At 39.2% G+C, this 72089-nt stretch overlaps 2 protein-coding genes across 2 annotated transcripts; both read left to right on the top strand.

The window, feature by feature from the left end:
* The first annotated feature begins 27479 nt into the window (after positions 1–27479).
* On the top strand, positions 27480–37802 carry LOC134623818 (adhesion G-protein coupled receptor G1-like). Its single transcript, XM_063468835.1, has 12 exons — positions 27480–27602; positions 27942–27996; positions 28803–28887; positions 29099–29227; positions 29821–29970; positions 30048–30102; positions 30182–30273; positions 30909–31027; positions 34433–34713; positions 36976–37069; positions 37171–37499; positions 37586–37802. The coding sequence occupies exons 1-12, from the start codon at positions 27545–27547 to the stop codon at positions 37708–37710; spliced, it is 1572 nt and encodes a 523-aa protein (XP_063324905.1). The 5' UTR covers positions 27480–27544; the 3' UTR covers positions 37711–37802.
* A 17637-nt stretch (positions 37803–55439) lies between these two features.
* On the top strand, positions 55440–69149 carry LOC134623808 (adhesion G-protein coupled receptor G1-like). The gene is made up of 12 exons (XM_063468828.1): positions 55440–55551; positions 55882–55942; positions 57880–57964; positions 58079–58207; positions 60114–60254; positions 60332–60386; positions 60466–60557; positions 61402–61520; positions 67695–67975; positions 68358–68451; positions 68547–68875; positions 68962–69149. Exons 1-12 carry the CDS (start codon positions 55494–55496, stop codon positions 69084–69086), a joined length of 1569 nt encoding a protein of 522 aa, XP_063324898.1. The 5' UTR covers positions 55440–55493; the 3' UTR covers positions 69087–69149.
* The last annotated feature ends 2940 nt before the right edge of the window (positions 69150–72089 follow it).

Raw genomic sequence — 72089 nt, 5'->3', positions numbered from 1 at the left:
ACAGAGTAGCGCGCACTGTAAATTGTGCCGAAAGCAAGTCTGGAAATACAATAAACCGGTGCATGCTCAATCTCTGACTGAAAGCGCTAATTCGTCATTCGGCTTTTGTCAGACTAAAGTAACTGTTTGAAAAGCTAAGCTTTACAACAAAGAGAGATTGAGAATTTCCTTTTAGTTCTCAGTTTATTTGATATTGACAAAAGTTAGTCAATTTTGTCTGTTCTTCTGTAAAACAAACTAAGATTTATTTTTAGAATTAATATTTTGTTTCTAAGTGGAATTGACAATTTAGTAGTCTGTTTTGTTTGTTCTATTTTGAAACTTAAACACTTTAGCGGCTGCCTTTTGTGTAGTTTGCAATATTTGCCTTTATTTATCTGAAACTGAAGTCTTATGTTCCTTAAGTACATCTACCCTGTTGAACTTATTATGGGAAATAAATATTTAAATCAAAACAAGCTGCTGATTATTTCACATTTTACTTGTGAGCAACGGCACATTTAAATCTTACAAATATAGTTATTTGGCTTATATCGTGATATATATCGTTATCGCCTGAAATGGAAAAATATGATATGAAAAAATCTTATATCGCCCAGCTCTATATTAACACAATATTTTTTGTGTCATAGGAAACCCAAGAGCCATCCTGCCAGTTTTTTGATTTCTCAGCAAACAGTAAGTAACCAAGCATCACAATTCAATAGTAATGTATAACACATTGTTTGTGTTTGTATTTCTGGATTGTGGTTTCACTCAGCACCAGGAATTTGAGGTGATGTCATTCAGCTATCACAGCAACTCATGCATAATGGACCTGTGTGTTTGACTTACCAGATTTCAGTAAGGATGGCTGCCTTACCCTGTGGACACGTGGTCAGGGTAATGTTACCTGTTCCTGTGACCACTTCACATACTTTGCTGTGCTCATGGTAGGATTTACCTGTTTCATTATAAAAAAGGGGCTTTACAACCATTTATCCATACTGCATCACTAACTGTAACAATGTGTATGTATTCTCCTCAGGTACATACTTCCATCTCACTTAAAGACCAGAAGATTTTATCATACATTACTACAACTGGCTGTAGTCTTTCACTTTGTGCCCTGGTCATTGCTGTGTTGCTCTTCATCACAAATAGGTATTATTCCCACCTTCATCATTCCCCCCTTTCACATCTTCAATATGTGAAATCAGTATCAGTATCTTTAGTTTCTGCTCCCTTTTCCTTTTGCCTTTTTGCTGTTTTTTTTTCTTTTCATTAATTTAAAAGGCAATGCAGTCATCCTCTCTTACATTCCTTCTCTTTTCTTTTTTTATTTTACTTCTCTCATCAAGTCATTCTTTATTCTTCCACTTAATTTCCCTACAAACATGATATGACCATTAATTTTACACAAAAGTTATCACTTACCACAGATACCTCCTCCCCTGTCTGACAGAAAACTCAGAGAAGATGTCTCTATGAAGGTCCACATCAACCTTGTAATTGCTCTGATTCTCCTCAATCTTCACTTCCTGCCCAGTCACATGGTGGCAGCAAAGTCCACCACATGGCTTTGTTTTTACATGGCTCTTGCCCTTCACTACTCCCTGCTGGCTGCTTTCAGCTGGATGGCCTTGGAGGGGTTCCACCTCTACCTTCTCTTTGTAAAAGTCTTCGACATCTATGTCAGCAGATACCTGCTCAAAGTCTGTGTGGTGGGATGGGGTGAGTGGAGCACTTCAAACAGGAAATTGTCTTCACCAGTCTGCAAACCTTTGTCTGACTGATCAGTTTGTATGTTTCAGGTGTTCCTGCAGTCATTGTGTCATTGGTGGTGATCATAGACTGTTACGCCCCAGTCTAGGGGTACCGGAACGCAACGTAAGATTTGACAAGATCGGCCCCGCCCTGGTCTCCAAAACCATACACAGAGGGAAAACCAAAATTTTAGTGAACAGTGGTTTATTGTCTAAACTGAAGCGTGACTCCGGGGTGAACAAAGGCCAAAATAACAAACAAAACCAGCTTAATCAGTCAAGGAGGTGCTACCTAAACCCTACGTGATGAAAAGAACAAACAAAAGACAAATGCTACGCCTAACTCCCTAACTGAATAAACAGGAGGAAACAATACAGAAAACAACAAGGCAGCTCACCCCTTCGGCTTCAGTGACTATTTACAAGGTGCTATTTACAAGAGAAGGCTGATTTACACACTATATACAAGCTCAATAGTTCACGAGAATCACAAATATCACAGAGTTTGGAGGCCAGGGTCAGGTCTGCTGCTGCTGTCAGTGGCTGCCCCGGGACAACTGCTGGTGATGAATTTTGAATGTGGCCACATGATCCGCGGACCAATCAGCAGCCGTCAGCTCATCCAATCAGGGCCTGGAAAGATTTAAAGACACAGACAACAAAACACAGCCACCAAAACAGAATATGGCCAGGGCCATAACACCCCCCTTCCCCTCTCCCCTATAGATGTTTGGCACTTAGGAGTTCAGAAAGCCGCGCGACAGAGCATTTGCAATTACATTTTCGGTTCCTTTTTTGTGATGGATCTCCAGATTAAAGTCCTGTACTAAGAGGGACCATCTCATGAGCCTCTGGTTAGAATTTTGCATCCTAGACAAAAACACGAGGGGGTTGTGATCGGTATAAACAACGACAGGTGATGAACTAGAGCCGACATAAACTTCGAAATGCTGTAGAGCAAGCAACAGAGAAAGAGTTTCTTTCTCGATAGTGCTGTATTTTTGTTGGTGAACGTTGAACTTCTTTGAAAAATAACCAATTGGGTGGTCGACACCCTGCTTGTCCTCCTGCAACAGCACCGCACCTGCACCGTTGGCGCTGGCATCCACCTCGAGTTTAAACGGATGTGTGAAAACAGGAGCGGCAAGTACTGGAGTGCTACAGAGGAGAGCTTTGGCAGACTCAAAAGCATTCTGGCATGTGGGTGACCATACGAATGGTTTTGACACACTTGTGAGACTGGTGAGAGGCGCAACTACATCTGCAAAATTCTTACAGAAGCCACGATAATAGCCGGCCATTCCAAGGAACCGACGAAGTTCACGTCTAGTGTGAGGCACAGGGAAATCTAGGATAGCCTGGATTTTGGCCAGAAGGGGGCGCACCTGTCCCTGACCCACCTGCTTCCCTAGATAAGTCACGGTGGCCTTACCAAAGTCACATTTGGCAAGATTTAGGGTAAGGGATGCCTCTTTTAATCTTTCAAAGATTTCAGTGAGTGTTCCAAGGTGTTCTGACCAAGTCTCTGAATAAGCTACAATGTCGTCTAAGTACACTTCACAGTTTTTTACACCACCTAAGACAATGTGCATAAGGCGTTGGAATGTGGCAGGGGCATTTCGAAGGCCAAAAGGCATGACGGTGTATTGGAGGAAGTGATCAGGAGTGACAAAAGCGGAGATTTCAGATGCACGTGGAGTGAGGGGAACTTGCCAATAACCCTTTAATAAATCTAGCTTGGTGACGAACTTTGCGGAGCCAACCCTATCAACACAATCTTCCATGCGGGGAAGAGGGTAGGAGTCGGGTTTGGTCACACTGTTCACTTTTCGAAAATCAGTACAAAAACGTGGCGTTTTGTCTTCCTTCGGCACAAGAAGGCATGGGGAACTCCAGGCACTCGAACTAGGGACAGCTAGACCATTTCCCAGCAAGTAGGAAACTTCCTGCTGAAGAAGTGCACGTTTGGTAGGGTTCACACGATAAGCGTGTTGTTTGATCGGAGGGTGGTCACCTACATCTATGTCATGTTCGAGGACAGTAGTGCAAGACGGAGTGTCAGCAAACAGAGAGGGGTAAGTATTGATCAGAGAACACACATCGTTCTGGGCAGCCTCGTCTAAATGTTTTAGGTGGGGTTTTAAATTATCCAATATTTCTGAGTTTCTGAGTCGGGAGCAACCCTCAGCACAAACGAAAACTAAGCCATCACTTTCTGGACTATACTGCGACGGGGATGCTGGCACAACTACTGGCACGGCAGATGGCGCAGCGGGGGATGAAGAGGAGTCCACACCTGCCTCACGAGCAAAATAAGGCTTCATCAGATTAATATGACACACGCGACGTTTTCTCCTACGGTCTGGGGTACCTAAAACATAATCTGTGTCACTCAGTTTCTCTTCAACAGTATAGGGCCCACAGAACTTCGCCTGGAGAGAGGATCCAGGAACGGGTAGGAGAGTCAACACTTGGTCACCCACCTCAAATTTTCTCTGCACAGACTTTTTATCAAATTTTCTTTTCATTTTTTCCTGAGACGCGGAAAGAGCCTCGCGTGCAATTTCGCATGCTTTTTGCAGACGCTCCCTAAAACCTCTTACGTAATCTAATACGCTCTGCTCGGAGACAGCTGTGTCGGACAAATATTTTTCTTTAAGCAGCCGCAAGGGACCACGCACTGTGTGTCCAAACACCAGCTCTGCGGGACTGAAACCCGTGGACTCCTGCACACTCTCTCTCACCGCTAGAAGGAGAAGTGGCAGACCCTCATCCCACTCTCTTCCTGACTCGAGGCAGAACTTCCTCATCATGGCTTTTAGAGTTTGGTGGAAACGCTCAAGCGCACCCTGTGATTCGGGGTGATACGCACTGGATTTTTGATGCTTGATGGACAGCGATTTTAATACCTGAGCGAAAATCTTGGACATGAAGTTAGACCCTTGGTCTGTTTGAACTGATTTTGGCAAACCGAAAGTAGAGAAAAAGTTCACTAATGCTCTGACGATGGCTTTGACTTTGATAGTGCGTAACGGAATAGCCTCGGGGAAGCGTGTGGCGGCGCACATCAAAGTCAAGATGTACTGATGTCCTGATTTTGTTTTTGGAAGCGGACCTACACAATCAATGATTATTTGCTCAAATGGTTCCCCTAAAGCCGGGATTGGATGCAATGGAGCGGGAGGAATAACTTGGTTGGGTTTTCCACTGACCTGGCAAACATGGCAGGAACGGCAATACTTAGTCACATCAGACTTCAAACCTGGCCAGAAAAAGTGATGCAGAATACGATGGTAAGTTTTCCTAATTCCTAAATGTCCAGAGAAACTGTCATGTGCGAGGCTGAGTACTTGGGGTCGGAATTTTTGTGGTACAACTACTTGTTGAAATACGTTCCAGCCTAGATCACTAGATGAGGGAGGATGCCATTTGCGCATTAACACGTCATTTTCAATGCGGTAGACACAGGGATTCTGATCACTGGAATTTGCGGCGAGTAAACATTTGGCCAAAGTCGGGTCATTCTGTTGCGCATGAATTAAATCTGTTTTGTTTACCTCAAAAGACAGGTCAGGTGTAGCAGGTAGCATTTTCTCAGACACACATTTTTCAGCTTTTTCCACAGGCAGTTCAGCTTTCTCAGGATCAGCTTCAGAACAAAGAAAAGAGTCAGACAAGTCAACATCACCGTATTTGCGCTTGTGGGCGCGCGTGACAACACAGGCAGGGAAAACAGAGGGCAGACTGTCAGCAGCAGGTTCAGAAACAAAGACAAAATCATCAACGGGGTTTTCAATTACTTCAGGGATTGGAAAAACTTTCCCGTTGGCTAGATCATTCCCCAGAATCATAGTAACCCCCTGCACGGGTAAGCGAGCGCGCACCCCAACTGTTACCGGGCCCGAAACGAGAGGTGACTGCAGGAAGACTCTGTGCAGCGGAGCTCGTAACACACTCATTTTCACTCCCCACACGAGAGCATCAGCACCACAAAACGAGTTACTTGAAAAAGGCAACGCGCTTTCCAGAATGAGAGACTGGGCAGCCCCAGTGTCGCGCAAAATTACAATTGGCACGCGATCCTCCTCTTTCCCAGTTAGTGAGGCGAACCCTTGTGAAATGAAAGGTCGGTAACTGCTGTCAAGACTGTCATTTCCTGGTTCATCACTGACAGGGTTAGGAGTAGAGACTGACCGAACGAAACCAACACTTTTTGGCTTTTTCCATGTGTGAGTTTGCTCTTTGCGACGAAGAGACGGACAATTGGCAATGAGATGGCCAGTATCATGGCAATAAAAGCATTCTCGGACAGTCAGGGGGACCTGATCAGGGCGCGTTTGACGCTTAGGAGAAACCCTCAAACTCCTCGCAGGTTTAAACAACGGAGCACATTCACGGCGCACAGCTGAAAACGTAGCGCGATGGGTTAACACAAACTCATCCGCGAGAACAGCAGCTTTAGACAACGAATCCACCTTTTGCTCATTGAGATACACAACAACATTCTCTGGAAGACACGTTTTGAATTCTTCCAGCAGGACCAATTCTCTTAGCTGAGCAAAGTCCTTCACTTTACTTGCAGCTAACCACTTATCAAACAAGAGAGTCTTCTCCCTGGCAAACTCTACATGTGTTTGGTTGGCAGATTTTTCACATGACCGAAACTTTTGGCGATACGCCTCAGGGACTAGCTCATAAGCCCTTAAAATAGTGGATTTCACAATTTCATAATCCAGACTGTCATCAATGGATAAGCTCGCACACACTTCCTGTGCTTTCCCCACCAGTTTACACTGCAGCAACAAACTCCACACATCCTTGGGCCATTTTAAAGTGGTTGCGATGCGTTCAAAGGCATTAAAGTAAGAGTCAACCTCACTTTCTCTAAAAGGTGGCACTAAAGCAATTTGTTTGCTTGCATTGAATTGGTCAGAGGAGAATGGATCAGAAGGCCTACTCACAATTTGGCTCACTGGGGTAGAGGTAACATTGCGTTGTCGGGAAGGATCCAGCTCCATCGCCCTTATGCGGAGATGCATAAGCTCAACTTCTTTGGCTTTAGCCTGAAGCTCCACCTCTTTCAGGCGAAGGGCAAGCCTAAGATCCTCCGTAACCAATCCTGGTGATTGTCCGGCTGGGCTAACGTTTGGGATCTGAATGGCAGCAGGAGCCTCCGCCCCTGGCGTCATCCGTCCACTGGCAGCATGTGGGATGGTTGCAGCAGCTTCTGCTCCCACATCCACCACCAGGCTTCCAGTTGCCTCAACCGGCCGAGGTTTTGACTTCGCAAATACCCCCTTGTCCACCAGCTGTGCTGTCAGACACTGCTTAATCTCAGCCTTTTTGGCATTTAAAGGCACACTAACATTAAACAAATTTGCCACCAACAACAAATCTGCCTTTGTGCATCGATCCAACTTATCTATGGTGGGTTGCAGTGCAAAATCATCCACGTCAAAAGTCATTGTGACTATACTACCCCCAACACTACAAGAAAATCGCCAACCAAAAACAGCAGACAACGCACAAAACACAAAGAGCAAAAAGAGCGGCAAAAGAAAAGAGCGGACGAGCCCCCACTTTATGTTACGCCCCAGTCTAGGGGTACCGGAACGCAACGTAAGATTTGACAAGATCGGCCCCGCCCTGGTCTCCAAAACCATACACAGAGGGAAAACCAAAATTTTAGTGAACAGTGGTTTATTGTCTAAACTGAAGCGTGACTCCGAGGTGAACAAAGGCCAAAATAACAAACAAAACCAGCTTAATCAGTCAAGGAGGTGCTACCTAAACCCTACGTGATGAAAAGAACAAACAAAAGACAAATGCTACGCCTAACTCCCTAACTGAATAAACAGGAGGAAACAATACAGAAAACAACAAGGCAGCTCACCCCTTCGGCTTCAGTGACTATTTACAAGGTGCTATTTACAAGAGAAGGCTGATTTACACACTATATACAAGCTCAATAGTTCACGAGAATCACAAATATCACAGAGTTTGGAGGCCAGGGTCAGGTCTGCTGCTGCTGTCAGTGGCTGCCCCGGGACAACTGCTGGTGATGAATTTTGAATGTGGCCACATGATCCGCGGACCAATCAGCTCATCCAATCAGGGCCTGGAAAGATTTAAAGACACAGACAACAAAACACAGCCACCAAAACAGAATATGGCCAGGGCCATAACATAGACAGAGAGTTTTATGGCTGCATCTCTAGCTCCCCTGAAACTGCAGTGTAAGAAACAAATTTGCATGCATGCAAAATCTAACCTTACTTCACATTTATTAGGTGATTTGCATGTGCATCAAGATTTCTATGTATTTGCATGTCAGGGAGGAAAATTTGTCTAATTTGTTTAAAATACACTGCATGTCCTCCATCTCTGTTACAGAATGCCTTTCTGGCTTTTTGGTGCGAAACATTAAATCATCATCTGTTTCTTTTCCCTTTAGATGCTTTATAACCAATCAAATGGTGAAAATGGTGACTACAGGGGGACTGTTCTCCTTTGTGTTTCTCTTTAACATGTTAATGTTTGCGGTAACAGTCAAACGTGTTTTCTGTGCTGGGCAAAGAAAAGAGGTAATTTTGTCAACAGGATCTTTAAATCACTTCATTTCTAAATCCTCCATGTCAGCCTGTCCCTTGAAAACCCCAGACCAGCTGGTCTTGCCAACATTATTCCTCATTTTTCAATTTAAAATTTCCATCTTCTTGTTAATGATATGGATGCTGTATGGTGAGTTGTCTAATCTATTTAGCGATCTATCCATCCATTTTCTTCCGCTTATCTGGGGCCAAGGCACAGGGACACCAGCCTAAGCAGAGAAGTCCAGACCTCCTGAGCTGCTTCCTCTAGCTTATCTGGGGGACGATCACGGCATTCCAAGACCAGCTGAGAGATATAATCTCCCCAGTGTGTTCTGGGTCTGCCCCGTGACCTCCTCCAGGTGGGACATGCCTGGAACACCCAGGAGGCATCTTGTCAGATTCCCCTATCACCTTAACTGGCTCCTTTCCATGTGGAGGAGTAGCAGCTTTACTCTGAGCCCCTTCCAAATGGCTAAGCTCCTCACCCTATGTCTAAGGGAGAGGCCAGCCACCCTTCAGAGAAAGCTCATTTCTGCCATTTGTATCTGTGATCTCTTTCAGTCACTACCCAGAGCTCATGGCCATAGGTGAGGGAAAGAATGTAGTTCGACCAGTAAACTGAGTGCTTTGCTTTTACGGTCAGCTCTCTTTTTACAACGACGGGCCGGTACAGCGTCCGCATCACTACTGCTGCAACACTAATCCATCTGTCGATCGTCCCACACTCCTCAATTGCAAACAAGAACTCGAAATATTTAAACTCCTTCACTTCGCTAATTAAATCATCTCTAACCCGGAGTGGGCACTCCAGGTTGAGGGCCATGGCCTCAGACTTGGAGTTACTGATTCTCATTCCTACTGCTTCACACTTGATTATGAACCACTCCAGTGCAAGCTAGAGGCCACCACCCGATAAAGCCAACAGAACCATATTATCTGCGAAAAGCAGAGATGAAATTCTGAGATCACCCATGTGAAAGCCTTCCACCACTTGGCTATGCCTGTCCATAGAAATTATGAACAGAATTGGTGCCAAAATGACAGCCCTGAGTCCAACACAGACCGGGAACAAGTCTGACCTATTCCTGCCAATGTGAACCAAGTTATTGCAATGGTTGTCTAATTTTAAATATTTTGAAGAAAGTTATTTAGTGGTAATATTTTAAAATATGTTTTTAAAACTTAAAACATTTCTATTAAAAACAGACTCTATAAATGAACAAGTGCATCTGGAGAACAAAATTTTAAGCAATTTTGAAAACATTTGTGGTCATCTGTTGTTTTTCTTAACCTGCTGTGCCATGTTTCATTCTGGTAAATCAGCTTAGGCAGATTAACCATACCAAAGTCATCAAAAGTATTTGTCGCCTGTTGGGAGTCGGCGCTCTGCTTGGACTTACCTGGGGCCTGGCTTTCTTCTCATTTGGACAGCTGACCACTCCTGGCCTCTACCTCTTCTGCATCCTGAACTCATTGCAAGGTCTGTACAGTCTGCTACTATGTGTGTTTCTGTCAAAGGGAATAATGAGGATTAACTTATCGATTGCCACCCAGTATCCAGTAAGGGTCCTGGCTAGACCACCCATTTTGAAAACCAAGCCCTGGAATGGCGCAGCCTGTCCGCAGCTCGAACACAAAACATTTAATTCTTTCCGTCTCACCACCATGGGAAGCAGAGCTTTTAGCTGCTGCGCTCCTAGACTGTGGGACTCTCTACCCCCAGATATAAGAAACATTGATTCTCTCCCCCAGTTTAAATCCCTACTAAAACCCATCTATTCAAATCTGCATACTCACTGTGAATCTATTGCTTATTTATTCTATCTTGTGCTTTTGTTTTTATTGTTCTTCATTTTGTCATTGTTCTATTATGTGTTCTATTCTATTGTAAAGTGTCCTTAGGTGTCTCGAAAGGCGCTTCCAAATAAAATGTATTATTATTATTATTATTATTATTATTATTATTATTATTATTATTATTATTATTGCATGTTGTTCTCTGTATGATTGTGTATGTGATGAATAAAGTTTGTTTGTTTGAAACTGAACAAAATTTTCCAACAATTTTCATAGACAATACATTCCTGTATGCAGCAGATTTTGACTTTTCGTGTGTATGAATGAACAGTAACCTAACACAGTTGAGTTATCAGTTTTATTTGAATTAATTGCACACTCCTCACACTTCCTGGACTCAGTCTGATCCTTTGCCTAACACACTCTTCTTTGTGCCACACAGGTTTCTTCATCTTCCTGTGGTTTGTGATGTCAGTGAGAAAGTCCCAAAACTCTGCTACACAGACGAGCAGTGAAACACGTAGTAAAAGCAACTAGATTAAACACAACTGGAAAAATACCAAGAGGTGTGCTGGTGAAATGTGCAACACAATGCTGAAATCTGACAGTAACGTTTATGTTTTACTTCTGGATTTTATATGCATGACAATTTACCATAACTGGCAGGAACTGATTCTAAATGATGAAAATAAATGTAATAGTATGAATATTTTGACAGTTCGGCTGCTTTATTTGAAACTTTCTTGTTTATATAAATCTTTGTGGTAAAGGGGTTATCATTCCAAAATACAGCTTAAATGGGATGACAACATCCTATTTAAACTTTTTTTCATTTCGGGAGAACTTTTGAGAGTAAAAGTTGCCATACTGAAGAGAATCTAGAGTGACTGGAAAAGAGAGAATAGACCAAATGTGATGTACCAGGTCCGACTGGATTGTCCAGAGGACTATAATTGATTATTGATACCTTTCCCTTGAAGTCACCTGTCCTCTTTTTTCGATTGCAGACAGAGCTGATCTTGCTTTTAAATGCAGTTCACCCTCCACTGGTTTAGTGCTTTGAGAAATTTTGATATAGTTATGTTGATTACACCATTGTGAATTTACACCATGTTTTATTATAATCCAGCTTTGAGATTATTAGAAATTTTGTTAGTTATTTTATGTTTTGTATATATGAACCATTTCTGTGCCAGTTTGTACATCTGAACATGCTCAATGCATTGCTAATTCATAAAAGCTACAGTGTCAGTATGAATAATAAAAAAATTAAAAGATTTTTTGCTTTGCTTGTTTGTCATATTTCATAATATTCCTATTAACAGACCTAGTTTAGAACAGACTGATGCCAGAGTCCAAACTCCACTGAAAATAGTTTTTAGAACTGCAGTCATTATATTGCCCTCATAAAGAACATTTGCCTAAAACAAATACCTCCCAAAGACCACACAGAAGCGCCTCTGAATTTTAAACAATAAACACGTAGTCACTCAGGCAGATTACTGGTGACTGTCTGGTCCATCGCGCTCCCTTCAGAGATGTTGACTGAATGTTAAGGTAAGTCTTTCTTTATTTTCTCATTATTTATTTCTTTGTGTGCTTTGTATCAAATACAAAAAAGACATACATTCAAAAGTGAATTTTAGCTAGAAAAAATGCTTAACATCTTTATTAGTTTTGTAATGTATTTCGGCAAACACTTGCTAACTACTAGTCAAGCATTACTAAATCTTGAAAGGCTGCAATGCAAACCAGGATTGGAGAAGACTGACCCTTGGACAGTAGCTAAAATGTTTCAAAAGCTGCAACTTTTACTATGAAGGCAAATGGTCCCAGTTTCTGGTTTGTGTTGCACTTTTCACAGCAACACTAAAGCTGGTCTTGAGGGAAATAAAATAGATCACTGACATTTGGCTACACCTGTATGACTGAGGCTTTAGCAATTATTTTCCCAGTGATTGGCATCAACCTTCAGAAATTACTTGCAAAGGGTCAGAAAATGCTCAAAATGGTCAATGGATACTTAAAATGAGAGAGAACTTGAGGGTAGGTAAACATTTGTATGATTTTTTTAAAGGACTTGACGACATTCAGGAAGTGTATTATTGTTATCAGTACATGCTTTCCAATATGAATATTTGAGCTTACTTCCTACTACCTTCCTCATATATGAATGTTTATTGACATGGATTTTAAATAAAGCTGAATGAAACTCTCTGAAACGTTGTTTTATATTTATTCCACACATTCACAGGATAAATAATGTTGACCTTACTTCTGTTGCTGCTGCTGCACGAATCACTGGCTGACCACGGTCAAGGTATGAATGTCTGTTTTGTTTGCACACTCATAGTAACTGATATTTATTTATTATTTATTCATGTATCTTTTTATTTATCTAACTTTTTTGTGCAATCTTCAAAGAATAACACAAATACAAATTGGATTTAAAGTTAAAATTCTGGTTCTCACCACCTATTTTTGTGGATTTTTGTATTTTTTACCTCATATTTATTTATTTCTTCCATTTTTCTGCCTTGTCATGTATAAGACCTCCAGTTTACATTAAGTCGTTATACCAAGATAAAGCTTCCTGATTTTATTTGCATATTTGTAACACGTGATTCAGAAACAGATTTATTATTCTATTATTTTAGAATCCTACAATATAAAGCACCTTGTGGCGACTGTTGCTGTGATGTGGTACTACTTCTCCCTATGTAAAACATTAAAGTTCCAGGAGATTTAGAGGGAGCAAGAACTGCAATCAAGTTCTATTTACAGTTTTTGCTATAACTTGCCTAGAAATTTGTTCTAACTGGCAACAGTTTTTTCACATCACTGTGGAGGAATTTTGACCCTTTTTCTTTGCAAAACTGTTGAGAGGAAAATGGAGCGGGAGATTGAGAGACAGATTGGGGCTGCAGCTGCAATGATGTGGATGCTCTATCAATCAGTTGTGGTAAAAGGAGAACTGAGCATAAAAGTGATGCTCTTATTTTACCAATCAATCTATATCCTTCCTCTCACATGTGGTCACATTAAGTGTGACCAGCCGCTCACCAACCGCTGTTGGCCTCACCAGTTGCTGTTGGCCTCACCAGCCGTTGTTTATCCGGGGCCTTGAAGTGGAGAGGGTGAGCAGCTTTAGGTACCTGGGCGTCTACATCTATGAGGACCTCACCTGGACACTGAAAACCACACAGCTGGTCAAGAAGACTCAGCAGCGGCTGTATTTCCTGAGGAGGCTGAGGAAATTTGGTATGTCAGCCAAGATCCTCAGCAGGTTCTACAGCTGCATCGTGGAGAGCACACTGACCAGCTGCATCACTGCATGGTACGGCAGCACTACTGCCATGGACTGCAAACGCCTGCAGAGAGTGATAACAACTCTCTGCAGAGCATCTACCATCGCAGAGTCCAGAGGAGAGCTGCCTCCATCCTCAAAGACCCCACACACCCCCAACACGGACTGTTCACACTTCTGCCCTCGGGATGGAGGTTCAGAAGTGTGAAATCCAAAACATCCATACTCAACAAGTCCTTCTTCCCCACTGCCATCAGACTCTTGAACAGCTGAACCATTTTTGAACAGTAATAATAACTTTTTGCACATCAGGCCATCCTGCATGTTAAGCCAGTATATTAAGCTATAATAGCTCTTTTGCACACATCTCTGTTTCACACGTTAATATTTTGTCTCCTTTTCTGTCTTCATTTATTTATTTGTACTATTTGTATTTTATCTGTTCTATTTCTATTGTCTATATTAACCGGCATCTGAGGGTGGACAGCAAAGAAAGAACTTCATTGCATAGAAAAATGCTTTTTTTTTCCTTTGGACACGTAACAATAAACACTTAACAATAGAACTGTAAAATCAGGGAGGGGGCATAAGCTTTTTCACAGCACTATATGTGTACTACTTGGTCTCTCTGGAATAGTTGCTCTCTCTGAAAGACTTAACCCTGACTGAATATCTGTAAGTTTATGTGAGTTATATATTTGTCTTATCTTCTGTGTCTGTGCCCAGTGTGCCTCACCATTTCTGACTACACCATTGAAATTAATGGAACTGATGCAAACATCATTGAACATCAAAATAAGATGGTGGGCTGTCAGATGGACTGGCAGGCTTTCTGCGTCTTTCTATGCACGTTTGGAGAAGAGGCATGGTTCAGTGGTACATCTGATTGCTTGGATGTTAAGATTGAAACAGCATTTGAAACTGAAATAACTTATCATCTGGAAGAATGTAAGTGTGCTGAAATCTAGTCTGATTAGGATAGAAATTGTTCTGCTGAATTGCTGATTCATAGCCATTCTCACTTGTCCTGTGTTTTTCTTAATCTCTTTCGTGTCTCTTTTCTAGATCACACTTGCTATCTGTACCCATGCCTGAATAGTTCCATCTTGCGACTGATTGATTCACTGGATTATAAACAGAAAAACTTGATAACACTCTTCAACATAAGAAACTCGTGTTTGGACCTCTTCAATAATATTCAAAAACTCAAGTGGACCTTTATAAAGTAAGTAGGAGTCCTGCAGCAGGCACTCCTGAATATGCTGCCGAGTAGGCACATGTATTTGTCATTTTTTTCCTTTGTTGTATTTTTTCCCTTTAGTACTGTTAATCTTTAGTCCTGTGACCAAAATGGCTCACAGGATGGTTGATCCATCAATTTGGGCCAGACCGAGATGTCTTAATGACAATCGGGTCACCTTGGCACAGATTTTCGTGCCTTCCTGCAGTTTTTTGTCTTGATGTCACACAAGCATTTGTGGTTGCCAAATGCTAGTTCATTTAATGCAAATGTATGAATCTGATTGCAGAAGATTCTTTCATTTGCTTCCATGTGAATTTTATTTCTGCAGTGAAGAAAGAAAGGCCATCCATACCCTCATAAATAACACCCGGACTGAGGTTGCATTGTCCAGTACCTACAACCAGCAGTACTTGTCTCTGAATGTGATCAACATCAGCAAGGCCTCAGTGAATTCCACAGTGGCGATAGAAGCTCCCCAGGTACACAAGCCAGATGTTGACGAAAAACATAAGAGAATAATGTGGACTCAGATAGCATGACAGTGGTTGTTTGAAAGTATTGTCTTCTATCTGGTTACTAATACTGTATGCTTGATTAAAACTACCCTTAAAATTGTTCTGCAGAAGGATATAAATTGACTTTTTTTCCCATCCACTGTTAGCTGCACCCTCAGAACCATTCATTCATCCCTAAGATTTGGCTGCCTGTCGATGCTCTAAAGACCATCCCAGAGGAGAAGAGGATTATTGGTTTGGTCAGCTTCATGTATCACGGCCATTTCCAAGTATATCCTATATCTTTTATACTATTTCAGTATGTTTTGATGAACTTTTTTATATTCTCAGTCATGAGCATTATCCCCATTTAAAACAAATTATGTACATAAAACATTTGTATTAATACCATATAATAATGGTATTTATTTCCTCTCTTACTGTACATTCCTTTGTTAGTTTGATCAGGAAAAGATTTTATCAGTGGTTCTCAGGATAGAGATGCTGGGGGAAGAGCACCTCAGAAATCTGACTTCTCCAATCAAGATGACTTTTAGAGTTAAAACAGATAAAGGTCAACTGGATGTAAGTCTGTTTGTACGGAAATGTTTATTCTTTTAGTTATTGTCAATTTGTAATCGGATTATGGTTCCATGGTGTAATGGTTTACATATTTGTCCAACATGTCAAAAGTCCCTTTGATGCTGTGGCAGTAAAGGCATCTAGCATAACAGTCTGTCAGATCAAACATGCAGTTCCATCGGCTGCAGTCACTCCTTGTGATTAGGGGAGCAGCTGAGATCACTATGTCTGGTAATCTTGGTGTCTGTTGCCTAATCATACACTGAACCACTAAATTGTGCAACACTAAATGTTCTGGTTCATAAAAAGGGGAAAAAAAGATGTGACTTGATTTCATTATCATAAGTTTTATAGAACTTTTCTTTTACTAGTTTTATTCTGTTTGAGAAGCCTATTTGACTTTGCATTATTAACATTTTTCTAATTTTACAGAATGAATCACAGTTAGTCTGTCACTATTTTGATGAATTTGATGAAAATGGTAAGTATATATCAGTTTTATTGGTTACTTCCAGATGAATACCAAAGTAATGAGATTGAACACATTAATATTTTTTTACCTAATTATTTGTTAACTGACAATTTGGGGAATCTTTAACTATTGGCTTTATTTATTTACGCCATATTGACTTTATAAACATGGTGTTTTAAAACTCCTGTAGTTTGGTGTAAGTAAATGGATCTTTGTATGTGAATTAGGACACGCAGTGTAATAGACGCAGCGCAACATTGCTGCAGAGACAAGCATAACTGTATTTTGATGCAGTCGTTGTAACCTCAAATCTAATCTTTTGCTGAGAGCTTCCTGTTTTATTTCTTTATTTCTGCATGTTCTTACTGGGTAGGGTTTCTATTCGGTACTCTAGCCTCTTTGTACAGTCATTTCTACTACAAACACACCATTCTGCCCTACTTCATAGATTGAAACTCGCCCAAAATGCCGCGGCTCGCCTTTTAACTGGTACTGGTAGGCTTGAGTCTATCACCCCAATTCTCTCTGGCTTCCACTGGCTTCCAATTAAATACCGCATTGATTTCAAAATCCTACTGCTCACCTATAAAACTAAATATAAAATAATATCGCACCTAGCTACCTTATTGATCTCCTCATCATGTATATTCCAAGTAGAACACTGAGATCATCTGACCAATTTCTCTTGGTGCAACCTAGGTCACAGCTGAAAACCAGAGGTGACCGTGCCTTCGCTTCAGTCGCACCTAACCTCTGGAACAACCTCCCTCATGCTATTCGCTCGTCTGGCTCGAGCCAGACCTTCAAGTCACGATTGAAAACCCACCTTTTTAGTTTAGCCTTCCCGGCTTCGTGGAGCATGCCTTTTAAGTGTACTTTCTTGCCCTCCCCTTTTCCTCTTTTGATTGTATTGTTTTATCGATTTTATCTTTAAGTTTTACTTGCTTATCTGCGTACTTGTATGCTTGGTTAATCAAAGCCTCCCACCTGCTAGCTTATCTGCTTTTGTATTTTGCTACTGTTTTATTGGACTTTGTGAAGCACTTTGGTGTACCTCTGGTTTTAAATGTACTATACAAATAAAGTCGTATTGTATTGTATTTCGTCTCTAGATGTGGATGTGTGGATGAAACTGTTCATGTACAAAGAACAAAGTTTTACTTTCAGGCTCACCCTGGAAAACTGATGGATGTGAGACTCAAAGCTTCAACCAATCAGATGAACAGAACATTACGTGCTATTGTAACCATACAACACCGTTTGCTGTTCTTCTGGTAAGTTGTTCCTGATTAACTTCTTTTTTTTAGCAGCTTTCAGTTTTAAGATATAAGAAAATAAATCTAATTATAGTGATCTAAATGATCTTTATTCAATATGGGTGTACTAAAATTCCCCATTTCTTAATTTTCTCACTAGTTTTTAGATATTGGTAAAAGTAAATATGTAAACTACAGACAATCTTCATCACTTTTGCAGATAAGAGGTCAAATTGCAGCAGTCCACTGGAAAATATTGTCATACATCAGTTACATAGGCTGCGGTCTGTCAGCTTTCTTTACTGCTTTGTCTCTTTTGATGTATGCTTTCAGTCGGTATGTATCATAAAATTAGCGTGCATAATAATGTACTTGTCTGTGGACTTCACATATCTCATTGTTTTTTTTTTATTCGTCTCCTCCTCAGTAACCACAAACTGGACTACTCCCTATCTATTCACGTATCCCTGAGCGGGGCCTTGTTTCTGCTCAATTCATCCTTCCTGCTGACTGAGTGGGGAGCTACACTGGACCTAGAGGGTGTGTGTGTGTTTGTTGCAGCATTCATGCATTACTCCTTGCTCTGCAGTTTCACCTGGATGGCCATAGAGGGACTTCACCTCTATCTACTGCTGATCAAGGTGTTTAACACCTACTACAAACACTACCTACTGAAACTTTCACTTGCGGGTTGGGGTGAGTATTGCAAAATTATCGACGGTATTTACTACATGACAAAAGAGGAAAGGGTTTATGAGGAAACTTGTACTGAACCAGAGGTCACGTAGACAATAGCTGCAATCACTATTGAATGTGAAAGTATGGATAGCCACTAGGGCTGGGTGATATATCAAGTTTTTAAATATATCGATATATTTTTATATGAGATATGAGATGTGACAATATTGTTTATATCGATATAGTCTGTTATGTTATAATTATACTTGTGGAGCCGCAAGTTTACCTCTCTTTCTTTTTGCCTACGCTACGTTACTCTGACTCGCCTCTCTGCTTCACTAAATTCACTAGCTGGGCCCACGTCCTCATATTAGGTTTGACAACGTATTAGTAGGTAAAAGTGAATGCTCTGACATGAATTGAGCTGCGGTTTGGGGAAGGCCTCGAAGGGGACTGGCGATGGCTCCCAGGCCTGACCGATCCCCATGCACTAAATAGAAATGAGGAAGTTAAAGAACTGAGAACAAGGAGGGAGATAGGGTGGGGCACGTAAACAAGGATGAACAGCTTGCAGAACTGGAGGAACCTATATAAATGACAACCATAAGGAGCTTGTTTGGAGGCGTGGTCCTGCTCCTGAAATTCTGATACATAATCTCCAACACAACATCCCCTCCTCCATCGCTTCATCTGCAGGCAACAACAAGATGGGCATGGCAGCTATTAAAGAGGAGAAAGTAGAGAGTAAAAAGAAAACATTTGGAGATTACTATTTTAGTGCTGTCAGCGTTAATTTCGTTAAAATGACGTTAACGCCATAACTGCATTAACGCGGCAAATCTTTACGAGCATTAACGAGCTAACCGAGCTAACCGCGCTAACGTATTGACACCGTGTAGCTCCACGCACTGGGCAATCCGCGGTAACTCGTTGACGGAGATTTGCCACATTAATGCAGTTATGGCGTTAACGTCACTTTAACAATATTAACGCTGACAGCACTAATTATTATTACTATTAATTCGTGTCAGATGAGCAGCAGAATAATGTATTCTGCAGAGAGTGTCGGGAAAGCGTCCCGACAAGGGCTGGGTATCATTACTGATTTCTAGAATCGATTCAATTACGATTCACAAGGTCCCGAATCGATTCCATCCATGATTCGATTCTATCCGAATCGGGGAAATTTTGCCTCTGACAGTCGGAAATATTATAATTCTGATCATGTATCAGTACATTTCCATATTTTTATATCTATAAAAAGAAAGCTGACACTTGCGAGACTTTATCAAGGGTGTAAGCATCACAGTAGATGACTTTGTGTCAAAGTAACTGAGGATAAAACACAGAAAAACATGAAGGCGATTTTCCTGGCCTGGGATTTTATAGCAGATGAACTTAAAAAATATTCTGTAGATCAAAAACGAAAGAAAACCATTAATCAACATCTGAACATTACCTGATGTTGCTGAAGTGAAGCAGAGCAAAGTTACAGAGGTTTTATTAGAGACACAGCTAAGCGTTTTGCAATTTTGCTTAATTTTTAAAGGTTTAAATTTGTTCAGTAGTCTATTCCACAGGAGAAATGAGGCTTTCTTTTCGGAAGTAAGTAAAAGGAAAAAAATGAACAGCGGCCGACAGCGCTGTAAACAGCAGTAGACTTGTGCGTAATAAGCAAGCAAATAATGCAGAAAACAGAGATTTTTAGACGGGAAACTATTCCTGAGAGAGACAGAGCTCTGCAGGAAGTGTGATTTTATCATGGTGGAAAGTCAGAGGGAATTCACGACGATGTTTATGTGAAGCGAAATGTGAAGCGATCTTCTTTTGCTGCTAATTCAGTCAATGTTGTTTGGAGAGAGATAAAATCTGCAGCATCAGAATCGAGCGCAAAAAGGACGTAAACACAAAGCTTTCGGCTTTCAGCCCTGACGGCGTGTCCGTGCCTGTGCTGTCGGGTGAGAAAGGCGACATCTTACTGATTCTGATCAGTCAGTGGGTCCGCGTTTTGTGTTTACATCTTTGCGCAGAATCCCTGTACCTGCTGTCGTTTACTGTTTTAGCTGTTTGGTGGTTGTTGAAATTTTTTGAGGCTTAACCTGAGATTCTGGCGTTTCGGGCAAAATAAGTGTATATTTAAAATTCGATTCAGGATTTTAATGAATCGATATCACGTTATCCAAGCTAGAATCGATTTTAATCAATAAATCGATAATCAAAACCCACCCCTAGTCCCAACTAAAGCCTGGAGGACTAATAGTATTTTCACCATTTACAACAGCGCCATAAAGTGCAAAATGAAGACTGTGTGAAACTGCGTGCTGTAGACCGCAAAGTCTCCCAGCCTCTTGCCCCGAAACAAACCACTTTACCAAACTCGTATACCGTATTTTTCGGACTATAAGCTTACACTAAAATCCTTTCATTTTCTCAAAAATCGACAGTGTGCCTTATTTATGAATTCTGGTTGTGCTTACTGACTGCAAACCGATATTATGTGGTACACAGCGCTCAGAAATCTGTCAAAAAATGTTTTAGTACGACTTTGTTAAGCTACATAGCTGCACCACTTGCTGGAATTGTTGGAGCATTATGGCTACCGTAGTCAGGAGCCTCGCAGAGTGATACGCACTGTGCTTCAACGTAATATTGCTGTATTGTGTGTGTATAAGGACCACAAATGGCACCTGTTAAGAGACACTGTTATGAAGCGGATTTCAAACTCAAGGCTGTCAGTCACGCAGTAGAACTTGGGAACAGAGCAGCTGCGACATCTGTCTCTTTGTTATTATGCTCAGCGTCTTTCAGTTTACATTTTGACTGCACAATTGTGAGCTTTTTGTTATGCACAAAACCAACATAGTTTAATTTTATTTAAGGAGCATTGTTATTTAGTAAATGCTGACAATTTATTTTTGAGTAATTTGTTCATGTACATCTACGTTGTATTTTGATAAAAGTGCCTGTGTGAGATCTGGGACACAGCTTTGACTAAGAACTTTTTTTGTTCTTACTTCATGGCTTTAAAAAGAATATCGAGATATATATCGTATATCGTCATCCAGCTAATGCTGGGCATAAACTGGGCGATTTTTGGCTCATTTTGAGCCGATTTTTCAGTCGTGCGACCATTTTGGTGATCTGCCCGAGTTTCGCCTTCATCATGTGTCGTGCATCGTGTAGTATACGTGGGGTAACGAGAAACGATTAACACCTCACGACCAGCTCCCGATCATCAATCGCTTGGTCGTAAGAAAATCAAACCTGTTTGAAATCCTGTCGGCCGTCGTGAGGGTGTCACCGCAGCCTCTCACACTGCGCACACGCAAAAACAGAAGTGAAAGAGAAAAGACGGGGCAGCACGGCAGTGCAGCGTGTGACACAAGCAATGGAGGCACAATTTGTAGAACTTTGACAAGCTCATCTGAGCCTTGTCATGTGGCCTCACAAAATTATCACGACTACAACAACCGTGAAAATAGTTGGATCTACATTGCTGCTCAATCACAGCTGCCTGATCAATGTTTTTCATTAGCAATTTAGCAAAGTTGATGGTGGTGGTGTGCGTGTCTGTGTGAGTGAAAGACAGAGAGGGAGAGCGAGCGACAGATTTTCTGTTATAACCTTCATGTTATGGACGCACAGTGTGAGCACTCAGGTCGCATCACAGCATCGGGCCGTTTAGTGTGAGAACCTGCATCGTGACCTACGAACGTTTAACCCCTGCGAGTCAATTGTGCAGTTTGAGCAGAAGCTGAATAACGCGACTGAAAAAATCGCACAGTGTATGCCCAGCTTAAAGAATATCAAGATATGAATTTTGGGCCATATCGCCCAGCCCTAGTAGCCACCCCTTTTGAGATTTCTTTCTACATTCACTGTATGATTAATGAACACTGTTAAAATTGAACAACATCTCTTAGAAATATGTCTGACTTCTTCAGACTCACTTGACTGCCAGTTTTCCCTAAACTTATGAATGAAGTCTTTCATATGCTGGGTGCCTCTTGGATAGTAAATAAGTTGGTGTTAAACTGTGTCTGTGTCTTATTGTGTGATTCTTAGGTATTCCTAGTGTAATTGTGGCAGTCTCTGTAGGAGTGATGGATTGCAAACAGTTTTATGGAGTTAAACAGATGACCATGGCTGACACCAACCAAACTAGTTCAATGTAAGTAAACCAGCTGCTTTTGGCAAGACTATAAACTAGCACTATATGCTTTTAGCAATAGGAATCCAAAACCATGACTGGGTTTGCATGGGCAACCTGTCCGCTACACAGTGACACGTGTCACAGGCCATGTCCACATGAATACGTTTTTATTTGAAAACGTTTCGGCCTTCCATCCACACTGAGACGGCGTTTTTCAGCCAAGGAAAACGGAGCGTTTTGAAAACACTCTCCAAAGCAGATACATTTGAAAATGCAGTTTTCGCGTCGCAGTGTAGACAGCGAACCCAGAGCCTTTTCGAAAACAATGACACATTTTAGTCATGTGATGCAGTCATGTGACCGATTAAACTAAGATAGCAGAGGGCATTAGACAGCAGTTGTTTTGTTTGCTCTCAATTTTGACAGCCCTATTAAAGATTACTATCAGTTTGTACATGCTCCAGATAGCTTTTCTTCAAATTATTTAATTCTCACTCGCTTTTGCAACTTTGTACTTTTATGTTACTCGCACCAACAACTCCACCTCATTGTTAGTCCATTTAAAAAACTCTGTACTTTTCCTCAATATTTTGCTGTGACGTTTTAAAGAGCCATAAAGTAAATAAACGGCAGACAGAAATGAGGCAGGTCAAATTGTCTTGCGTTTCATGCAAGCGCAGGACTGGAACGTAACACATTTTCGGCCGTTTCAATGTGGACGAACAACTCTGTGAAAATGACTGAAAGCGATAGTGTGGATGCGGGGCGTTTACAGACGTATACCCCGTTTTCACATTTATCCAGGCTAGTGTAGACGTAGCCACAGTGAGAATTTTCATGCCACACAGACATATTTAAAAATCTGCTGAACATTATGTAGTTTGTAATCAGGATAGCAAATAAATTAAATAAATCTCAAATGCACTGGAAAAAATGTTCTTTACAGGATGTTCCTGGCTATTAAAGTAAGATCTGTCTTACAAAGAAGTGCGTACTGTTGAAACCATAAAGTACCAACAACCAAGTTTCATATCATTATGAAATTATACTGTTTCTGTTCTTTGTATGCTGGACTGTAGGCAGACTATGCAGCCACAGATTTTGAAACTGTACTTTGACAGCTCTGCCTGTTTTACAGCTGCTGGATCACTGACGACACCTTCTTCTACTCCTTGAACCTGGTATATTTCATCCTTGTTTTTATCTTTAACGCTGGCATTCTCATGGCAGTGGCTTCCAGCATATGTAAGATGAAACAAGTGTTACAGACTACCTTAAAGACAGGAGCCACAGCTAAGGGGAAATTGTGGGGAGACCGAGAGAGGCTTAACGCATCCTGTAAGAGTGGCCTAACATTGTTTGGTCTTACCTGCCTGATGGGTACCACCTGGGGCCTGGCCTTCCTGGGTTCTGGATATATCAACTACCCCATTCTCTACCTTTTCTGTATCCTCAACTCCACACAAGGTCAGTTTAGTGGTTTGTGTTTGTGTGCAAGTGATTTGAGCATTTTGTGTCTGATTTGTTCATTTGTTTTTCTTGTTTTCTTGATAAGGTTTCTTTATCTTCCTGTGGATTTGTCTGTCAGCAAAGAAGCAGAGAAAGAGGGCTTTGGAGGACCGAACATCTTCAGCTCCTGTGAGAACTACAGAAATCAAATCTGATTAGAGTTCCTCTCTACCATTTCTGCTCTACATGTAATCTCCTGTTATGTTAGATTTAAAAACACACTGAAACTTTAAATACTATCGCTTTATAGTATGTCTGTGTTGTCTATATGATTTAATAATATTTTTTTCTGTTTATATTCTGTTTATTTATTTATTCTGTTTGGTCAATCATATATATTTCACCTCTGTAATATTCTTGATATGCATAATTGAGTGATTTGTATATATTAGAGCTATTTCTTAATTTAAAAAAAAAAAAAAAACTCTAACATATTGTATTTTACTTTAGTCTGCTACTGTTAGTGTCTTGGAGCAACTATAAGCCACATAATTTTTTAATAATTTCTGATGTATGTATAAAGTATTCTGATGTATGCTTCTGAATAAAGTTGTGCATGATATATACTAGACTGGTGAAGTGTTATTAAGTTATTAATATTAATAATATTAAGTTTCTATGGACCTGAACACATGAATAACTTTGACCTTTTCAGAGTTTCTCACACGACACACTGAAGAATTAGACCATTTCTTCAGATTTTAATATGCTAGTGAAAAATATCTCTGCATCCATCCAAGTTAATGTTAGGTTAACTGTGCTTTCATTTCAGCACATGCACCAATCGCCCAGTGACCTTTGGACAACCCCCTGTCAAACAGATAACAATTCTTTATAAGACCGATTTATGATATAGTGATAAGTCATCAGTGTGATAAGTCGGTCTGACTGATTTATTCAGAATTCATTCAGCTGTATAATACCATGTGTATGATAAACAATTTACTGAACTGTGGGTTTTGCAAAGCTGAGCTAGTGAACTAATATTAATATTAATATAGATCTGGAATAAAGAGTATAATAGATCCATTGCAATGAACTCATTATGCAGATTTAACTTTCCTTCCTTTCCTGGTGTGTTCCTAAAAGACTACATTTTTATTATTACAGCATTTAATGCACCATTTATTCCAGACTTGAAATAAAGGGTGCAACAGTGATCTGTTTTCAGTTTTACATTTTTCAGAGAGATCAACTTTCTTAACTTCTACATGTTTAAATCCTCAGTTATTTTCTCAACCTCAGGTTTTTGGGGGGTTTTTTTTAAATATCTTTTCGCTGGGTTGTAAGAGTTCTCTTAGGTTTGGCCTAAGGGGCCAAACGTAAGAGATGGGAATTCGGGAGTAAGTACTCATAATTCCCATGGGCATAAATGCAACAATAACATAAGGTATTCACAGTTAAACTCATGTGATCTAAATATAATCTAAATGTAATGTGCATTTTAATACGTCACAAAGGTAAATGTAGTTAATTAGAGCAACACAACTGTTATATGAATCATAAAATATGATTCCCTCGTATGTAACTTCGAATGTTCTAGAGATCCGTGAAGGTAGCATATTAGTTTTGAGCGGTGTGTGTGGAGATTGAGAAGGAGAGAACGGGGCGGAGAGACACACGAGTGTTAGTTCAACACGTGCGAGATACTTGGCTTTGTTTACTATGGTCGACTCTAATAAGAGTGTGTGACCAGACGTTAACACTGTGAGGTGAGGTCAACTGCAACTGCTAAGATTAAAGGTTAGTCGCGACAACTCGTCTGATCAACGGAGGCTGCTGTTATGGACCATCGGAGAGCTGTAAAGTGACTTGCTGACGCGCTGTAGCAGAGACAGCGCGGTGTCCTCAGGAGGAGCCGAGAACTGGATTCAGTGTGGGACTGGTGAGCAGCCACCGACAGAGCCACTGAACTATAAGTCGAACTTTTGTGTGTTTATCTACCAAAAACTGATTTCCAGTGTTTCCATTTTTATGTGCAGTGTCTTATATGTACTTATACTGGTCAAGGGACTTTAGCGAACAGGATTTACAAAGGGGTCATGCATACAATTAAAAAATTAACAGTTATGGCTTCATATCTTTATGACTGTATTAACCAGTCCAGTCCTTTTTGGCCACTTAAAATATCTTTATAGAACTCTTGCTATATTTGTTGCAATTTCTGTTGTCCTCTTCGCCAGATTACTCTTAAAAAGACATTTTTTAATGTCAATGAGACTTTTTAACTGGATAGTAAAGGATATATAAAAGTCACTTTGCCAAAAACTGATTGTGGCTTCTATCTTGTGATAGGAATGTTGTGGCTCAAGATGACTTGATATCATTCATGAGGAATATATTTGACACGTTTCACATAGTATAGACCAACAAGTTTTTTTTATAGCAGTGTAAATTCGGGCAGTCGCTTCTTGGCAAATACCGGAAATCAGTTTTTGACAGGCAATCACATTTTGGCACAACACCACCAAGAGTTGATAACCCGATTTTAATCAAATTGTATTATTTAATTTAAAAAGTATATTTCATTTGCTGAAGTAACTGTGATATCATTTGAATTTATAAAAATGTGTGTTTTTGTACATTTTTATCCTGCACCCAAGTACCGTAAATGTTCTGTTCTTGTGCTTAAGTTGTCTAGGGTCAATTCTTTCATTAGTGTTTAAGTGTAACCTGCAGGCAAGGGGTTTACGGTTAGTTTCCCTCATTCCTGTCCATACCAAAACCACTGTGGAATCTGTTCTAATAACGAAATAAACTGATGTAAGAGAGTTTAGACTCAGTGGTGGAGTGCTACACTTTTCATGACATCTGTTGAAGTTCTTAGACCTGATATATAGTTTTGAATAATTTGTGCATGTCTTCATGAAGGTGTCTGACACATCTTCTTGTGGATCTGGTTACCCACTAGCAGAGGAAGCACAGAAAACTTTCCTTGCCATTACTTAAAATGATAAACCTGTAATACCACAAGTCCATCACACCAAACCTCATTAGATCTAAGGTAAGCTTAAAAAAAACCCACTACTAACAGAATTTTTGGAATAATACATTAACTATTCTGATTAGAAATGAAATAGACTATGTAAAGAGAAACAGGTCAGGAAGAATAGAAAAATACTGCAGTCCAATTACCTTCAAAGACTTTATTTTCAAAGATTTGCATTTTATTTTACTATGTGTGCTGCAACCTGTAGAACTGGTGTGGCGCAAGTTCCTGTTTTACTTCCTCAGCAAGCTGTAAGTATCAGCGCTTCTTGACCACGGTCACTTGACCTTTTGTTTTCTTCTGCATATACCGGAAAACTGTATGATATAGATATGTCCTCCTCTAGATGTCATCTAATGTCAGCCATTCAGTTACAGCACACAATTTGTATCTGTTTCTATTTTATCACTTTTAAAAATACATAAAATATTAGAACTGTCTTCACGGACAGACTCTTAAATGGCTCTACTGTTTTTCTACACAGTTAATATTTCTGTTAAAATTTAGAGCAAGAGCTTAAAAGTACTTGATCATTGTGATAGCACTGAAAGAAACTGCCTGATGTGAGTCATTTCCTCTTCTGAGCTGTGAACCATAGGTCTGTTAAAATGTGATATATGTAGATGTGAAACTCCCATTTGATCTCATTCAGCAAACAAAACCAGACAGAAAAATACCCTGTGGACCTCTTACAGCAAATCTATGTCTGTTGATGAGTGAGACGCAATGTGGATTACACTTTTTATCACAACAACCCTCTGTTTGTCTATGTCCCGAGCTGGTGGTGAGTAAACCTACCATGTTATTGCTCTTATGTTGAAAGGAGTATACTTGTGAAGTGAATAGCACACTAAATATCTCAAAGTCATGAATCCTTGAAAAAGTAAAATTACCCCAGCTTCTTTGTTACCAATAGCTAGTAAGGACTCTAAGTCAACTAGTTTCACAAAACTACCTGCAATTTTATCAAGTGCTGATCAAATACTTGTAAAAGAACATTTTGTCTCTCATGTGTCTCTGGAGTTAGATGCCACTTAGACGTTTAATCAGCTTCCAGTCTTGTTTAAATGTATTCATTATGCTAATTTTGGTCTTTCCTTTTCTGTGTGTTTTACTTTGACAGACTTTTGTGAAAATGTTCTTAAAGAATGCCGAGACAGTGACCCGTCATGGATAGGGTAATGCAGCTTCTACTTTGCATGTCGCATTCCTGTTTGTGAAAAATTATATAATTGTCCTACATGAATGAATAAATACTGTCAGTACTTGTTAATTGTTTTCAACAGTGGCTGCTTTTCCGTGGTTTTACATGGCTTCATCATCAAATAAGAATCATTAGAGTATTAATATACAGCCTCTAACATATACCCATTGTAACAAATACTGCTGTTTCAAACAACAACACAGTGTAACACTTTGGAGTAACCATAATTTTGTATTATTGTTTAAGTGTATTGTGTATGTTGGCGTTTGTTAAACTTGTTACATACTTGATTCATCTAGAAACATTATTTACTGTACTTTTGATATTTCTTTCTTATTTTTCTTTTTTTTGATTTTGTTAGCTGCTTGGATAGATTTAGGCAGCTAAAAGTATTCAGTAAGGTTTAGTAAAAAATTATGGACTGGAATTGACAAAGTTGTAGAATGTGATACTATGATAATATGGACGGTATTTTTAATTATTGTCAGAGATTTTCACAGCTCAGTGTTATTTTGTGCAAATTGAAAAGCACTGAAGGATGCTTAAATCAAATACAACAGAATCTATTTCTGTTCATCTCAAATTCTTGCAGTTTCATTTTTTCTCATTTAAATGTACAAATGAACAAATTAAGTAATCAAATCACACATAAATGCCCACTATGAAATAATTCATTTGTCTTTCTTCTGATCTCTTTGCATTAGTTTGTCATTTTCATCCTCAGTTATATCCCTGTTTGCATGTTTATATATCTGAACTGTATTAAATATCTGTTGGTAGTTGTTATGAGGATCGAATTATGACCTGCATAACAGGCCGCTCCATGACAGGCATCAAACAACTCAAAGTAGACTCGCGTCAAGAGGTGAGGTCATTTGGGGCAAAAGTGCTTATTAAAAGTGAAAAAAGTACATTTTTATGTTTCTGTATTTATGTGTTTTCTCTATTTTTTTCTGTACAACCAATTGATTGTTTTATATTGCTTTTTAGAAGTAATAAATGTTTTTGTATTAATGAATTCTAATAACCAACTGCAACACATTATTTAAAGTTATGTTTTTGTGTATGCTTTTTAGGTTGATGTGAGTCCTACATTTGAACATAGAGTTCACATCCCATCATCAGCTCTCCAGAGAAGCAGAGGAAATGTGCCTGAGATGGAGGTCCTGGTGGTGGCCTCTGTAATTAACAGCAGTTATTTTAAGGTTGGTAACGCTAAAGGCAACAGAAAAAAAAACTTAAATATTTCCACGAGCAGAGTCTCTTCACAATCAGCTGTTGCTTATTATGAAAAATGATTAAAAGTTGCTCCTTTAATAAAGAGTTGTTTTCACTAAGGGCCACAATGTTTGCTTTAATTTAGTCTAAAATGTTTGTCTTATATTTGTCTTATATTACAAATTCCTCAACCAGTCTACAAACAAGTTTATTAGACTTTAAAATGTTTATTTCAGAAATGTAATGCATTCTGACTACAGTTCTATAAAAAGGCTACCGTACAGCCAACTCACAACAACAATCTTTGGCTATCTATATTACAATTTGTTTAATGGTCTGAAACATGTAAGTGCGAGAAATATAAAAGAAATCTTCAAAATGCAAATACTTTGTTCATAACACTGCGCTTGTGGCTGTACAAACTTTAGCTACAACTAGCCAACATTTAAAAAAATAACTTGAAATTTAACTACAAGTCCTCTGCCAGGATTAAAGGCTAGATTAGTTTTTGAGATTTGAGATACATTTTTTCATATTAATCCCACCCTAACAGAACTGTTATGTGCCGTCCTTCTTTCAGCTGAGTCCTCCCCAAAGAAGTAGGATACCACAAATTCACCGCAGAAATGGCAAAGTATTTAGGGACTCAGTCGTATGTGTGCGGGCAGGAAACGGTGCAGTCGAGAATCTCTCACAACCCATCAAGTTAACCTTCAAACACAACAAAGAGGTAAAAAGACAAAATTGTTGGATGAACATCTGAAATAGAAAATGTAACAACCTGTTTACCGTCCATTTTGATTCCAGGTTGAAAGTGGAACATGTGTATTTTGGGAGGAAACATCAGCAAAGGATGGAACAGGTACTATTGGAGATGTCAACCTTCAGTATTTTTGTTTCTAAATAAAATGACTCAGTTACTCAGAATGTTTTCTTTATAGGTTACTGGAGCAATGAAGGCTGTGACACAAATTACACGGCACATGAATTTATTTGCAGCTGCAACCATCTGAGCTTCTTTGCTGTGCTTATGGTGAGCTGAAAATCTCTTCCTACATATGATAAAAGCCTTTGGCAAACACCATGTTTATCTAATTAATATTAATTAGACAAACATGTTGATAAACAATTTAAATTGAGAGGCTGTCTCAAATTTATACTGTTTGAATAGCCATGTATTTTGTTGGAGTCTTTCCAAATAACCAGAGCTAAAATGTCAGCAATACACTCAAAGATGATAATTATGATATTTAAATTATAATTATAATTTCACTGTACACATACTTTCGTTGTGCATGTACAATAACAATAAAGGGCTATTCTATTCTATAAGCAAACTAGTGTATTACACATAGACTGTATAAAAGATAGAGGGAGCCACCATCAAGTCACAATTTAAGGCTATGGGTCAGCACACCTGTCACTCTAATTTTAAGCTTTGCCAGCACATGGATCACTTATAAAATAATTAACTCATCATATAGTTGTGATGAAGGGTGAACCAACCGATACATTCCCAACCATGTATTGCACCAAAATGTAAACATCTTGCCATCTTAACATGGAAATTTTGGGATTGATCAATTAACAAATTTTGGTCTACCACTAAAACAAATTTCTTATGTAAAATACATTTCAAAACAACAACTTCATCTTTTTATGTTGCAGAATCCAGGAATATCGGTGACAAAAGCTAATGCTGACAAGCTAAACTATATCACTTACATTGGATCAGGATTCTCTGCCCCCTTCGCACTGATCAGTTTGTTCATCTATATTTATATACAGTGAGTAGATGTCATATTATTCCCATTTAAAACTTTATAGTTTTCAGTTCCCAATTGTGATCAAATGAGAAATTGGAGAAAATATACACTTTGCGAGTGACTGTATAAACGCTTTTAAGTTCGTTAGTGACAGCAGCTCAGTGATAAGGTCTCTGACCACGACACCCACACTCAAACATAAGCAGATGAAAATAAGAGATGAAAAAATAAGAACAAACCGATACTCTTAAGAATTTTGCATCTCAAACGATGAAGGAATTAAGGAAGTACCAGGTTGTTTCCAACTGCTTCTTAAACAAAGTATGCACAATTTGGACTTCTATACCTGGTTTATGCTCATACTAGCTTTTGGCTTCCAGCTGTCTTCCCCTAAATCAGTGATTAGTGACCCACTCTTAGTCACATTAAGTTTAAGGAACTCGTCATTCCAAACATTTAACAAAAGCAGGCAAAGCATCAGCCAGACCTGACTGTGAGGTCTGAAGAGGAGGCAGCAGTGCAGTGTTATCAGGAAACTTCAAGTCTAGGAGCTGTCTGTGTGCATGATAAAAACCAGAGGAGAAAAAACACAGCCCTCAGGAGAGCTGGAGTTTGATAGGTTTGAGAGGGTTGGACATTTTATAGAAATCCCATTCAAGTTTCTCAGTTAAAAAATTTAAATGTAACATTAAAATCTGATCAGGTAAAATAATTTCAGAGGCCAGTCAGTCCACCAGTACATGGGGCTGCACCTTATCAAAAGCAGAAGAAAACTTCCAAAATAAATTTCGGGGGGTTTTCTATGCTTATATGCTGTATGATCTAGAACAATGAGCTTATTATCATCTATATCAATGCTTACTCTATAAGCAAACAGCAGTGGATCTAATCTGTCATCAGTTGAGGACACAACCTCCTCAATATTTTTTAATCACAAGATGTGTAAATACAGCTGATCTTAACTCGTTTAGTTTTCTTGCATCTTTTTTAGTATTGCGATTAATATGGGTTTTTTTCTAAATGACTTCAGATGAGTTACATTTAATTTGTTCTGTATGCTGGTTATGTTTCCACCCTCTACACATCTCTGTACGAATGTAGAAAAATCCTCACTGAGCTAATGAGCACAATAATGCAGTGTGCATGCATAGATGGCATCGGGGCCAGCAGCTGTCCTAATATTCACCATTTTCAAGATGGTTTCAGCCTGTTCTAGTGATATGACAAAATGATTCTGAGAAAGATTCACTAGTATGAAAAAAACATTTTTTCCTTATTAAAATTTCACATTCCTCCATCGCTTCCTCACTTCTCCACAGCTGGTGTTAGCAGCAGCACCAGCAACCTGTAAGGATTGGTTACTATTTGTTGCTGGTTCACAGTCAGGCAACACTGACGGCTTACATGTCGTTACTTTGACACATTTTGCTGCATTTATGTTTAGTTTAGTTTTTTTTATTGTTTTCTCTCAGCTTTCCAGCTCCACCTTTTCGCCACTTCTTCCACACTAAACTTTTTCACAAGGTGGGTGAGAAGGTAGAGGTGAGCCGGTCGCATTAAGAAAGTTGATTGAACGATCCAGTGCCAGTATTTAAAAAATGAACAAATGGGCTGCTGTCAGTGCTTTGACACCTGTTGTGCCAAGGTAGTTATTTCCGACAGCATTTGTTTCCCCTGCGCTCCCGACGGGGGAGAAACTCATTCTGTCAGGGATAACTAGCTTTGCATGACACCAGGTGCATGGCGGCCCTTCAGGCAAAGACAAGCAAAGGGAACCCATACAGTTAATATACATACATTTAATATACATACATGATGGTGCAAGTATTTCCCGTTTTTTCACAATATTAGTTTTGGCTATGATATTATACAGAAGACAACTTATTGCAGGAAGAAGAGGAGTGGGAAAAGGTGGTGGTACTAGGGGATTGGAGGGGCAGTATATCTTGAGGTTCAGTGTTGTTATGGCACTGAGAAGTAAACTGCTTTTGACGCTGTTTCTCAGGGGGCAACAGGTCAAAAGTGAGACCAAGATTATTTACTCAACCCTGCTAAATTGAGTAAGTCCTGTAGAGAGGCCGTAGTTTCTGCACAATGTGATACAGTACTTTCTGTAAAAAGTCATGAGCTGTTTTTGACTCAGTTTGGTCTTCCCGAGTACTCTGATGAAATGAAGTCATAGCTGTACCTTCTGCTAACTGCAGAGTCTTCTTTAAATTGCAACAATTAAAGTCTCACAAGGAGGAATTTAGGAAATGGAGCAAATAGAGTCCAGTTTGTGCATTAGGTAAGCGATTATCTGAGGAGTAGCTGACATGTTGACTTGTGGATGATTAAACACTGCTGTATAAAACAACTGTTGAAATTTGTTTGGCAAATAGAATACATGGAGTAAATTTATCCACAGTTCCACTGCAGCAGTACATATCCTGATGTTTGCAGTATTACACCGCTTCCATTTACATAAACAGCTGGTATCTGTAGAGCTCTGTAGGGAAAGAAGAAACTCTTGACTCAGACTAACTCTTCTATGTCCACTGTGTGTATCCACAGCAATGTAATTACATAAAATAAAATAGAATGCACTCATACTCTGCATCACCAAAGAACTGACTAATAGCCTGTAATACACTGGTTTGTGGCAAAAACCTCTGAGGACACAAATACTGTGAGATCCTACTTTGCTACAGATGTATTTGCTAACTTTTGTCAGGGTTCCCTGTATAAAGAAACATTCCTCTTCCTGTAACAGTTCTCTCTGCAAAGACAATGAGCGTGTGAGGTTGCAGAGATTGCGTCACAAAAGCTCAGTTGCTGCTTACATTTTGGGAACTATTTTTTTTTTCAACATGTTGATACTGGTATAAAAAAAAATGTAACCACTTCCCCAGAGACATCTTCTGTCAAGTAGCCTCAAAGAAACACTGCTACGAATGCCTGGAAATGCCATAAAAAAAACCCTGAACATTAAGAAAACAAACTCAATAATATTAATGGTTAAAAAAATGTGATTGTGAGTGAAATTTGTAAAGTAATTAATTAAAGAAATGTTGTGTACATTAATATATCTGTCTGAGAGTGATTCTGTCATGTTTGTCTTTGTAATTTGTTTGTTTAATGAATTTGTTGATTTTCCCATTTCAGTTTTCAACCCATATTCTGTTACATTTCTAACATTATATTATGCAAATGAGGCGACTGCTACTCAAAGTGTGGTATTAAGTGAACTTTGTGCTCACTGGCGGGCTACACCTAGTTAAGAGACCATTAGAGAAGTGAGGCTACAGCCTCATGGCCTTTCTTACATATAGTTTTATCTGTTGCATTAGTGTGGAGTTATTACCATCATCTCACATCTAAAAAGGCAAGATAATGTCCACTATCTCCACAGTTGGCAACAAGAGAATAATTCTGTTTCTGTTTTAGTCGGCGGCATCCTGAGAAATCCATAAGTCTGCACATGCAGCTAACAGTGGCGATGTTCTGCCTCCATCTCACCTTCCTGCTGTCCAGTCTCCTGGTCCAACTACTGAAGGAAAAAGAGGACAGCTCATCTTGCCTGGTACTGGGTCTGGTTTTACACTGGTCCCTGCTGGCCACCCTGACCTGGAGTGCTCTGGAGGGGTTCCACCTCTACCTTCTGCTCATCCGGGTCTTTAACATCTATGTGAGGAGGTACCTGCTCAAACTGAGCCTGATTGGATGGGGTGAGTGTCATTTAGGTGGGACACTGCTCTGCAATACACTGTCACAAATCTTTAAATGAAAGTGGATTGTGTTGAAGTGTTACATCACAATAAAGGGTTTAAGGTCAAGTAAATTCGCTTTATTTGCATAACCTATTTAAGCACAACAGACACTGACCAAACACTAGGGCAAATAGGTACAAAACTACTTAAAAAAAATCACGAATCACGAAATTTCTTAAAATGTATTTTAAAAGTAATTAAATGACACTGTTATAAATTAGGCCTTAATTGAAAAGAGAGATGTGTTTTAAGTTCAGATAATAATACTGTGAAACAGGCGATCTGATATGGACGATCGTATATTGTTCAGCTTTAGTCATTCTAATTTATTCTGTTGTTTAGAATCAACAGCTGTTGGTAAGATCACCTGTGCAATCAGCATGGGGCACAAAATTTTAAGGACAGGGTTCGTACGGGTGCTTGAAATCCTTGAAAATGATAGAATTTTAATATTGTCTTTTCAAGGTTTGAAAAGTGCTTGAATTTCAGATGTGGTGCTTAAAAGTGCTTGAAAGTGTAACTGTATGTCATTCACCACAAATAACTTTCTGATTGAATTGTTTTCTTATCAGATAGAGAAATAAAATGAGTCGCAAAATGTAAAAACAAAATTTCAATTTGGGTCGAAAGTGCGGACTTCAAACTATATACCAGTTTTTAAATTGTGTTGATAGGCCATGTAAAACCAGAGTTATGATAAAAAATACACGCAATGTTTTTTTCTGAATAAAACAGTGGTGTTTGCAGGGGGAACAAACTGTAAAAACAGCGTTTTCTACGGACAGCACTAGCAAACACTCTCAGCTTGGGAGTGAAAAAAAGGAATAGAAAAAAATACTCCTTCCCTATTGGTGGAAAAATGTACCATTTCGACCAATCAAAAAATGACATGGCAACATGTGGCATTTGGTTGTTTAGGAAGAGGGGCAAGTTTTAGGAGTGACACCAGCGAGAGAGAGCAAGTGAGCGAAAGAAAGAGAAAGCGAGTTTTGATACATGATAGATTTGTGACGTTTACCATGTTTGGAGTCTCAAGTTAGTGTGTTATCTTGTGTAGTTAGTGTGTAGTGTAGTCGCTGTTTTGTTTTGTGTGTCACTTCTACTAGAGAATGTCACAGTTGCTGCAAAAAAGCCACCAAAGGCAGATTGCAGTGTAAACGCTGTCTCCAGGTGGAAAACAGGAGTGACACACCTGCTGTCAGACCTGCAGGGTTTATCCCTGTGCTGTTCTCCTCTGTCTTAGTGGATACAAACTATTTTTTGGAGTTGCATAAAGAATTTGTGTGCCTTCCTATTTGGTGCAGAACACCTTATTGTTCTGTAAGTAGTTTTAAATGGTTATATAAAAACGTCTGAGCCTTGGCTGCATTTTTGGGTGTAAATAGTACAATATAACTTTGTTGTTTGCAAAACTTGTGCATATTTTTTTTAAATGTACAATTTCTATTTGCATTTCAAGTCATGAAAATGATTTGTTAAACATTTGTGGTGGTTTGTGGTTTTTACAGTCAAAAGTATAACTCGTATTTTAAATTTTGTCTGAATTTAGATCAGTTGTGCTTATACAGTATGTCAAAATGAGAAAATGCAAAGTTGTCACCAAGTACTGTTTATATTTATATTGCTGCAGCTTTTTTAAGTATTAACTTGGTGCCTTTGGGTGAAATAATGGTAATATGAGGGACCGATCCATATGGTCACAAAGAATAGCCACTTGTTTCTGTTCCCCGGCTTTCATTCACAACACATTTCATTGAGTTTATACACTATATGCATTTAAGGTGACCGTTTCCTTTTGCAGTATGTTTGTCTGGTGCGTTTTTCTATGCCTTAACAAAAGGGCAACAAAGCTGTTTAAGTTCACCTTGGATGATTTGTTTTCATTTTCACATGGTCTTACTGAGGTGATGCGAACTGAAATATGCGTGCTGGAAAAGCTTGAAAAGGGACCTTAAAGGTGCTTAAAAAGTGTTTGAATTTGACCCTGAACAAGGCGTATGAACCCTGTAAGGAGTCTGAAACTCAGAAATGAGCTCATTTCAATGAACCTTCATTTACACAGGTAGTTAGTTTAACAAAGATGGTTTTATATGTTCATGTTTAATGTACCAGTCTGGACTCTAGCAGCAGCATTGAGAAGCAGAGAAACAGTGATAATAATGCCTCATGCTGTCCTAAAGAACATTCAGCTGACATTAATTCTGTCTTCCATGTTTTCAGGTTTTCCTACACTGGTTGCAGCTGTTTGTGGGATTTCACGTGTTTATGGCAAATACACTCTGAATTACAGCAACAGCAATTTAACACAACACATGTAAGAACCTATCTTTGGTATCATTTTATATTAGAGTGAGCCAGGAGATTTTATTTCTTAGCAAATTCATGCTGTTTTTTAAATTTTTAATTAATGAGCAGGTGCTGGATGAGCAATGAGTCTGAACAAAAGCTCCTCATAGTCAGCTACATCACTACTGTGGCCTTTCCTTTCTTGGTGGTTGTGTTCAATGCCTGCATGCTGGGGCTGGTGGTGTTTAAGATGTGGGAGCTAAGAAGGGGTGATAGAAGCTTTGGAAGCAGCAGTGACTGGAAGAAGATAAACAAAGAGAGAAAGAAAAGGTTATGGAAGGACTGTGTCACAGTGCTGGGCCTCAGCTGTGTGCTTGGGTTACCTTGGGGGTTGGCCAGCACTACGTACGTTTCACTCCCTGGGATCTACGTATTCACCGTATTGAACTCCTTTCAAGGTTAGTATGTGATCATCATGTCAAGGATGAACTGAACTTTGATCATTTACTAGAAGAACTGACAAACTATGTTTTCCTCTTCACAGGTCTATTTATTTTCCTGTGGTCTGTGGCTTTGGCCTGGTCAAAGTCTCAAACTGCAAATAACTCATCAATCGGAGACTCTTCCTCTCAGAAAATGATGACTACTAGTTTCAACAGCAGAAACTGAAAAGCCTAATGCGTTATCCATGACCTATATTAGGTGTTGCGCTTCTATTGATATGTAGTTCAGTATAACCAATAATTAACTAATAATTTAAATAAAAATACAGCGATTCTTTTGGTTTCCTGTTTGAGATATGAACAACAACAAGCAAACATCAATAATTTACTGATGAACCACTCAATTTAAAATTGTTAATGAGTGGCATTTTTGAATTCTTTATACTTGCTGACAGGACTAATACCAGTGTGGTCTTCATTTTCAGGTTTTGATGTATTGTGCACTTAGAGATGCTCTTCTGTATAACCTGGTTGTAATGAGTGTCTCTTTTAGTTTACATTGCATCACCCTTCAGGTCCTTCTGATAAATTGTTCCTAGTGCTGTACCTACTTATATTTAAGTTATTATTTATAGCACCTTTCAGGTAAAAAGAAAAAACAACTAGAGTAATCTCTGAATGATCTATATACATTAAGAGTATTTTAAAATAAATTGTGTTTACAGGCCTCCCAAATACTGCACAGACTTTTTTAATGACCTCAGTGAACTGCTGTCTGTGATCTGTGTTGATTTCGACTGTGTAATTATTGTTGGGGATTTTAACATCCATGTGGACAACCCTCAGGACAAAGGGACTAAAGACCTGAGTAACACTCTGGGCAACTCTGGGCTGACTCAGCATGTAACAGAGGCCACACATAATAGAGGACACACTCTTGACCTACTGATCTCCAAGGGCCTGAGCATTTCAAATGTTACTGTGTCTGATGTGGGCCTGTCTGATCATTACTGTGTTTTCTTTGAAAGTAAAATCTCAGCCCACACAAATATATCAACAGCAGTGATCACAAAACGGTGTATAACTGAACACAGTAGTGAGATCTTTAACCAGGTCTTCCCATTAACACCTGACCTGTCCAGAGGTTCAGTCAATGAGCTCGTCACTAGCTTCAATGCTAAAATGTTAAATGTAATGGACACTATTGCTCCCATTAAGGTGAAGGTTATCTCTGGAAGGAAAAAGTCTCCATGCAGAAACTCCACACTGGTGAAAAATGAAAAAAGAGAGTGTAGGAAAGCTGAGCGCAGATGGAGAAAAACAAACCTCCAGGTTCATTATGACATCTATAAAGAGAAACTTCACAATTATAATTTACAACTGAGGAGTGCAAGGAGGTCCTACTTCTCTGACATCATCACTAAAAACAGTCATAATGCTCGGGTCTTATTTTCTACAGTTGACAGGCTAACAAACCCTCCTGTGTCAGTGGCAGCTGAACTTCATTCGACCATGGCCTGCAATGACTTTGCCAAATTCTTCACAGAAAAAATCCAAAAGATTAGACAAGCAATTGGTACATCAATAGCAGATCCAGGATATGTACTGTGTCCACCGAAAAACTGTTTAAACACCATCAAACAGTTTCACCCTATTAACAGCAAAGACCTGGAGGACATCTTAGGCCAACTGAACTCCTCCTCTTGCTGTTTAGATGTCCTGCCAACAAGTTTTTTCAAAAAGGTCTCAAAGACTTTGGAGTCAGACCTGTTACAGATCGTAAACTTTTCTTTAATGTCAGGTGTGTTTCCAGAATCACTAAAAACTGCTGTAATAAAACCTATACTGAAAAAGGACAATCTTGACAAGACACAAATGAATAACTACAGGCCGATCTCAAATCTCCCATTTTTAAGTAAGATCATTGAAAAAGCAGTTTCTCAACAGCTCAATTACTTCTTAAAACAGAATAACTGCTATGATGCCTTCCAGTCAGGTTTTAGACAAAACCACAGCACTGAAACCGCTCTGACCAAAGTGTTTAATGACATATGTCTGAATACAGACAGTGGAAAAATGTCAGTCTTAGTTTTACTGGATCTCAGTGCAGCATTTGATACAGTTGACCACAACATATTACTCAAACGACTGGAGAACTGGGCAGGTCTTTCAGGAACTGTACTAAACTGGTTCAAAACATACTTAGAAAACAGGAAATACTTTGTATCAATAGGTAACTTCACATCTGAGCAGACAAGTATCACATGTGGAGTTCCCCAAGGTTCCATCTTGGGACCCCTTCTGTTTAACATTTACATGCTCCCACTGGCACAGATTATAAAGAACAACAAAATAAACTATCATAGCTATGCAGATGACACACAAATATATATCACAATGTCACCAGGAGACCGAGGCCCTGTACAGGCTCTTGGTAAATGCATTGAGGAAATTAATGACTGGTTGTGCCACAATTTTCTCCAGCTAAACAAATACAAAACTGAAGTAATGGTCTTTGGAGCCAAAGAAAAACGATTACAGGTCACCAGAGAACTTCAATCTATACACCTAAAAACCACAAACCAGGCGAGAAATTTGGGTGTAGTGATGGATGCAGACCTAAACTTAGAAAAACACATTAAGACAATAACAAAATCAGCTTACTATCACCTCAAGAATATCTCAAGGATAAAAGATCTGATGTCTCAACAGGACCTGGAAAAACTAGTCCATGCATTCATCTTTAGTAGGCTTGATTACTGTAACAGCATCTTTACAGGTCTACCTAAAAAATCAGTCAGACAACTACAGCTCATTCAGAACTCTGCTGCTCGAGTCCTCACTAAGACCAAAAAAGTGGACCACATCAGTCCAGCTCTGAGGTCTTTACACTGGCTGCCTGTCCGTCAGAGGATAGACTTTAAAGTTCTGATGCTGGTCTATAAAGCTCTGAATGGTTTAGGACCAAAATACATCAGTGACCTCCTGACCCAGTATGAACCTTCCAGATCCCTCAGGTCATCTGGATCCGGTTTTTTATCAGTTCCCAGAGTCAGAACCAGACACGGAGAAGCTGCATTCAGCTTTTATGCTCCATATATCTGGAACAAACTCCTAGAAAGCCTCAGATCAGCTGAAACACTCAGTTTATTTAAATCCAGGTTGAAGACTCACCTGTTCTCAGCTGCTTTTGAATAAAGCACCAAATCCACACTTTTAAGCTTAAATTTCAAAACTTACATTTTAACTACTGATTTTATCTTCTGTTCTGATTTTATCTACTGTTTTGATTTTTGATTTTATATACTGTTTTGTTTGTTTGTTTGTTTGTTTGCCTGTCTTAATCAATTTTAAATCATGCTTTTTATTTGTTTTTGTTTTTATTGTCTCTGTAAAGCACTTTGAATCACCTTGTTGTTGAATTGTGCTATATAAATAAACTTGCCTTGCCTTGCCTATATTTAATGTCTGTGAAGGTTCTCAGTCATCCAGGTCATTGTAGTCAAAGGAGTTTGCAAAGAAAAGCGTCTGGACTTCTTTGAGTTGCTTGAAGACGTTTCACCTCTCATCCGAGAAGCTTCTTCAGTTCTAAGGTCAAATGGCCGAGAGTCCCAGATTTAAACCCAGTGGGAGTATCCCCCCAAAGAGGGGTCACATGAACCAAGGTGTGAAAGCGGGTGTGGGACCTAATCAGCCAGGGTTTCGGGTGAGCTCATTGTGAAACCTGGCCCCACCTTGTCATGTGAATTCCTGAGGTCAGATGGCCCAGGATGTGAGTGGGCATTAAGTGTCTGGGGAGGGAACTCAAAACTGGATTATAGATGGCAGACAGTTGGTGTCGTAAACCACCGCCTCTGTTCAAAGATGGTCGCTCACAGTGGACATAGATGGCCTCTTTCACTCCTCTTTCAAACCATCTGTCCTCTCTGTCCAAAATGTGAACATTGGCATCCTCGAAAGAGTGACCTTTGTCCTTTAGATGCAGATGGACTGCTGAGTCTTGACCTGTGGAGGTGGCTCTTCTATGTTGTGCCATGCGCTTGTGAAGTGGCTGTTTGGTCTCTCCAATGTAGAGGTCTGGGCATTCCTTGTTGCACTGTACAGCATACACCACGTTGTTAAGTCTGTGTTTAGGAGTTTTGTCTTTCGGGTGAACCAGTTTCTGTCTGAGTGTGCTGCTGGGTCTGAAGTACACTGGGATGTCGTGCTTGGAGAAAACTCTCCTGAGTTTCTCTGATACACCGGCTACATAGGGGATGACAACGTTGTTGCGTCTGTCTTTCTTATCCTCCCTCGCTGGTGTCTGATCTTCTTTTCTGTGCCTCTTTGCTGACTTTATGAACGCCCAGTTAGGATAACCGCATGTTTTGAGTGCTTCCTTTACGTGTGTGTGTTCCTTCTTTTTTCCCTCAGGCTTAGAGGGAACATGTTCTGCCCGGTGGTGTAGGGTCCTGATTACTCCAAGTTTGTGTTCCAGAGGGTGATGGGAGTCAAAGAGGAGGTACTGGTCCGTGTGTGTGGGCTTCCGGTAAACTTCGATGTTGAGGTTGCCATTCTCTCCAATGTGCACGGCGCAGTCCAGGAAAGGCAAACAGTTATCCTTTGTGTCTTCCCTGGTGAACTTGATGTTTTTATCCACAGCGTTAATGTGCGCAGTGAAGGATTCCACTTCTTGTGTCTTGATTTTGACCCAGGTGTTGTCTACATATCTGTACCAGTGGCTGGGTACTCTTCCTTTGAAAGAGCCAAGAGCCTTCCTTTCTACTTCCACCATGTAAAGGTTGGCTACAATAGGTGACACGGGGGAGCCCATGGCACAGCCATGTTTTTGTCTGTAGAAGCCTTCGTTGTATTTGAAGTATGTTGTGGTAAGGCAGAGGTCTAACAGTGTGCAAATCTGATCGGGTGTGAAGTTGGTCCTGTCTTCCAAGGAGCTGTCTTCTTGTAATCGTTTTCTGACAGTCTCCACTGCCTCCGTGGTGGGTATGCAAGTGAAGAGAGAGACTACATCAAAGGACACCATGGTTTCATCTGGATCCAGGGTAAGTTTCTGGACCTTGTCGGTGAAGTCGGTGGAGTTCTTGATGTGGTGTGGGGTGTTCCCCACGAGAGGTGCAAGGATGGTAGCAAGGTGTTTCGCAATGTTATAAGTGGCTGAGTTTATGCTACTGACTATGGGTCTGAGTGGGACCCCTTCCTTGTGGATATATTTAATCTCCTCAATTCTTCCCAGATACTGATACTGTTAATATTCAACTCTACCATCATGACCTGACATAAGAAGTCTAACCAGGTGGCAGCAATACCCACAGGAGACACTCTTCCTCTTTTTTAGGCATGAAGATAAGATAAGATAACCTTTATTAGTCCCACGTGTGGGAAATTTGTTTTGTTACAGCAGTGGACAGTGGAAAGTTACATGGAAAATTAGAAAAAAGAAAAACACTGGAATAAGGTATCAATAGATACTGTACGCAACTGTACACAATAGAATAAAATAAAATACTATATACAATCGAATAAAATAGAATACAAATGCTATATACAATTGGGTGTAATACAACGATGCCAGAAAGAGTATTGCACTTAGTGTTACTGCTATTGCACATGTGTGGATGTGTGTGTTTGATCAGTTGAAGTCTTTGTTGTGGAGTCTGACGGCAGTAGTAAGGAAAGACCTGCGAAATCTCTCCGTCCCACACAGTGGGTGCTGCAGCCTGCCACTGAAGGAGCTGCTCAGTGCTGTCAGAGTCTCCTGCATGGGGTGGGAAATATTGCCCAACAGGGATGACAGCTTAGCCACCATTCTCCTATCACTCACCACCTCCACTGGGTCCAGAGGGCGTCCTAGAACAGAGCTGGCCCTTCTGATCAGCCTGTTCAGTCTCTTCCTGTCCCCAGCAGAGATGCTGCTGCCCCAGCAGACCACACTGTAAAAGATGGTTGAGGCCACCACAGAGTCACAGAAGGTCTTCAGGAGTTGGCCCTTCACTCCAAAATACCTGAGCCTCCGCAGCAGGTACAGCCTGATCTGCCCTTTCCTGTATAGGGCGTCTGAATTATGAGTCCAGTCCAGTTTATTGTTCAGATGAACACCAAGGTACCTGTAGCTGTCTACAGTCTCAATGTCAGTACCTTGGATGTTCAGTGGTTGCAGTGGAGGATGTTTGTGCCTGCGGAAGTCTACCAGCAACTCCTTGGTTTTACTGGTGTTGATCTGGAGGTAGTTCTGCTGGCACCAGTCCACAAAGTCTTGGGTCAGTCGTCTGTACTCCCTGTCGTCCCCATCAGTGATGAGGCCAACTATTGCAGAGTCACCAGAGAACTTCTGCAGGAAGCACTGGGTGGAGTTTTAGTAGAAGTCTGCAGTGTAGATGGTGAAGAGGAACGGTGCCAGAACCGTTCCCTGTGGGGCCCCCATACTGCTTATGAACTCTAATGAATTGCCCATGCATTTCATGCATGACTCCAGGATCTGCTTTTTACCTGGATGGCCACTGATGCACTTCTGTCTCCTGTTGATAAAGGTGTTTATCACCCACCCCTAGCTCCTGAAACTGTCTGGAGTAGTGCAACATCACTATGTAGTACATGCTGTTTGGATCAAACAGTGTGTGATGCTGTTTAAGCTTAGCACAGGAAATACCAAGAAACACGTTTCAGGTTATAGATGGAAATAGAGGAAACAGTTTGCTAGGAAGCCTGCTGAGTCTCTCTTACGCAGAACCCTGTCCACATCTTCTAAGATGTTTTTCTACACTGATTGTGGGCTTTCATCAAATCTTTTAGAAATGGCATAATATGATTCACATCATGTATTATAAATGAAATCTTACATGTGCTGGTTGTCTCTTGAATATGATCTTTGACATGTCACTCTGTATGCATGTTATTGTGTGAGGATTCCTGGTGTAATCATCCAAACCAATTTCCTCTCATATGAGGGTGACAGATTAGGTATTCTCAGACCTCGGGAAAGTGGTGACACATCTGAATAATTTAACTTAAAGAATAACTTAAAAAACAATTCAAATAAATAATTAAAAGACCAAATTTACCACTGACATTCATGCCAGTGATGAGCATATGTAAACTTCTGGCCACTACTGTATGTATCCAAGCTCTGATACCAGGGGAAAGGACAAAACACATTCAATAAAAGCATAATAAAATAGAATACTCATATTTTTATCAGTGTAGAAATGAAAGTTTCCTTAAATATGACAGATGTTTTTAAAGTTCAGATTTGAATCATGAATTCTTCCGCAATATTTACAAGACTGAACGGACTCCACTGACTTTCCCTCAATGGACCGTGTTGTCTATAAGACGATTTAATTCTCTCTTCTTCTTTTTTTGCCTGTCCCGTTTGGTTATTTAGCCATCAGAATTACTGTCCGAAGGCCAAGAAAGATGCCCAACGGATTTCCTTTACCTAGTGGATCATCGCAGCCTTGCCATATTGGTCCATTTGAATGACCTTGGTTATTGTTATTTATTTATTTTATTTTATTTTCAGTTGTTACAGACAGGACAGACATGACTGGGAGATAGGAAGGAAAGAAAGAAAGAAAGCAAGAAAGAAAGAAAGGGAGGGAAAGAAAAACAGGGGAAGAGGGACAGTGAGAAAGGGCACTTAAAAAAAAAACATCACCTGGATCACCTGTTGAGAGAAGAATAAAAAGAGAAAACAAGCAAAAAAGAGAGCAACATAATAAACACAACACCATTGCAATAATCTAGCTAAGCATAAATAACAGTAAATACTAAATATTGAATTTTATTTTGCAAGTGTCCAGGGTGCGAGGGGTCTTTGATGGTGATGCTGGCTTTCTGCTGAAGTCTGCCAGTATAAATGTCTCTGAGGGGAGTTAGTAAGGTGCCAATTGCCCACTCTGTTGAAACAGAATGTGCAGCAGTAAGTCAGAACACTCTCGATGGTGGAGCGGTAGACGTTTCAAGAGCCCTCTGACCTACTGCTGCACACTCTGGGTGCCATTTTTAGAAAAATAATAAGATGCCGGTTCAGGTTTCACTTCCTTGATAACCTATAATTCTCAACAGTTCCTGACAATTATGGCTTAACTTCTTCTTATCTGTTGCGTATATGGAAAGCAGTAACATTTGATTACTTCCTTTTTCTTCAAAACATCATCTAATAATACCAGATTTTTTTTTAACCTGATTTTTGTTTCTGAGAAAAATGAGATCCACATATGAGGACATTTGTTTTAAATTTTGATAGAACAGTGGCAGTATAATGTCCTCGTAAATGGATATCAGGCCCTTGTAGAGCAACATTTAGTATTTTGGTCTAGAAAACCCAAAATGTGATGTCCACGCCAGGTCCTAGGAGGTTAATAAACACATTGCAATGTGGAGAGAACCATCCCAGCTAAACACTAGGATCATCTCTGGCCATGCCTACCACCCTCCCATCTTTTAAACACACAGACAAAGACATTCCAATTCAATTCAATTAAATTCCATTTTATTTAAATATATATATATATGAACCCAGAATCCTATTCAAGGTGTCAAACAGTGTTTCAGAATTCTGTATACATGTCAAAGGAACTGTTGTTTCTATGTTTACTCGGACAATCAAGATCTAATGCACTTACGCATGAGGAACTGACATGCTAGAAAAACAGTCTAGCTACCCTACACAATGTACACAAGTAATTATTAGCCAAATAGCTGTGAAGCTTGAATTCTGTAATTACTCCAGTCACTTTTACTCGGGCTCAGGACTCTAAAAGAGTTTGTAATGTTCGGAGAGTCATGTAAATGTATACCATTTGAAAAATGATTAGAAACGTCACACCAACGACCACCTTAACTTAAAAACACACTGAACCCTTCAGGCAAAACTGTCTGACTGTTTAATCAGTTGTGTTGTTTGCATTCATTTGCTGATCCTCCGTAGGTGACACAGAGTGCCACTGAGTTGGAGCTTGGCACACTCTTGTTCACTCTCTGTATTCCAACGCAGCTGTAGGATGAAAGGTCAGAGCATGTAGTACACCCTTGTTGTCTTCCTCAGCGTCTAACACAGAGATCTCTCTCATCCTTTATGGTTATTGCTGTGATTCCAGAATCTTCTCATGATGATTACCAGGACCAATGTTCCCTCTAATTTTTCATGTGTCTGAGCGAACACACAAACTCCCTGAGCGGTCCCTTGGACCACTGTGAGCAACGTTAGACGTGTGCACTGTGGTCACGCCAGCATCAAATCCATCCAAGTTACATGGTTTATTAAAATAATCAAATTACAGCATTTACATTTATGTTAGACTACTTTTAATTAACTGCTTTAGCCCACTTACAATAAAATTTAAAAAAAAATCTTGTTCATGACCTGTGTGGTATGTTAACACTATTGGAAGTAAAAATAACTTGAACTCCAATTTTGAAAACACAACTTTTATTTTTCTTCTTCTTCTTTTTTTTTTAAATAAAGCTCTGACTTGTATTATGAGTCTGAGTCTGTGGTCTGGGAGAGAGTCCTGTAACTCTCTGTCTGCAAAATACAGTATATAATGACCAATGTTGGGCAATTAATTATATAGTTACTTCTTCAAAAAAGTAACTGAGTTATGCAAACAACAAAGTTTTTTGCAGCTGTTTACCTAAAAATGCAGTCAAGGCGTTTTTTTAAAATAAACATTTCAAACTATTTACAGAACAATCAGCTGTTCTGCATCAAATCTGATGCCACACAAATTATTTGTGCCACTCCAAAAATAATTTCTGTCCACTATGAGATAAAGGAGAACAACAGCCTGATACCTGCAGGCCTGACAACAGGAGATGTATCACTCCTGTAACACCTGTAACATTCAGCAGTTGCCTCATTGTTCTGACACACACAACAAAACTATTGACTACACTACACACTAACTACACAAGATTTGCTCTAAACGTCGCAAATCTCTCACATCTCAAAACACCGCCGTCACTCCTAAAACCTCCCCCTTCCTAAACAACTAAGTGCGATGTTGCCATATAATTTTTTGATTGGTCAACATGGTACATTTTTCGACCAATAGGAAAGGGTGGGGGGTTTTTTTGGTTTTGTTTTTGCTCACAGGTGGAGAGTGCTTTCGAGTGTTTTCCTTATAAAACGCAGTTTTTACCGTTTCTCCCCACAGTAAATATAAACAACAATAGTATTCAGGAAGAAAACCAAACATTGCAGATATTTTTATCATCACTCTGGTTTTTACGTGGCCTATCAACACAATTTAAAAACTGGTATAAAGTCCACACTTTTTCCATCAATTGTTCCGTCTGTCCTGCTCACATCTCCAATGGTTGTACACGTTGTCATTAACGTGGCTTCACTCCACATCAGCCACGCCGCTTTGCTAGCTAAAACACCGGTGTCGGCATATAAGGACGCTGTCAACCACGTTGATTAGCTGCGTATATACGAATGTGAATGTGAATCGCATTATTGGCTGGACTATGGGATAAGGTGGCATCGTTCTAATCCCACACGGGAGCAGCCAGTCACTTACTGACTAACACTGCAAAACAGAATTGTTAAAGTATTAATTTTAATTTCAATTCAGGTTAGATCTAACCTGAAAACAAAACCACATTTTCCTTTCAGTTCAATGAACTTTTTCTGTTTAACTCCTGGCTCCGCCCGGAGCCTGCACCCATACCGCAACTGCCTAGAAAAAAAACCTGAGTTAATATGAACTTCACATTTGTAAGCAACTGTGGGTCATAAGAGTAATAAGGGATCTAGCACTGTTGCCATAATTTGCCCAAATCATGGATCATCCCATCTGTTTACTCAAAACTACTGTAACCAATGACTGTTCTTAAGTAATGTCACTTAGTTGTTTTAACACTACAAGCTGAATAGCTTGAGATGAACAGTGATACGATAATGAGCCCAACACTAAGATATTCTGTAACCACTGCACATCCTGCTTTTTTCACTCATGTCTCTCTGTGTGATGCCAAATCCTCCACAAAGACCCTTAGAGAATAAACAGCATTTCCCAGTGGAGCATCCTGCAGGTCCAGCCTGGATCAACAGATGCAAGAGGTGCTGCTGTAAATGTGATCAACTCTCCTTGTCTTTGAAAAGAGTGATACTGATTTTAACACCGTATATGTCACATTGTATACATATTTTCCAACAATACAATGTGATGGCATAACCAACAAGCAGCCAGTAAAACCACAGTTTCCTTCACACACACACACACACACACACAAAAACCAAAACCCACAAAAGCCTGATAAATCAGACACACAAAAAATTGTTTCCTTATGCAAAAATGTGGTGTGAGGATTAGAACTTCAGGTGCCATGACATGCAGTGTTGCAATCGCTGCTTCTGGCAGTGATATTACCATTACTATTACTAAAGTGATATGGTTAAAATATGTGATTAATACATGAATAAAGAAATCTGCCAGTACACTATTTATCCTATTTATCCCTATTAAATAATTTTATTCATATATGTGTATATATATTTATGCTCATTTTCCTTTATTTGGTATTCCAACTCTGTAACATGCAACTTCTGTTGGTGCTGTGCTACTGGAAACTGAATTTCCTGGAGGAACCCACCCGAGGGATTAATAAAGGTTTAACTTATCTCATCTAATCAAATAAATTCAAGAAAACTAACACTTTAATACATAGAACAGGAACTGAAACCAAAGAATATTAGAGAACACATGACAATTGAAACTTGACAATAAAGAACAACTAAGAATCAAGCAACCATGAAAACTGATGAATAACTATGTATAAATACCTTAAAAACAAGCAAAATTAACCAAAAAATGCAGCAGCCAGAGTATCCTCTGCTCTCATTGGTTGTTTTTTGAATTGGTCAACTTGAAGTTCAGAAATGTAACGAATGAATGTTATCGAGTTTTTGCCCTCTTTGGTCCTATTTTGCTGCAAATCACTTCTTCTCCCTTCTCTATGCAGCTTCTAGTCAACTGAACTGTATAATCAATGTCTGGTGAGAATTTGACAAAGTCTGACAGTTTAGAGATCGAGCATCAGCATTTTGTACCAGCTATAGTCATTATAACAGTGCTTAACTAGTCCATTGCACAAAGAATGGTGGTAATCCAGCATCACTGGGTTAAAAGTATAGATTCTCAAGATTAAGGTTACTGGTGCAGACTCATATTAGTGTTTTTTGTTTGTTCTTTTGTTTGTTTGCTTGTATTTTTTTTTTCATTCAGAGCAATATCTTTTTAATTAAATGGAATGCAGTCAAGCCACATTCCAGCATTTACCTTTTACACACACACACACACACACACACACACTGACAAGGTTATTACACTAACATTTTTTTTAACATTTTATCTTATCTTGGTTGTGGTATCTAATGATTCAACTGAAGGTAATTCTTTCCCTTGTCCAAGTTTTCTCACATAGTTTGCAACAATTTGCAGGATCTCAGGCGTTTATGGCAAGTACACTCTAAAACTAAGGGATGTCAAAAATGGCAAGTTCAAAAGCACAGATGTAAGAAACTATCAGTGGTTTTGATTTTAAATATGCAATATGGTTAAATGTGGTGGTTTGACTATGCACAAATACATGCTGTTACGTTAAAGAAGCTCACTTTATTTTTTTTATGTCTTTAATAATGAGCAGATGCTGGATCAGCAAGGAGTCTTAACAAAGGTGTGTGCTGGGGTTACCTTGGGGGTTGGCCAGCACTTCATACGTTTCACTCCCTGGGATCTATGTATTCACCATGTTAAACTCACCTTAAGGTTAGTAGGTAAATCCTTATATGAAGTGTGCACAGGATGAAGTATGCTAGAAGAATTATTAATCTTTAATAATGTGTGGCTTTGGCTCAGAAGTCTTGATCAGGCAATGTTTCATTAGTCAAAGACTCTTCAGAAAATGATGAACACCAGTTTAAACAACTGCAGCAGAAATGTATTATCTATGACCTATATTAGGTGTTGACTGTTGACTGATGAACAATAATTTTATTTTTTGATGATTTATTTCTTCTTTTATATGAAATCTTATTAATATTATATCAGTTTTGAAAAAATACATCTATGATTCTTATGGTTGCATTATTTTCAGATACGAGAAGGCAAAGATTTTCAGCAATTTAACAACAAATCACTTAATTTAAAAAAAATTAATGTGTTGTTGTATTATGGCTTAGATAGGTTGCTGTAGATGGAAATTATAGATGTCCTGTACTCGTTTCTCATTTAGAGCATTTACTTCCAATGCCCTGTCAGATCCCATTTGGCTTCACTGCAGGTCAGTTTCTCAGTGAAGTGTACACTTTCAGGTATTTTCTTCTGGCTGTTACTTTTTCATTAAGTCCAGGATGACTCAAGCAGAAAAATTTTGATCACAATATTGAAATTCACAATATTAAGCCTTCACACTTAAAAATGACACTTTAATGATCAGCTCTGGGAACTGTCATAAGGTTTGAGGTTTCTTGTTGGTTTCATGAGCTAAAACCAAATGTAACCTTTTGCTTCAGTGGTTTGGGTGCGGTGATTGCTGTCGGTCCCACTGTTCTAATAAAGAGTGAAACACAAATCAGCTTCACAGAGCCCACACACCCTCTCAGCAGGTGTCTCAATGAGTATTAGTCACCTCACTAGCAGCTTAAAAAAATTGCCACCCTAAGATTGAGGAGGCTATAATGACACATCATGACTTTACAGGTGATTGTGAAACATGAGCTAAGTGGAAACATCAGAGTCATCAGTTTTCATGGTTTGTACACACATAAACCAATACTCTGATTGGTTTGGACTGAACTGACTTTTTAGTAAAATGGGGCTGCAGACGTCATCTGATGGTATCTGAGAGGAAGTGAAACTTTTATAAACTTCTATGAAACTCCACAACAGAGTTTCTCTGGAGTGATCCCTTGTGCACAATATTGTCTGTGTGCTTTTGGTTTTGCTCGTGCCTCTAATGGCTGATTGTTAGATTCTTAGATTCAATTTAGACACCCTAGTCTTTATGCAATTGAAATACTAACTTCAAGTGATCAAATGAAATGAAAAGGCTTTCTTTCCAATATGGAATATGGTGTCGTAGAGCTTTTTACCCCACTTCACATTTTCACTTTAGGCTTGTTGATTCAGAACAGTACATAATATGACAGATTTCAATTCAATTAAGCTTCACGGCACCTTATATTGTAAGGCAAAGACCCTTGGAAGGAAAACCAAAACCATATGGCGTAATAAAGGAAACAGACAGGAACAGATCTTCAACAGAAGCCATCTGCTTTTGTGGTTCCAAGTGAGGGGAATCAGAAGATAAAAAAGAAGAGCACATAAAGATAAGGAGGGCACAAACTATGAGAAGGCAACATTTTGTGGCATACAGTAGCGCCGAATTGCTCTGTGCATCATGGGAAGTCCCATAGCACAGGAAATTTGGGGGTAGCTCTACACTCTTTTATACTATACTATTTTCAGCAGTGCTGTCCTCTGCTCAACGGACATGGTAGCTTCATAGGGCTTTATAATTATTTTAGCTGCTACTGTGTAGCTTTATCTATATGGATAAAATATTTTAAAAAATGTGATCCTAGATTGAAAAAGTAGTTCTAGATTGTTATTTTTTAAAATCTGTAATATGTAATAATAATAATTTAATCTGTAATAATCTGTAATAATAATATTAAGTAATAAGTAACCAAAAATATCTACCATTTTCTGCCCACACCCACACAAGGGCAACTCCTCCTGAAGTTTCCCTTGTGTGCATGTGTCCGGCCATATCTCCTGCCTTAGGTGCCACCTTTTTTATACAGCTCACTCCCATCAGCAATTAGAAGTACTTAAGGCCAGAAAAAGGTGAGCTCTAGTTCCAGAGAGCCATGCTGGTGTTTGCAGCTAGTGAGCTGTGTGTGGTGACTGGTTGCTCCTGCTCGATGGGGAGGAGTGTTTGGTGATTAATCCTTTTTTTACTTACTTTTCATTTACTGACCAACACCTGAGTTTTGTTTTGTTTCTTTAAATGGTGATAACGGCTTAACCGTCTCTTTTAGTTCAGTTATTAATAGAAGGATTACTAAAACTCTTTAACTTAACCATTTTGCCTCCATCTCTACTGGGTCTGCCCTGGTGGTCCTCCCAGTAGGTCTTGGAATTGGAAGTGCTAATTCTCATTTCTGCCACTTTCACACACAACACAAACTGCTCCAGTGCAAGCTGAAGGTCACACGATGAAGCCAACAGAATCACATCATCTGCAAAGAGCAAGGATAAAATCATTTGGCCACCAATCAGAATAGAATCAGAGTACTTTATTAATCCCTAAGGAAATTATGTTGGTTACACTTGCTTCAAGGCAGTAACAGTGACAGACTAAACTATTTAAACAATACAAAATGTTACAGATTTAACAACTTTAAGAAATAGCACTAATATATACAAATCACTCGATTAAAAATATCAACATTTAACAGAGGTGATTATAAATAAATATCATATTTATGCATGCATATCATATTGAGAAGAATATTACAGAGTAGAAAAAAGCGTGTGCAAAAGGTTGTAACTATTGCAGTGTTTACAGTGTATTAGATGGAGGAGGTGTACAGGGAGATGGCCATGGCCAGGAAAGATATCCCGTGCCGTTCAGTGGTGCTTTTTGGTAATCTCGGTCTCTCACTGAATGTGCTTTCTGACTAGCCAGCACATCATGGAGTGGGTGGGAGGTAATGTCCAGCTTTGTCCTTATCTTGGACAACATCTACCTCTCAGACACCACCCTAAATGAGTCCAGCTCCATCCCCACAACATTACTGGCTTTGCGGATCAGTTTATTTAGTCTGTTGGCATCTGCAACCCTTAACCTGCTGCCCCAGCATAGAGGATAGCACTGACCACAAAAGACTCATAGAAAATCCTGAGCATTGTCAGACAGATGTTGAAGGACCTCAGCTGCCTCAAAAAATAGAGATGACTCTGGCCCTTCCTATAAAGTTCAGTGGTGCAATTTATTGTCTATGTATACTCTGAGGTATTCATAGTCCTCCACAATGGCCATATTGACCCCCTGGATTGAAACAGGGGTCAAGGTTTTCCTGGTTTTCCTAAAGTCCACAATCAATTCCTTGGTCTCTGCCACATTGAGCTGCGGATGATTCTGCTCACACTACGTGACAAAGGAGTCAACCACAGCCCGGTACTATATCAGAGTGGGTAGTAATAATAGAGTGGATAGTAACAATAATAAACATCATCATCATCATTATCATCATAATCATAATAATAAATTTTATTTATAAAGCACCTTCTAGTGTTGCATGCAGCTGTGGAGTTAGCAGAGGGAGGAACGTAAACAGCCACCAACATTACATGGGTAAATTCCCTGGGCAAATAATACGGCCTGAGTCCAGCAGTGCACAGTTCAATGTGAGGACAGGAAATCCGTTCTTTGATTGATATGTGGGCAGGGCTACACCACTGGTTGTTAACAAGAATGGCAAACCCCCTCCTTTCTGCTTACCGCTCGCGGCGCTGCAGATATCCTGTTCATAAAAAACTATGAAAACTATGAATAGAATCATGACAAAGGGCAGCCCTGGTGGAGTCCAACACCCACCGGAAACAGGTCTAACTTACTTTCAGTGATACAAACTGAGCTCTATTATTTATATTTTGTCAATAGATATGAATGTTTATATGACCAATTTATCACACAGTGATAACTCATCAATGTGAGTAATTTATTCAGAATCCATTAAGAAATTCCATACCGCATATGTGATAAACAATTTACTGAACTGTGAATTCTGCAAAGCTAAGCTTGAACATTCAAAGAATATTAATATAGATATGGAAACGAGCATAATAGCTCTGTTGTAATGAAATCATCCTGCAGATGTAACTTTCCTGGTGCGCTCCTTAGTGATGCAGTTTTTAATATTACAGAATTTTATGCATCATTTATTCAAGACTTGAAATGGAGCTTGCAAAAGTAATCTGTTTTCAGTTTTACATTTGTCAACTTTCTTAACTTCTACACGTTTAAATCTTTATTTCTATTTTTTTAATCTTTTCTATGAGGTGTCTTGGGTTTGGCTGGATTGTTGTCATCATATTTTGATTGTTCATCACAAATTGTTCATCAATTTTGAACAAACTGTGAATGTCTTTATTTTCTCGTGGATCAGTTAACACACAAAACAGAGAAGCAGAGAATACTTTCTTTCCTACCATTACTTCAAATGATAAACCCGGAATACCACAAATCTCTTGCATCCAATACTTCTAATGTCTAAGGTAAGCCTAAAGAAACACTACTAACTGCATTTTTAGAATAAAACATTAACTATTCTGAATAGAAATGTAAAGAGAAATACGTCAGTAAGAATAGAGAAATAATATACAGTGCAGACCCGTAACCTTCAAAGATTTAATATTCAAAGATTTGCATCTTATTTTACTATGTGTGCTGCAACCTGTAGAACTGGTGTGGCGCAAGCTCCTGTTTCACTTCCTCAGCAAGCTGTAAGTATCAGTATTTCTTGACCATGGTCCCTTGACCTTTTGTTTTCTACACAGGAAAACTGTATGATTTAGAAAGGTCCTCCTCTAGATGTCATCTAATGTCAGCCATTCAGTTACAGCACAAATATTTGTATTTGTTTCTAAGTTATTATTTTTTTAAAATACATAAAATATTAGAACTGTCTTCACAGACAGACTCTTAAATGGCTCTACTGTTTTTCTACACAGTGTACCAGTCTCTTTTCTCAGTTAATATTTCTGTGAAAATTTAGAGCAGAAGCTTAAAAGTATTTGATCATTGTGATAGCACTGAAAAAAAAACTGCCTGATGTGAGTCATTTCCTCTTCTGAGCTGTGAACCACAGGTCTGTTAAAGCATGTGATATATGTAGATGTGAAACTCCCACTCATTCAGCAAACAACCAGACAGAAAAATACCCTGTGGACCTCTTACAGCAAATCTATATCTGTTGTTGAGTGAGACACAATGTGGATTACACTTTTTATCACAACAACCCTCTGTTTTTCTATGTCCCGAGCTGGTGGTGAGTAAACCTACCATGTTATCACTCTTATGTTGAAAGGAGTATACTTGTGAAGTGAATAGCACACTAAATATCTCAAAGTTATGAATCCTTGAAAAGTAAAATTACCCCAGCTTCTTTGCTACCAATAGCTAGTAAAGACTCTAAGTCAACCAGTTTCACAAAACTCCCTGCAGTTTTATCAAGTGCTGATTAAACACTTGTAAAAGAACATTTTGTCTCTCATGTGTCTCTGGTGTTAGATGCCACTTAGACGTTTAATCAGCTTCCAGTCTTGTTTAAATGTATTCATTATGCTAATTTTGATCTTTCCATTCCTGTGTGTTGTAGACTTGACAGACTTCTGTGAAAATGTTCTTGATGAATGCCGAAAAAGTGAATCATGGATAGGGTAATTCAACTTACTGTACATGTCACATTCCTGTTTTTGAAAATGTATATAGTTAAATGTTAGATAAATGCTGTCAATACTGGCTAAAAAGTTTTCATCTCTACAGTGGCTGCTTTTCCGTGTTTTTACATGGCTTCATCATCAAATAGTACTTGTTAGAGTGTTAGTATACAGCCTCTAACATATAAATCACACACTGATACTTGTATGCTGAGAGCAAGACCAGTCTTATCTGAGAGGACGGTGTAGGATTGAGTCACAGATCTATCAACTAGAGGAACACAGTGTAACACTTTGGAGTAAACATAATTTTGTATTATTGTTTAAGTGTATTGTGTAAGCTGGTGTTTGTTAAACTTAATACATACTTGATTCATCTAGAAACATTATTTGGATGACAATTCTAAAATTTTAGCTGATGCTCATATTTCTTGATTTAAAGAGCTCAGACGTAGGCAGAAGTGCTGGAGATGGCGTAAATCATAAGACTGCGAACCTCTGTGTCCTCTTTCTCTCACTGTTGACTTTTGTCTCTACTTGTCTTTTTTACTGTACTTTTTATATTTCTTTCTTATTTTTCTTTTTGGCTTGTGTTAGCTGCTTGGATAGAATTAGGCAGCTAAAAGTTTTCAGTTAGGTTTAGTAAAAAATTGTGGACTGGGTTAAAATACCACAACTTATGCCGTGTCTTATCCTTTCTGCAGCTCATGCATCAAAAAACCAACTGCAGTAACACTGCGGTCTCTGGCATGGCAGCAGCTTTGTCTGAATTTCTCATGTTGTTTTCCTGTGAAAGACAACAGGCTCACAGTATTTGACCTCCTGACCCAGTATGAACCTTCCAGATCCCTCAGGTCATCTGGATCCGGTTTTTTATCAGTTCCCAGAGTCAGAACCAGACACGGAGAAGCTGCATTCAGCTTTTATGCTCCATATATCTTGAACAAACTCCCAGAAAGCCTCAGATCAGCTGAAACACTCAGTTTATTTAAATCCAGGTTGAAGACTCACCTGTTCTCAGCTGCTTTTGAATAAAGCACCAAATCCACACTTTTAAGCTTAAATTTCAAAACTTACATTTTAACTACTGACTTTATCTACTGTTCTGATTTTATCTACTGTTCTGATTTTATCTACTGTTTTGATTTTTGATTTTAAATACTGTTTTGTTTGTTTGTTTGTTTGCTTGTCTTAATCAATTTTAAATCATGCTTTTTATTTGTTTTTGCTTTTAATGTCTCTGTAAAGCACTTTGAATCACCTTGTTGTTGAATTGTGCTATATAAATAAACTTGCCTTGCCTTGCCTATTTAAAAATGTTCTGTGTACCAATGTCTTCAAAATGTAATTAACATAGCTTTTTTGGCATTTAAATATATTTATGTTTATCAAACTATGAGGTTCTTATTTATTAGTAATGGTTAGATGTACGAACCAAGGTTAGTTGGTAAAAAATTTAGTTTAGTCACTAGTTTGGGTTAAAATAAGCCTGTTTACTTTGAAAACTAACCGGTTAGACAGTACATTCAAATGTTACGCTGAGGGCTCAAGGCTAAATGTTTATGTAAAACAAGATTTTATAATCGTTGATGCCAAAGATAGCAGTGTCACATTTTGAAATGCCAAAAGACTTAACAAAGCTGTAGAATTTGATATATGATAATATGAACATTATTATTAAATTATTGTCAGAAATTTAAATTAAAGCAAGTACAAGAGAATTTATTTTTGTTCAGCTCAAGTTCTTGCAGTTTCATTTTTTCTCATTTAAATGTATATCCATGAACAAATGAAGTAATCAAATAGCAGAGAAAGGTCCACTATGAAATAATTGATCTTACTTCTCATCTCTTTGCATTAGTTTGTCTTTTTTATCCTCAGTTATATCCCTGTTTGCATGTTTATATATCTGAACTATGTTAAATATCTGTTGGTAGTTGTTACGAGGATCGAATTATGACCTGCAAAACAGGCCGCTTCATGACAGGCATCAAACAACTCAAAGTAGACTCGCTTCAAGAGGTGAGGTCATTTGGAGCTGAAGTGCTTTTTAGAAGTGAAAAAGTTACATTTGATCTGAATTTCTGTATTTTTGTATTAATGAACTCAAGTTATGTTTTCGTGTATGCTTTTTAGGTTGATGTGAGTCCTACATTTGAACATAGAGTTCACATCCCATCATCAGCTCTACAAGAAAGCATAGGAAATGTGTCTGAGGTGGAGGTCCTGGTGGTGGCCTCTGTAATTAACAGCAGTTATTTTAAGGTCGGTAATGCTAAAAGCAACAGAAAACAAACCTTAACTATTTTATCCACAGGAGGTTCAACTTTTTCTAATGCTGATGCGTCTTGCATTCCACCAGCAGAGTCTCAGAGCAGTTGCTCCTTTAATAAGATGTCCAATTACGTTTCACTGAGGGCCACAATGAGGAGTGTTTGCTTTAATTTGATCTAAAATTAAAGTTTGTCTTATATATCTTACAAATTCCTCAACCAGTCTACAAACAAAGTTAACCTTTATTTCAGTAATGTAATGCATCCTGGCTACAGTTCTATAAAAAGCCTGCTATACAGCCAACTCACAACAACATGCTTCACAAGCATGAATCCGAAAGCTTCTGGAGCAATTAGTTTTGTCCATACACATATGTCTACAAATCTTACAGAGCCTGTTTGTCAGGCCTGAACATAACAATGAAATTTGTCTTTACAGCTCTATCTGTTTGAGATTGAACCTGAAGAAGTGTTCTGGGTTGTATTTTCATTAATGGCTCAGCTCTCTACCATGAATGTTTCACAGGGGTCTAATCAAAGTCTGGACTTAAGATATCCTGCTTGAGATATTTAAACACAACTATATACAAACCATTCATCCTCAAAAATCCTTGTTTGACTGAATTAAAACAATTCTGCAAAGAAGACTGGTGTCACGGCTAATGGAAGGTATGGACTCAAGCGCGGAGCTCTGGATGCAAAGCAGACAGTGCGTTTATTTACAGTGCTCAAATACAGTCTTAAACAAGAAAGAAATGCGATTCTCCAAAGGTGATTTTCTCCCAATTCCCGAAGGTGGTGCAGGTGAGTCTCTTCAGTGAAAATCCGTGTATGCTTCGTCCGTGTGTGTTTCTCCTTCTGAGTGATAAAGGGAGGGAGGGAGACACACACGCACTCACACACAAGCAGGTCGTCCGGGGAGGACCGTCCGACCGTGACAACTGGTCATGTAAAAAAAAATTGTTGACAGTTATTGCAAAATAATAATAATAATATTAAACTTTATTTATAAAGCACACCTAAAACCAAGGGTATACCAAGGTGCTTAACAAGTAACATAGAGAATAAAAGAAAGAAAATAGAAATAGGACCAAAGCAAGTACTAGGTATGCAAGTAGATAACTGTCACTGATACATAGGAGAAGCAGCAGATACAGAACAAACAAGGAATTAAATGAGCATAAAAGTGCATAATGTAAAATCATAAGTGAAATGTTAACTAGAAGGAAGGGCAAGATTGAATAAGTAGGTCTTTAGTCGTGATTTAAACAGTGCAATAGAATCAGAGGTGCGGATAGCGAGAGGGAGGTTATTCCACAGTACCGGGACAGCCAGAGCGAACGCACGGTCACCCCGAGACTTCAGCCGAGATCTAGGTTGCATCAGAAGTAGTTGAGTAGCAGATCTAAGTGTTCTAGCAGGAGTATGTGGCCTGAGAAGTTCACTAAGATGACTCAGCGCTAATTTATTAATAGTTTTGAACGTAAGAAGTAATAATTTAAATTGAATATTGTACTTTATGGGCAGCCCGTGCAAGCCAGCTAGAACAGGAGTAATAAAGCAGAATTTCCTGGTACCAGTCAGGAGGCGGGCTGCCGCATAGAGATAAGGCGCAGTTGGTGGAAGCTAGATCTCACTACAGCAGACACTTACTTACCGAGTTTGAACGAGCTATCCAGCAGTACACCCAAGTTACAAATATACCAAAATGCAAATATTTTTTTCATAACACTGTACTTGTGGCACTTCAAACTGCAGTTGCAACTAGCCAACATTTTCAAAAAAAATCTTAAAGTGATGTGGAAATGTAACTACAAGACCTCTGCTAGGAATAAAGTTAAATTTTTTTCCAATTAATCTCACCCTAACATAACTGTTATGTATCATCCTTCTTTCAGCTGAGTCCTCCCCAAAACAGTAGGAGACTTCTTGGGGGTCTGGAAGTATTTAGGGACTCCGTCGTATGTGTGCGGGCAGGAAGCCGTGCAGTCAAGAATCTCTCACAACCCATCACGTTAACCTTCAAACACAACAAAGAGGTAAAAAGACAAAATTGTTGGACGAACATCTGAAATAGAAAATGTAACAACCTGTTTACCGTTCATTTTGATTCCAGGTTGAAAGTGGAACATGTGTATTTTGGAAGGAAACATCAGCAAAGGATGGAACAGGTACTATTGGAGATGTTAACCTTCAGTTTGTTTGTTTCTAAATAAAATGACTCAGTTACTCAGAATGTTTTCTTTATAGGTTACTGGAGCAATGAAGGCTGTGACACAAATTACACGGCACATGAATTTATTTGCAGCTGCAAACGTCAGAGGTTCTTTGCTGTGCTTGTGGTGAGCTGAAAATCTCTTCCTACGTATGATAAAAGCCTTTAGCAAACAACATGTTTATCTAATTAATGTTTAACAACTGTTACTGTTGATAAACAAATTAAATTGAGTAGCTGTTTCAAATGTATGCTGTACTTTTACTGTGTAAGAACACAACAACAGACAGAGGAAAACACAGAGCTTATATAAACAAGGGAGTAATGATGGAATGGGAAACAGGAGGGAAACACAGCTGGGACTAATCTGACAAAACGAGACAGGGAGAAAGCAAAACTGGAAACACTGAGCATGGGAGGCGAGACTGTCAAAGCAAAACAGGAAACAAGAGACATACACAAAGGCGCAGACTTAGCACTGTGACGTGGAGACATGACTTACTAGGGAACCAGAAACATGAGACAAAAGTAACTAACCATGGAACACAGAGAAGGCACAGTAGAAGAAAACTAAAGACTAGGAATGATAAATATAACACAAGCAGAAAACCATAAAGAGAACCAAAATTGTGTAAAACATCAAATCAAAGAAAATAACTACAAAAACACAAAACACTTGGTCACAGACCCAGTACGGTAACAAGCACACCTGTCACTCTGAGACCCACGCACTTAATTTTAAGCTTTGCCAGCACATGGATGACTTATACAATAATTCACTCATCATATAATTGTGATGAAGGGTGAACCAACCAATACAATCCCAAGCATTTATTGCCCCAACATGTAAACATCTCGCCATTTTAACATGGGAATGGGGAAATTTAGGTATAGATGCTCCTGTACAGATGTCCATCAAACACGTGAATGTAAATTACATTTCAAAACAACTTTATCTTTTTATCTTGCAGAATCCAGGAATATCGGTGACAAAAGCTGATGCCGACAAGCTAAACTACATCACTTACATTGGATCAGGACTCTCCGCCCCCTTCGCATTGATCAGTTTGTTCATCTATATTTATCTACAGTGAGTAGATGTTATATTATTCACATTTAAAACTTTATAGTTTTCAGTTCCCAATTGTGATCAAATAAGAAATTGGAGAAAATAAACAATTTGCAAGTGACAGTATAAAAGCTATTCAGTTTGTTAGTGACAGCAGCTCAGCGATAATGTCTGCTTTATAAAACAACTGTTGAAAGTGAATTTATCCACAGTTCCACTTCAGCAGTACATATCCTGATGTACATATCCAGAGTGAACTGCTTTGTCTCACACTGTGAAGTTCCACAGAAAATATTGAAATACTGTAAAGTAGTATTCAGTTGAACAGAGGTGGTATGCTTCATGGTTCTTTAGTCAAAGAGATGAAAAATATGTTATTAAAAACATATTATTATTGGATTTATTTAATCAAAAAGTGTTTTCATTCTAAAGTCAAACCACTGTAACATAGTCACATATAGAATCAGAACCACAATCAGAATGTATTAATCCCAGAGGGAAATTGAGTTGTCATTAGTGCTGGGCGATATGGAAAAAATATTTATCACGATATGAATTATTTTATATCACGATAACGATATATATCACGATATACCACCTGACCTGTGGTCATCTGGAAAGTATGCAGTCTTTAAACAGCGAGTGGAGAGGGTGCAGTCTTTGTTTTGAATTACTGTAAAGCATGTCGCAAATCCGGGTGCACGTAAAGCAGCACCATGTTGCAAAACCACAAGACAGAGTTTCTTTGCGAAAAATATCATTTTTTAATACTTTATTTTCTCTTGTTAAGAGTATGTATAGTGAGAAGACAACACTAATATATTTGCACAGGCTATTTAACCCTTTAAGACCTACCATAGAACCAAGTCCGCCAGAGCTTATCTTTACATTTATTTATTTTGAGTGTCTTCTTAGTTTTATTTTTGAGACACACAATTTTTTATATACTACAGGAAAAAGAAAAATAAATAAATGCAAATTTGCAAAAACACAGCATGTGCATCAAAATAAACTATTTACAACAGTGTAATTTGACTTCTAAGCATCCCAGAAACGATACAGAAGAACATAAAGTCAAACATGACTTTTAAAAACACCAACATAGGCTTTGAAGCTAAAAAACTACATTTTCCGCGAAAATGACGTCACTTCCGGTTTCGGGCAGGTAATGGCGGACATGCGAGAGTTCGCGCTGACTTATATACAAACTAGGAAGTGTTATGAACAGCTGATTGGATCGGCAAAGCCTGTTTCTGGAATATTATGTTTTTGTTGCTGCAAGTCTGGAATATTATGTTTTTGTTGCTGGAAGTGCTTTTTATGCAATTTTTGCAAAGCTATATGTGGAAGGAAACCGTGACCTAGGGCAAGCTAATGGAATAAGATGTAAGTACAACGCTTACGGTTTCATATGCAAAAAAAAACCCATTATTGCGCTACCTTACGTGGTTACAGTTCTACAGGGATTTAAAAATAGTTAGGCAAAACGGAGTGTGCCTGCTCCGACCGGTTGTAAAGGGTTAATGATATATTTTATGTAACAATTTGTAAAATTCGGGCTAGAAACGATAGAAACGATAGAAGACAAATGGCACGATAGACACTTTTCTATCGTCCACACGATATATATCGTCATATCGCCCAGCACTAGTTGTCATAGCAGCAAATATGAACAAACATCAAGCACTCATATAAAATGAAGTGTAGAGATTGAGATACTGATAGGTAAATATTAAGATAAATATAGAGGTATTGGTATAAATAAATATATATACATTTAAAAGGGACACACACGTGTGTGCGTGTGTGTAACACGCCCCTAGTAAAAGGGCAGCCAACAGATTATATCTGGTCCTGGAAAAAAAACAGATCTCGCTTCTGCCAGATCTTTAACCTCCTAAGACCTGAACTCTTCCATGGCATGAATTTTTAATTTCTCTTTGATATTTGGGCACGTTGGGACCTGATGAATGTAAAAACAAAGAATTTCCAGATTTTTTTTTTTACCTGATTTTTGTTTCTGAGAGAAATGAGATCCACATATAAGGACATTTATTTTAAATTTTGATAGAACAGTGGCAGTATAATGTCCTCGTATCTGGATATCAGGCCCTTGTAGAGCAAAATGTATTATTTTGGTCTAGACAAGCCAAAATTTGATGTCCACATACTTGGACGCCAGGTCGTAGGAGGTTAATTATACACATTCATATGTTCACAATCGGTTACAAAAATGTCTTAATCTCTTTATCTCACATTCCCAAAATCAGAATAAACTTAAATAATATAAACAAAAATCTAAACAGCCATATCGGTTGTTTGTTATTCAGAGCTACAAATCACACTCTTTTTACCCACACATAGTTTAATAAAACAAACATTCCTGCACTGTACCATATACCAGTGGCATATCTGTGTAGTCAAAATCTCCACATCAACATTGCAGAGTGACCAGAGTTGTTATTTCACTAACTTTAGTCAGTTACAGTGGCAGCACATCAAACTGTCTGTGTGAATTCACTAACTCAAATATACGGGAGCCGTGTTGTACTTTTGAGGGAGTCTTAAGTTTAAAAAAAGACAAAGCCGAAGGCTACACGCAACTCCAGCATGCGGCGAGCTAAGCTAGCTCCTCCTGTCTTAACCGTAACAGATTTCAAAGACCAAGACAAACAAATACAGATCCCACCGAGACAAACTGGTGGTCAGGTTTTACTTTTACTTGGCATGTTAATTATGTTGACCACATTCAATTTTTCAGTTCAATTAAATTTTATTTATATAGCGCCAAATCACAACTACAGTCGCCTCAAGGTGCTTAATATTGTACAGTGGGAAGGTAAAACTCCCTTTTAACAGGAAGAAACCTCCGGCAGAACCAGGCTCAGGGAGGGGCGGGGCCATCTGCCGCAACCAGTTGGGGTGAGAGAAGGAAAACAGGATAAAGACATGCTGTGGAAGAGAGCCAGAGATTAATAACAAGTATGATTCAGTGCAGAGACGTCTATTAACGCATAGTGAGTGGGAAAGTGACTGAAAAAGAAACACTCAATGCATCATGGGAATTCCCCGGCAGCCTACGTCTATAGAGATTGACAGACCACGTGACTTTCGTGCATTGCATGCCGGAAACCCGTGGCAAAACAATCAAAGTACCGCATCAAATGCAAGCATTTGCAGCACCACAAAACGTTCATTCGCCGGTTTCAATACCTTCTTGCTTTTTCTTTGCCCCCCAAAAGAGGAATGTACAAAACGAAGGAGAACAATGCCGGACCGTACAAAGACAGACTCGACGAAAAGGCAAAGGAAAGGTACGAGGAAAAAATCAAAGGAGTGAAAGGGTCAGACCCTTAGGAGCACACAGAGTGGACAAAAGACGTCAGCGTGCTGCCCAACTTTCACCACGCTCAGATTTATAATTATACGGTTCTTGGAGTGAGTGCATACACTCATGAAGTTTTTAGTAACTTCAGGTCACTGCAGCAAGCCCAGGTACAGTTTACCGACGGATGGGTACAGGACCTTGAAATGCACCGTGTAGAACACAAGACCATCGTACGTATCGTAAGTTTACCAGTCTCACAAATCGTCTTCATAAATACACATTCGTTAACCGTTTATTAATATAACCTTTGAGCTCAACGGTAATTAATTAGTAGTGGAAATAATTTCTAGTACGCATTACAGAAATGTAGCAGTGACAATAATATTGTATGTTGTAATCGTACTGGACAATTAGTGATACAAAAAAACTGTTTTATCCTGTGAATAAAAGTATATGATTTTGTCAATGTACCATGGTAATAACAGAAGCGAAACGCAATATTCTGTCAGTACAATTCACTATTTATGCACAATAAACAAAGGAGCATAGCGCGATAATTTCTGTTCAGCGCCAGACTTGCTTGTAACCTATATCACCAATTATGTTATGAAAAATGACGTATTAACTACTACAAAACACTGACCTTTGTGGAAATGCTTGGAGCAGACTAACATGTGAGCTGGAGTGTTCTGGGACATTATATTTGGTCTTTGAATGGCTGCAATCCAGGCCATCGGTCGGCTCTTTTTTACTTCGGAAACATGGCTTGAACAATTTCTCTTCAACGACGTAATCCGATAGCAACCGATCTCTTTACCCGTGGCTGTCATGCGACCGGCTATTGCAGTTAATAATACAACCGCTTCTTGCCATTTTTTGTTTCTTTTTATCGCTGTGTAACTGATTTCAATTGAAAGCCTGCTTGCGCTAGTACCTCTTGCCACGGATACCCACAATCCTTTACGGTTTTACCCCTCAATGACGTCACATTTTCAATCTCTATTGCAGCACAACTAAGGGAGGATTCAGGGTCACCTGATCCAGCCCTAACTATATGCTTTAGCAAAAAGGAAAGTTTGAAGTCTAATCTTAAAAGTAGAGATAGTGTCTGTCTCCTGAATCCAAACTGGAAGCTGGTTCCACAGAAGAGGGGCCTGAAAACTGAAGGCTCTGCCTCCAATTCTACTTTTAAATACTGTAGGAACAACAAGTAAGCCTGCAGTGCGAGAGCGAAGTGCTCTAATAGGGTGATATGGTACTACAAGGTATTTAAGATAAGATGGGGCCTGATTATTTAAGACCTTGTATGTGAGGAGCAGGATTTTGAATTCAATTCTGGATTTAACAGGAAGCCAATGAAGGGAAGCCAATACAGGAGAAATATGCTCTCTCTTTCTAGTCCCTGTCAGTACTCTTGCTGCAGCATTTTTTTGATTAGCTGAAGACTTTTCAGGGAGTTTTTAGGACAATAAGGCCACAGTAAGGACAGTAAGTAATAAGGTCCACATGTGGTCTTATTACTTACTAAACTGAATAAAACAGGTAAATGATGAGATGGACGACAGGTACTGCGTTTTACTCTCGCTTCTGCAAGATCTGAAGAAGAGCGGTAGCGTTACACTAACCATCTTACTAGGGCGGAGGTGCCCCCTTGTGGCGCAACTTGGGATCGCAGAACATGTTGGCTCTCCAACAAAAATCACAAAATTAAGGCCCTTGTTTAACAAAACTACACCTGAAAACAATGTACAAAAATTAAATCACATAATATGACCACACATTACAGTGTTTCATGTGCAAATATATGTCATGGAAGAATGAAGTTATGTTGTGAAAGATCAGATATATTTCACAAGTATAACCAGTTTAGTTATGCTGTGACAAAGTCGGTGGAACACAAAGCCAGTTCATCATAACTGATTGTATTTCTTGAAAGTCTAGTAGCCCACAGTCATGGGGGAAAAATGTTTAATAAATTGATCATTATCAAGCTATGGGTATTAATCTGCTTATATTTGCCATTCAATGGGAGAGAGCAGCTCAGTGTGGTTTGTGGCAAAAACCTCTGAGGACACAAATACTGTGAGAGCCTACTGTGCTGTTTATGAACTAAAGGGTAAAACTTTTACTACAGATGTTTTTACTAACTTTTGTCAGGGTGGCCTATATATCTGAGCTTTTATAACAGTTTACTCTAACAGTTGTCGCTGCAAAGAACGATGAGCGTGTGAGGTTGCAGAGATTGCGTCACAAAAGCTCAGTTGCTGCTTACATTTTGGGAACTATTTTTTTTTTCAACATGTTGATACTGGTATAAACAAAATGTAACCACTTCCCCAGAGACATCTTCTGTCAAGTAGCCTCAAAGAAACACTGCTACGAATGCCTGGAAATGCCATAAAAAACCCCAAAGCATTCAAAATAATAAACTCATTAATATTAATGGTAAAAAAAATGTGATTGTGAATGAAATTTGTAAAGTAATTAAAAAAATGTTGTGTACATTAATATATCTGTCTGAGAGTGATTCTGTCATGTTTGTCTTTGTAATTTGTTTAATGAATTTGTTGTTTTTCCCATTTCAGTTTTCAACCCATATTCTGTTACATTTCTAACATTATATTATGCAAATGAGGTGACTGCCACTCAAAGTGTGGTATTAAGTGAACTTTGTGCTCACTGGCGGGCTACATCTAGTTAAGAGACCATTAGAGGAGTGAGGCTACAGCCTCATGGCCTTTCTTACATATAGTTTTATCTGTTGCATTAGTGTGGAGTTATTACCATCATCTCACATCTAAAAAGGCAAGATAATGTCCACTATCTCCACAGTTGGCAACAAGAGAATAATTCTGTTTCTGTTTTAGTCGGCGGCATCCTGAGAAATCCATAAGTCTGCACATGCAGCTAACAGTGGCGATGTTCTGCCTCCATCTCACCTTCCTGCTGTCCAGTCTCCTGGCCCAACTACTGAAGGAAAAAGAGGACAGCTCATCTTGCCTGGTACTGGGTCTGGTTTTACACTGGTCCCTGCTGGCCACCCTGACCTGGAGTGCTCTGGAGGGGTTCCACCTCTACCTTCTGCTCATCCGGGTCTTTAACATCTATGTGAGGAGGTACCTGCTCAAACTGAGCCTGATTGGATGGGGTGAGTGTCGTTTAGGTGGGACACTGCTCTGCAATACACTGTCACAAATTTTTAAATGAAAGTGGATTGTGTTGAAGTGTTACATCACAATAAAGGGTTTAAGGTCAAGTAAAGTCTACCTACAAAAATCATGAATCATAAATTATCTTAAAAGGTATTTTGAAAGTAATTAAATGTAACTTATACTGAAATGAGCTCATTTCAGTGAACCTTCATTTACACAGGTAGTTAGTTTAACAAAGATGGTTTTATATGTTCATGTTTAATGTACCAGTCTGGACTCTAGCAGCAGCATTGAGAAGCAGAGAAACAGTGATAATAATGCCTCATGCTGTCCTAAAGAACATTCAGCTGACATTAATTCTGTCTTCCATGTTTTCAGGTTTTCCTACACTGGTTGCAGCTGTTTGTGGGATTTCACGTGTTTATGGCAAATACACTCTGAATTACAGCAACAGCAATTTAACACAACACATGTAAGAACCTATCTTTGGTATCATTTTATATTAGAGTGAGCCAGGAGATTTTATTTCTAAGCAAATCCATTTTTTATGTCTTTAATAATGAGCAGGTGCTGGATAAGCGACAAGTCTGAACAAAAGCTCCTTGTAGTCAGCCACATCACTACTGTGGCCTTTCCTTTCTTCGTGGTTGTGTTCAATGCCTGCATGCTGGGGCTGGTGGTGTTTAAGATTTGGGAGCTAAGAAGGGGTGATAGAAGCTTTGGAAGCAGCAGTGACTGGAAGAAGATAAACAAAGAGAGAAAGAAAAGGTTATGGAAGGACTGTGTCACAGTGCTGGGCCTCAGCTGTGTGCTTGGGTTACCTTGGGGGTTGGCCAGCACTACGTACGTTTCACTCCCTGGGATCTACGTATTCACCGTATTGAACTCCCTTCAAGGTTAGTATGTGATCATCATGTCAAGGATGAACTGAACTTTGATCATTTACTAGAAGAACTGACAAACTATGTTTTCCTCTTCACAGGTCTATTTATTTTCCTGTGGTCTGTGGCTTTGGCCTGGTCAAACTCTCAAACTGCAAATAACTCATCAATCAGAGACTCTTCCTCTCAGAAAATGATGACTACTAGTTTCAACAGCAGAAACTGAAAAGACTAATGCGTTATCCATGACCTATATTAGGTGTTGCGCTTCTATTGATATGTAGTTCAGTATAAGTAACAATTAAAAATATATACACATTTAGATGTGTTATTTCTTCCTTTTTGTGTAAATACTATGCAGAAATTTTGAAGAAAACACAGCAATTCTTGTGATTTCCTGTTTCAAGCAAACATCAATAACTTGGCTGTAATGAGTGGCTCTTTGAGTTGACTTCCTATCAGTTGGGAGCAGTGCAGTCATTCTACTCTGACCTCTGGCAACAACAAGGCATTTTCTTCCAGAGAACTGATGCTCTCTGGATATTTTTTCCAGCTTATTCCCTGGAAACTGCAGAGAACTTAGTGTTGGAAAATGCCAGTAGATCACCAGTTTCTGAAATACTCAGGCACCCATGAGCACACCATGCTCAAAGTCACCTCCGTTCTGTTTCTCAATTTAATCATGAGAACATCATCTTCACTATTCCTGCATGCCAATATGCATTGAGTTTGTTTGTGTGTTTTGCTTTTTAGATACTTGCGTTAATGACCTGTTGAACTAGTGTACCTAACAAAGTGACTAGTGAGTGTAGTATTTTTTTTTTTGGCTGATTTTAGAGATTCCGTGCTAATAAGAGACAATAAAAATGACATTTTGAAGACACAAATAACATTTCCATGTATTACATTTTATACTAGATGACCTAATAGTGTGGTCAGGGAGTGTATGTTGTTTGTGATTCCACAGAGACTCTGACAGGCTAACACTAGCAATACTTGGACAACTCAAGTATTGCTTGAGTTGTCACAACCAAACAGGACAAGCATGACATTGCTAAAGCATCACCCTTTGAGGTCCTTCTGATAAATTGCTCCTAATGCTATACCTCAGGGGTGTCCAGGCCTCGAGAGCCGGTGTCCTGCAGGTTTTAGATCTCACCCTGGGTCAACACACCTGAATCAAATGATTATTTCATTACCAGCCTCTGAAGAACTTCAGGACATGTTGAGGAGGTCATTTAGCCATTTCAATCAGCTGTGTTGGTTCAAGGACACATCTAAAACCTGCAGGGACACCGGCCCTCGAGGAGTTCGACACCTGTGCTATACCTACTTATAACTAGTTATTATTTATAGCAACGTTCAGGTTAAAGAAAAAATGAACTACAGTACTCTCTGAATGCTCTATATTCATTAAGAGTATTTTAAAATACCTTCTTTCTTAATCTTGCCAATTCTTCCCTGATATTGATAACGTAAATCTTTAAAATGTTGACAAATTTTGACAATTTTTGACAACGATTTTCTTATAAAACAGTATTTACTTTATTTACTGTTACAGTTATGTGTTAGGTTTTCCACAGCTTAATATTTACCTTACAGCAGTCTTCAAAAGGAGAACAGAGCGGAAGAACTCCTAAAATGCAGTACTCAGTAAGAGACAAGGCTGTTAATAGTCAACTCCAACATCATGACCCGACATTAGAAGTTTAAACAGGTGGCAGGTGCCACCAGGTGGCAGCAATACCACAGGAGACACTCTTCCTCTTTTTTATGCATTTTATGAATTGCGCATGCATTCATGCATGACTTCTAGCTCTGCTTTTTACCTGGATGGCCCTTGATGCACTTCTGTCTCCTCCTGATAAAGGTGTTTATCACCCACCCCTAGCTCCTGAAACTGTCTGGTGTAGCGCAACATCACTGAGTATATACTACATGCTGTTTGGATCAAACCGTGTGTGACGCTGTTTAAGCTTAGCACAGAAAATATACCAAGAAATGCGTTTCAGGTCATAGATGGAAATAGAGGAAACAGTTTGATAGGAAGCCTGCTGAGTCTCTCTTATACAGAACCCTGTCTACATCTTCTGAGATGTTTTTCAACACTGATTGTATGATGAAGGGACACTATTATCAGTGCTTGCTTTCTTGATCTTTGACATGTTACTCTGTATCAGAATCTGAAATACTTTATTAAGCCTGAAGGAAATTATGGGTTACAGCAGGCAGCATGTTGGTTGGCGCTTGCGCACTCACAAAGGAACGCTCCGACCAAACACACAATGTCTGACCTCCACCTTCGAGATAAGTGTTCAAAGGCATTTGGAATCCAGGATGGGGGACATGGGATGGGGACGAAGAGTCTAAACAGAGTCTGTTATCAGGGAGAGAGTTTTTTGTTCCGTGCTGCGTTTAATGAGCACATTTTGAGAATTCACGACTCGTCCCATTGTTTCAATCATCGCAGGCAGCCTTGTGGGGTTTTGAACAGCTGTTTCCGCCTTCTTCAATTTCCAATAAGCCAGGGCCAAGCCAGCTCCGATCAGCAAAAACCCCGTTATCATGGTTCCGAAAAGGTAGATGTCTTCAATGTCCTCGATCGACAGTCCTGCCAGGCACACGACCCTCTAGTTTTTCCACCCATCTATCGTGTATCCGGCAGGGAACGTCCCTCCAGGACTCCCCCCGAGCCCAGGCTTCTCGTTGAGAAGAGGGACCAGTTGATCAAATCCATAATTCCTCTTTTATGTTTTGGAGAACAGACTGTGAGAGTCGCATGTTGCTGTGTGAGGATTCCTGTTGTAATCATCCTAACCAATTTCCTATCGTACAAGGGCGATGAATTAGGTGCCCAGTTTCACTTTCCTGGAGCTGACAATATTTTCTATATGGGGTATCCTACAACTTTTTTCAGTCTGGGACAAGCTGAACTGAGGTTGATATCAGTTTGTGTCTCCAAATCCTCACCACAAGCCTCTTTGTGGTGTCCCAGGCTGAACAGTTATAACACTACTCCAGGCAGAGCACAGATTCCTCCATCTAGTTTTTATGGTTAGCGTGTGGGTTCAAGGCCAAGCCTCGGAAGGGATGATTTGGGAGTATCTGGTATTCAGTCCACTGTTACAGACAGTCTGGTTCTTATAGAGCTGCAGACAAACACTATATACTGGAATACAGATACCTTCAAAGATGTGGATTTGTTTTCATGTATTGCCATCTTTAGAAA

This window comes from Pelmatolapia mariae, linkage group LG1 (genome assembly GCF_036321145.2).
Source record: "Pelmatolapia mariae isolate MD_Pm_ZW linkage group LG1, Pm_UMD_F_2, whole genome shotgun sequence".
NCBI lineage: Eukaryota > Metazoa > Chordata > Actinopteri > Cichliformes > Cichlidae > Pelmatolapia > Pelmatolapia mariae.
Note: the sequence above shows the minus strand (reverse complement) of the source record. Positions and strands in the feature narration are given on the sequence as shown.

Bases quoted from the DNA above. Each gene is read 5' to 3' on its own strand.
- LOC134623818 (XM_063468835.1), top strand. From the start codon at position 27,545: ATGTGGATTACACTTTTTATCACAACAACCCTCTGTTTGTCTATGTCC. The intron at 28,888-29,098 runs GTGAGGTCATTT...TATGCTTTTTAG, and splicing joins AAGTAGACTCGCGTCAAGAG to GTTGATGTGAGTCCTACATT. The intron at 29,971-30,047 runs GTAAAAAGACAA...TTTTGATTCCAG, and splicing joins CCTTCAAACACAACAAAGAG to GTTGAAAGTGGAACATGTGT.
- LOC134623808 (XM_063468828.1), top strand. From the start codon at position 55,494: ATGTGGATTACACTTTTTATCACAACAACCCTCTGTTTTTCTATGTCC. The intron at 58,208-60,113 runs GTCGGTAATGCT...TCCTTCTTTCAG, and splicing joins TTAACAGCAGTTATTTTAAG to CTGAGTCCTCCCCAAAACAG. The intron at 61,521-67,694 runs GTGAGTAGATGT...TTTCTGTTTTAG, and splicing joins TTCATCTATATTTATCTACA to TCGGCGGCATCCTGAGAAAT.